Raw genomic sequence first — 56,778 nt, 5'->3', positions numbered from 1 at the left:
CATCATGTGAAAAGTCAAACTAGTCACTGAAATAATTACTCTGAATACAGAGTCCTTGGCTGGAGCTTGAACCCTAAAAACCTTCAGGCTTGAATATTTTTCATCGTCTTACCACAAGGCTAACGGGCCGGCAGTAGATGTGTCTAAACAGCAAGGGACGACTGGAGACCAGGCGCAGAACAAAATAGGATTTTATTAGCTCCTCATATTAGTTCTAAGTCTGTTTTAAAAAAACAAAAGTAATATCTAGAATAACATTTACACAACCAAAGTAAAATGTGTAGATAAAAAATAGTTTTGTCTCTTTTTCCAGTAAATATAATATTTTGACATTTCAGAAAAATAGAAGTAGTTCCGCCCCTTTTCTAAATAAACCCCCAGGGACCAATCACACCACTGGGGAGGGGCGGACCTACACACATCTGACTGCAACAATAGGCCACAGAAACCGACAATAGTCAACAATACCCCAAAGACATTGGTACTCATTCCAGCTGGAGAAATATGACAATTTTCACAAACATATATACATTAAGGTTTTCCCCTAAACATCCTTGAATAGAAAACCTAAACAATAACAGCTCTGTCTTGCACAATAATAGAAATCAGGAAAGTACACGTTCAAGAGTCATAGTGTTTCAGTAACGTTCAATAAGTGACAGTAAAATGATGTTGCTCAGAGAGTGCAGAGCCACAAATGTGTTCGAAAACACACACACACACACACACACACACACACACACACACACACACACACACACACACACACACACACACTCTCTCTCTCTCTCTCTCTCTCTCTCTCACACACACACACACACACACACACACACACACACACTCTCTCTCTCTCTCTCTCTCTCACACACACACACACACACACACACACACACACACACACACAAACACACACACACACAACAGCAACAATAGTTAGCATCCCAGCTACTAAAGAGTAAAAGGTTCTTGAATGTCTCCTTTACATGGATGTGTTCCAGAAAGAATGAACAACCACTTATCCAACTTTTCAAAAGTCGATTGTACTTTTGTGGTAATAAGAAGGTAAGAAAATTAGTATAACTGTCTACTAGACACTTCCGCCAATGTGTACGTTCCTTAATACTCAGAAAATACAAACAAAAACAGAGAGCTTAGCTGTCTAATCTTGATTTTTGAAACACCTCCAAGCACTGTTGTGGCAGAATGATCCAGGCGGCATGACGTCTCTCTGCCTGCCAGACAGTAGCGCTCAAGCACAGAGTTTAGTGTCCCTCCATGCAGAAAAGACAATTCAATGTTTTGCTGGTGAAAGAAGTTAGCATGGAGTTAGACGGCAACATTAAAGTCTAGCCACTGATAAAGATGCTGATTTTGCAGATCAGACACACCAGCGATGCACATTTCTCCATTTCCAAATCTTTAAGGCTTTGGCAATCTATGTTATAACACTATTTTGCATGGTTGTCTAAAAACAAATCTAGACCTCTAAACTATTTCTTGGTGAACAGTCTCAACAGGGTTCAGAATGGCTTTAAGCATTGACATCCGATTTGCATTTGATACATTCCAAAAAGAGCTGAATCTATTATCATTAGATACACCAGATGAGCTTAATCATTTCTCAAGGATGGCTTCATTCAGAATTGGGACATTTAGATTATTTATGCTGAGGTTGCAGCTAACATTCCTAATTGAGAACGTTAAATGCCATCAGTTTTCCAGGGGGCAAGAGTCAAACTCCACAGCCCTGTTTTGTCAGACACGGTTTAGCTTCTTCCTGAACTACAGTAATAACAACAATGGAAACTTGGCTTAATCCACAGGGAAACCCTACGGGTATATGTGGGCAAGAAGGAGAGAGGAGGCTGATTATGTGAAAGAAGCTTACATACAGTTATGTATGAAAGAGCTTAAACAGTATGAAAGCATTTAGAATGTACTTAAAGCACATCACATGGCTCATGTGCTTCTAGAAGTCTGGTTAGCAACAGTCAGATCGTCCTATCACATTTAGGATGATTTGCAGCTCTGTGATCCTGGCAAGAACATGTCATAAAAAGCAATACATCTGTATAGACATTAGAATTCTATATACACACATACAGTATTCTTAGGTATATTGTTCAGGCTTGTATTTCCAAAATTTCATTTCATTTTTTACTATAAAATGTGACTGGGTCAGCGGCAACGCTCACATCAGCTTAATGGCTGAACAAATGTAATCTTGTAGTCGGGGCCATGCCTCTGTGAGTGGGATTATCACCGTTTAGACACACTCGGACCACAGAGTTCAGGAACAAGCAGATACAGCCACTGAATTAAGAAATGTATGAATTAGCGGTTAAAATTAAGGAGAAGGAAAGCTCTTTGAGCAGTTTGTCAACATTCATTATGTTATGAAAGGTAACTGGTCAATGGTAAACAATTGTGTACCTCACAGTTGCAAGAGTAAACGTGTCACACGACTTCAGTCGAACAAACATGCTAGATTAGAGGCATACTTATCATCACAACTACTGCAGTAACAAAGCATGGACAAAATGCACTATAAAACTGGGATTTGTAGTCCAGTACAAAAGATGTGACTACAACCTAAACCATGGATTAATCAGCTAAAGCCTACTTTTAATGGTTGAAGTCTAAAGAGACTTTGATGCCGGATAATGAACATTTAAACTAGGAATCAAAAAGACAGAAGGCAGTTTTCTCTCTGAAAGGTTAGACATGGAGATTCAGGGATTAAGGTAAAGTGCTAAGCATGCGTTCCCACGCCAACAGTCTGTATATTTAGCCACCAAAAGGGGAGGGGATAGGAGGTAAAATTCACATCCCTTTTATGCCCAAACCTTTCCTCAGCAGAACCAAACATTCAAGTGGAGGGTTCGCCATTAAACTGCTGATTGGGAGATGATGACATCATTAGTATGGTTGCCTGGCAACCGTGCGGAGCCAATGATATCTTTGGATCTGTGAGCACCTGTGTGTGAGAAGCTATGGCTGGTGAGACAGCAGGCTCACAGATACACAAGTCATATACAACATGTGGATGCAGGCATGGACAGCAGGTTATTGAGTTCACGTTCTAGGGGACACTTTTGTCCCCGAAACACACAAACCTTCTGACCTCTGTTGTTCAATTGTGACTGCGTTTTTTTTTTTTTTTTTTTTTTACAAGGCAGCCATATTCAGAAGCATTTTGAGGGGGGGGGAATAAAAATCTTCATATTTTGAAGTTGACAGGGGAGAGAGAGGACTGTGTGAGGTGATTCAGCTCATCAATTACAATTATTCAGATATTGTACTGTCACAAATATCAAAGCATAGACAAAAAGCAGCATTTAACAGGTGCAAGCGACTGGACTGAACAGGACTTCAGGTTATCAGGCTGTTACAAAAGCATAGTAGGATCTCAATGAGGACTTTGATAGACCACTAGTGATGTTAAGACTAGCTGTGGTTAACAAGTCAAATCAACACTAAGAACGGGTGTTATTAGCATACGTTTGAACCCAATCAGAGATTTGCCTTCCAAGAGTAATCTGACTGACTACATACACCATCCACAAAACGACTATCAATTTGAATCCATCTCTGGGGACATGACGTCTGACTGGGTTGGGTAGCTTGGTAAGATGTTAAATGTTATAGCCCTTGGGTGAATGAAAGCAAAACCACCACTGAAATTCTTGTGTGATTCAATCTCCACAGCAGGTCTTTGGCCAAAAATCACCTGAAACAGGGACAACATTCTGCAGTAGAAAACAACAAAGGCAGAGGAGGAAAACCTGGAATGAGCAGAGTTTTTCAAATTACAGGATACATTTTGTTTCATGAAAATATGGAATGTTGATCCAAGTTTCCGTGAAAAAAGAAGAAGTTATAAACGGAAACATTAAAACATGTTCATGGGTTTTAACAGTTTCCGCTGTGTTAAAAAGTTAGTTTGACTTGTCCAAGGTCAAAGTTTAATTCCAGCCTAGAGATTTGTTTTTACATAGCTCTCAACGTGGTCAATTCCATGATTATAAAAGATAGAAAGTTCAGACTCGAAGCCTTTAAAGACTTTCCTATGGATGGAACAGTCAATGCAGGGAGGACATCCACTAACTGTAACATCTTAAGTGCCGGTCAGTTGTCCAACTTTTCTTTTGCCGTGACTGGCTGCTGCTTTATCGAATATATGAAAATAAGCAATCAGTTGCATCATATAAAACCCTTGGCCAGACAGTTTAGTATGACTGGTGAATGTTCTCATGACATATCCCATTTATACAGTCAAGTGCTTTTTTCATTGGGAGAATCAAAGATATATTCATATCAAGTTCAAATTCAGGCAAAATTAGCAATCTTCAAAGACAGAGAGATGCACCAAAATACCAAATCCATCAAGACAAAAATAAATAACACAAAAATTGTTTAAAAAAATTAAAATAAAAAAACCCGGCCCTCTCTGGTGCTCCTAAGCATCCCCAAGCTACCCATGACCTAGGCTCACGGGGGGAGGGGAGAACTGTGGTGTCATCCCAAACATGCCATTCCTTCCCACACTGTGAAGTGGACTAAGCCTCATCAGGGCTTAGTTGCTGCTCCTCTGTCTCAACCCCTGAAGGAAGGAAGGTCTGGAGGGAGGGTCTGGAGGGAGGGTCTGGAGGGGGGGTCTGGAGGGGGGGTCTGGAGGGAGGGTCTGGAGGGAGGGTCTGGAGGGAGGGTCTGGAGGGAGGGTCTGGAGGGAGGGTCTGGAGGGAGGGTCTGGAGGGGGGGGTCTGGAGGGAGGGTCTGGAGGGAGGGTCTGGAGGGGGGGTCTGGAGGGAGGGTCTGGAGGGAGGGTCTGGAGGGAGGGTCTGGAGGGAGGGTCTGGAGGGAGGGTCTGGAGGGAGGGTCTGGAGGGAGGGTCTGGAGGGAGGGTCTGGAGGGGGGGTCTGGAGGGAGGGTCTGGAGGGAGGGTCTGGAGGGGGGGTCTGGAGGGAGGGTCTGGAGGGAGGGTCTGGAGGGAGGGTCTGGAGGGAGGGTCTGGAGGGAGGGTCTGGAGGGAGGGTCTGGAGGGAGGGTCTGGAGGGCTTCCAGTTTGTAGGAGAGGACAGAGGAAAGACGAGCAGAGGAGACAAGTCTCCAGCAGGGCTCTCCCAGTCATAGTGGGACCAGAAGCAGGCTGGCCGAGAGACAGATCCAGTTGAGCCTCAGACCAGGCCTCCGACCAGGCCTCAGACCAGGCCTCCGACCAGGCCTCCGACCAGGCCTCCGACCAGGCCTCCGACCAGGCCTCAGACCAGGCCTCAGACCAGGCCCCAGACCAGGCCCCAGACCAGGCCCCAGACCAGGCCAGAAGCAGCTACAGCAGGGCCGGCTGGTCCTCAGGGCTTCTGGGGGCCAGGCGATAGGACCACAGGGGTGGACAAGCCGTCTACACTCAGAGCTGGGATGTGGATCTGGTTGCTGCCGTTGGTGGGAAACTGGAGAGGAAAGAGAAACACCAGAAATGTCACGTTTGGTCTTGTAATGTAAGACCTACAAAGACTTGAGCAAATTACCAAGGGCAAGAAGAAAGGTTTGATGTCCAACCTTAGCTATAGCACAGAATTACGATGAGAATCTGCATCCATCGATATACTCCGTTACTAGATTTCCCTGGCTTGCAGTGACATCAGTCAGTTTGTGTCAACTGTATTATAGTTGTTGACCAGTAGAGGGCGCTAAAGGTCTATTTCTTCCTCAGACCACAGGGGCAAAGCTCCATAACGGATCAACCAAACAATACCTTCCTTCGGTCAATCTAGGAGCTATAATCCACCTACTACCTTCTGCAGAGAAAATATACATAGGATTGACATACATATCGCAACTGAATTACAATAAGTTAATACAGCATGTGTGAATGTGTGTGCTTTACACAGTGTGTGTGTGTGTGTGCATGCAAGTGTGTGTGTTCAGCAGAGGGCACATTGAGAAGAGACAGATGGTGTGTGTCGCGGTGTGAGGCAGCCTGCGTGGGCAGTAGCAGGGAACAGGAAGGAGCAGGTGCTGCCGAGGTTAAAGGGGCGGAGGGGGCTCGGAGCCCCACACCCTCATGGTGCCGTACATCCAGCCAGCCCTCCACCTTACCTGCCCATGCAGCGAGCCATTCCAAATAAATGCGTTGATGCAGACTGATAAATAATACACCAAGTGATATATATGGTAAGAACGGATAGACAGACGGACAGAAGGCTACCTGGAAGGAGAGCTTGGCCGGGCTGCGAGGGGCGATGGGACTGAGCGTGCTCCAGAAGTGGATGGTGGAGGGGAGGGGGCTTGGGGTCAGCAACACTGGAGTCTGAGGAGACAAGAGAGACACACAGCTCAGGCTAGCTGCTACTCACCAGCTCCTTACGGACTAGAAGTAACAGAGATGGCTATCATGGATGGAGGGAGCGGAGGGAGCCAACCCACTGACCAGGGAGTGTGAGGTGATGACGGAGGGCGTGAGGGTGTTGGTGGCACTGCCCGGGGCCAGCAGGGAGTTGACGGCAGCGTTGACCTTGTCCAGGCTCAGCCCCGGGGGCAGCAGGGTGGGGCAGGAGGGCAGCTCCAGCACCTTGGGCTTCTTGGCCTTGGGGGGCAGGCTCTCCTGCGGGGTGGGCGAGGAGATGGCCACGGACGGGGTCTGGGAGTTCTCTGGAAGAGAGGGGAGAGAGTCAGAAGAGGTGATGATGGTGATCTGACACCTAGAGGCAATATAAGTCAAGGGAAATACTTCCTCCCCTACGTTAGCCAGGCTCTTATGTAACATGATTGGAAAGCTGTCACCAATCCAGTACTGAGCCAGGCTGGGTAAAAGGACGGCTGTTTCATGATATTGGGGATCAGATGGCTGAGCGGTTAGGGAATCAGGCTATCAATCAGAAGGTTGCCGGTTCGATTCCCAGCCATGAATTTAACGTTGTGTTCCTGGCCAAGGCACTTTACCCTACTTGCCTCGGGGGGGATGTCCCTGTACTTACTGTAAGTCGCTCTGGATAAGAGCGTCTGCTAAATGACAACAATTTAACTGTAAATGATATTAAAAACCCGACCCCCAGGATTGTCAGGGTACAGATCAGTGAGATACCTGGCAGCGTAGCCTGGTCCTTGCCCTCGCCTTCACCCTCACCCCCCGGCTGCCCTCCCGGCTCCACACAGGGAGGGGGCAAATCGATAGGCAAGGGTGTGTCCGGTACCCCTGGTCCACATGCAGGCTTGGGAACCTGGAACCGGAGAGGACAAGACAGAAAATCAGATCACTGTGTGGCAAAATTCTCGATCGAAAGAAGGGGTTTAAGTGGTCTCCTAGTTCCCTCTCCACCTTCTTCTCCTCTCTCCCTTTGTTCCTCGCACCCCAACTTACTTTAACCTCTCGCCGCCCCTCCCTCTTCCCTCTCTTACTGTGCCCATGCTTACATCTTCTCTGTGTTTTTCTTGTATGACCATCTCCAGAAGCTGCCCCTCTGGCACCATGCTCTCCTCCTTCAGGGACGGTTTTATCACCATGTAGACCGAGTGGGTAGGGGGGTTACCCACCACACATTCCCCTTGAGGCCCCGGGGCCCCCTCCGGCTCCCCGATCTGCCCCTGAGGGAGGAAGCGGGTGAGGGGGTCGGACGCGCTGCTCAGGTAGATCTGGGGTGGGTCACTCAGAGCCTGGAGCTTCTGGGGCTGGACCTTTTAGAAAGGGAGAAAGCTCTTAGCTCCACACTGTTACAGATGCGTTGGCTTTGTATATATCAACAAGGTTCCAATGAAACAGGATGGATCTCCATTGCGAAAGCTAATAAATAGATACAAAAAATTCAAAGAGGTTGCTGGTTCATTCCCAGACGGCTTTGTGCTGTCTGATTATGAGAACAGTTCACGGCTCACCGTGCTGTTGGGGGTGGAGCCCGAGGGTGTTTGTGGGCTGAGAGCAGGCGTGGCACACGGTGAGGGCTGGGTGACGATCACCTGCAGACTGGACTCATTACTGCCACACCCTGGCAGAGAGGACTGTGCTTCTGTCGCCACCACACACACCTGGGGAAGGCACCCAGCACACCGCTAAGACACAGGAGGGACGCTAGTGGCCACCGCCACCTCTCCTGTCTTATAAAGCCCTCACCTTCACTTCTCCTCCAGTCCACTTCCCTGACAGTTTTCCACCACCTCCACTCCTTAGTCTCCCCCCTCCTCCCCTCTCTGTTCTGTGTCCTCCCACCCCCTTCCCCCTCTGCCTTGTTCCCCAACCCCCCCATGCTCCTCCCACTCACCTCTCTCAGCATCATGCTGTCAGCGACAGCAGCTTTGGGGGTGTGGTCGTGCGTTAGCATCAGCTCAGTTTTGATTGGCCTTTGATTGGAGTTCTTGCAAGGCCCCTGCAGTGATTGGATGGTAAAGGTCGAGTAGAGGCCGGACTTCATGTAGTCGTTCCTGGAGCTCCGCTGCCCGCCCCCGGGGGAACAACGCTGGGCCTGCAGACCGGTTGATTGACAGGTAGAGGCCCCGCCCACTGGAAGCTGGGATTGGTTTGCCATGTCGCCATTCTCCCTCTGCAGCCCGTCCTCCCCGGCAGGTAGCCCCTCCCCTGCTGCCGAGGGGTCTGGGTAGGTGACAAACTTGTACACAAACTTCTGGCCGTTCACCTTCTTGATTATGTTCTGTGAAGAGGGACACGTTTAAGTGACCACCAGTCGCTAACAGTGTGACGTAAATGCAGAAGACTGAGTTCATACAGAACCTCAAAAAGACAACATCCATTAAAGTGCTTATTGATTACACAGGACTATTGGGAATAAACAAAATAATTTTATGTTTGCTCCAAGGGGTTTGTCCATGTCAGTAGCTACCTTGTCGTAATAGTATCGGAGAGCGCGGCTGAGCTTGTCGTAATTCATGTTGGTCTTGTTCTTGCGGAGCCCCCAGAGGCGAGCGACCTCCTCTGCATCCAGCAGCTTAAACTCCCCATCTGCAGACGTCCAGGAGATGAGATGGCGTTGGCTCTGGTCCTTCAGAAGGTGCAGCAGGAACTGCCACAGTGTGATGGACGGGTCCATGGCTGGAGGGAGGGTGGAGGGGTGGACATGAGGGAGATGAGGAAAAATAGTCAGAGGGACATCATAGTACTCACACAGTTGTGATCCACACACAACCTCACTGAACAGAGCAACACACACAGACAGATGGGGGAGGGGGGGGCGGGGGGGGGGGGTAAAAGAGAGGAAGTGCCTGCTTTGTTCAGGAAGGACATGTCAGGCATGCAAATTGGGCTTATTACCATTTGTTCTCAAATTACGTAACTCCTATCAAACACCTTGGAGACAATCACCATGGTAAAGACCTTTCATCAATAGTAACTAGGGGGAGACATACAACAGCGTGACAGCATCTGAGTGCTATCTACTGCTAGGTTAAAGGGTCAATTGGTGGGTTATTGATCGTATTACTTTAGCCCCATGGATAATGTACAGCTGGTTTTGCAAGCATAGAAACGATCAACCAACTAATCAGCATGGTATGCCTATATAGACTAAGTGGATTCTCCACAGGTCCGTATACGGTGGTTATTGGGGAGAAACACAAACTACACACTACTTACAAGGCCTGCCTGTCTACTTTGTTACCACCTCTTCAAAATGACTGTATTTCAGGGAAGAAAGATGAAATAGAGCCTTTCTGGGTCTAGACTGCACTCTTTCAGCTATGTGTTGTTGGCCCTTTTGCATGGGTCCAATACACCCCTGCCTGAACGAACAGATAGATCAGTCTCCCTGAAAGGAGAGTTGGGTATAAATCTACTGCCTCTGACAGGTGTTATTTCCTGGACCTCTGGGCTAGGCAATGAACAGAACCACTGCTCAAACAGCCAATTAATCTAAGTCTCTACAGAGTGATATGATGTACAACCTAGCTATTCACAGCCGGCTCCTAATGCATGCACTGTCTGTCTGCATTCATCTGCCGATGACTAACCAACCAGCACTGAATATAGAGTATATTTCATAAAGATAGATAATTAAATAAAGTAAAAGAGAGAGAGAGAGAGAGAGGACAGTTCATTTGCAAAAAGCAACAACAGGCAGGCTATGGTTGGCATGGAGTGACAGGCAAAAACATAGTAAAGTTCTAGAGGGACAGATAGGCCCGACAAGGCACCAAAATTGTTCACTGGTTCATTAAAAAGTGCAAGATTTTGTAACGTGCTATTTTATTTAGTTTTTGTCACCAACATTTTTAAGATATATTTTATATAACAGTAGTCTTATGTGCACGTTCCGACAAAAAACATCTTCATACCACCTGTTGAGACACTCAAACATCATGCAAATGAATGCAGTCAACCCCAAAGGCAACATCTAGTTACCATGGATCATGCACTGCAGCCCAAACCAGACTATAAATAGCACAAGATGAACTTAACCAAATATTTGACAGTCGACACTTGTACAGGGATGATGTCTCTAACGATGATGTCTCTTACCATTTATAAGGGGGTTCGAATCCATCTTCGTAAATATTTAAACTAGTTTCTGGATGAGTCAAATAATGTCCATAATGTCTTCTTTTTGAATGAAGATGTCAACAGTCTCCGCGCTTTACAGAGAGGATACAACGATACAGTCCCGATTTGTTATGTAACCGTACTCTGATGATAACATGCATCTCTCCCTCCATACTAGTACAGCGACAACGTTACCTGACTGTTGACAGCACAGCAGACAGCGTGCTAACTGGCAGCTAGCGTTAAACAGCAGTGTTGGTCACCACGAAAAAAGTGCATTTAATGTTTCCAATTAAGAACCAAAATGAACTGAATCTGGCCACATTACATTACGGTGGGAACCCAAAAAGTCACATGTATTAATATTCATTACAATCGAGACCAGAGATCATCTTGTTAACACCGCGCCAATGCCAGCTAGCTAACCTAGCTGACTAGCAGGCTAGTTGACTGAAACCCCCACCGTCCTCCACTCTTGAGCTTCGTGCGTCAACAAAACGCACGGAACAGCGTTGAATGCAGACATTTTCTAGTTGACTGGTGAGCTCCAAAAGTAATCTTTCAAATGTGAAAAGTTTCCATGAATTTCAGCACACAAGGTATGGCTCGGTGTTCTTCTACGGCACCACTTAATCCTTTGACACTTTCGCCTTTTCCTCGCTGCTTCCTGTTTCTACCAATGTACTTTCGTGTGCTCTCACCATCACTCTGCTGACCAGCTTAGTGCTGCAAGAGTGAGAACGTCATCTGATCCATGACGTTTCTTTATGTACCTCAAAGGAAGGTGAGCTTGTAAGCAATATTGATATGGTATATAGTGATATATGTATGGTCTTAAACATGGATATACATTTGTATATGAAATGTTAGTGTAAACACGTGGGGTAGCCTAATCAATGTTATCCACAACCACATAGCCTACATATCATCGCACACTCAATAAAACCCCAATATTTTGAAAACATAGGTAATAGGCTTCTTTAGTACTTTATTTCAGAAACTGTACTGCTTATAATACTGTTGAGTCAAAAACATCATCTAGGTGTGAAATAATTAACATAAATTTGACCAAGATATTCAAATGAATAAGAAATACAAATATAGGCAAACATCTCTTTTTATTTACATGGCAACCCTAAATGAATCCTGAAAAGTAAGTAAAATCAAATGTTGTAATAAGTTTCAAAATGTAGTTTGATCTGTCTCTTATCTCTACTCAAGCACATGTCCACTCTGGAAGTAGTGTGTACCGACAAGACATCTATTTCAGAATGCATTTACGTTGCAGCCGCAACTTAACATCCCAGTTTCCATGGAAACTGTTTCTGGTGTGTGCATGAGAGTGCATCAGTCACCAAGGGCTGAATAAGAACGAAAACTCGAGATATTCTGTTCCTGACATTAGGAAAAGGAAAAACTGTTCGTACAGTGTAAATGTAAAAGCCTTGACCTGACCAGTTGACAGACCTCCAGGCCAGAATAAACACTTAAAATACCACACTAAAATACTTCTTTCCTTTTGGCATCAGGCAAGTCTGGTAAGCCCTGGAGTTCCCGGAGACCCTGAAAGGTAGGCAAACACAGGGATGTTAAATTAACTTTCATTTATTTGGCAGATGCTTTTATCCAAACCAACAAACAAATAGTACATATAGTAAGTGCAGACAAATGAAGGATCCGTTTTTGTTTTTAAACAACTGTTTAAACTTTTGTAAAATCATTGATGAATAAAGAAAGATTCCTGTTAAAATGTTAGTATAGACAGTGAGCGACCACAACTTCTTCCCTTTTACGTTTGGCCCCGCCAGCCCACCCCCTTGTAAATGTACTTAACCCTTGAGTTATCTTCGGGTCATTCTGACCCATCAGTCATTGTGACCCACCGTCATATTGCGACAACTTTACCACATACAAAAACAATGTGAATAATTTTCTTTTAACCGTTGGGCTGTCTCAGACCCCCTACATTGCGAAGGTTAAAATAAAAATATTTTTATTTGTTTTTGTATTGTGTAAAATCGAGTAAACACAACGATGGTTCGTTATGAACCTTTGGGTCATGTGACCCGAAGGCAGCACAAGGGTTAAGTACTGTACTTACCTCCAACACCATGCGGATGTTGGCTTTGATTTTAGCTGAATCTTTGGTCAAAACCTCTGTTTGTCTGTAAAAGAAAATTGAGGGTATAAATTGACCTTAATACAATAGCGGCACATCTTGAACATAATGTTTTGTTTGTATGCGACAAAATACAACACATGGTTAAAATGAAGCCCAGACAAGATGTGTTTTGTTTTAATGATGCCCCCTGCTGGTCATTTGCCAACAACTGGTGACAAAATATACCTGGAATATTACTGTCAAATTAGACTGCATCTCCTTTTAAAAAGCATTTTTTTGTTATTTATTTTTTTATTTTACTTGTATCAATCTACATAATGCTATCATCCTTACTCATATGAAGAAGAAAAAAAGGTTAAACACATTTTGAAATTTCTGGTCTGTTATTTCTTTTTTTATATATATATATTTTTCTGACATTACCTCAAAAAGGGGAGAAAGGAAGCATTGTATTGTAGAGAATTTAAAGCAGTGCCTTTGAGTAGTATACATCAATTAAGGGGTTAATATCAGCAAACAAATTATTCAGTCTGTCCATTCACTTCTACTCACGCAGTGAGCTGATTTGTCTTCTTCTCAATAAACTTGAGAGCCTCTGCATGTGTTAGCTCGACAAAGAAACCGTAGCCAACAGCAACAAAGATCTTGGATGAGTCCTCCCTGTAATAAGAATCCCACTTAATTTGTGTATGACAAATTAAAATCAGAATAACGTTTTTGTTAATTGATTAACTTCCTTCAATCAAATTAGTTAAATAAGTTCTTCTAATAAGTAAAGGCAACTTTATTATACTTGTTATCACTTACACGTGAGCTTGGACATAGAAATTGCAGCCAAGATCAACTTCTGTTTTCAGTTCCTTGGTATCTGATTCCTAGAATAGGGACAATTTGCTTGTGAGGGTGTGGGCAAGTACACACAATCAACGTTGTAAGGAGATATTGTTTGTTACTGTGTGTGTATCTCTGCTTGTTTGCTCGAAAACTATCTTTATTTCTAAAGTTTTCTACCTGCAAGCTTTGAATGGTGTTTTTCAGCTGTAGATATTGGGACATTTTCTCGTACACTCCATCTCTCTGCTCCAGCAACTTCCTGGCAAAATGAAATAAACAGTGGTCAGTGGCTTGTTCTTGTTAACAGACAACTCAGGCTTAATGGACGTTAACAGAGACATAATGAAACATTGCTAGTTTTTATTCCAAATCCCGTCATTACACAACGCTGTATGGCCAGCTACCTACTCCAAATCTCGTTTCAACACGTCGCTGATAAAGGTTTCATACTGCAACACCTTTTCATTAATGCTAGGCTTCCCAGTCGTCATCGTGGGAGTCATTAATTTTAAGCAGTGATATCTTCTAATTAGATCCAGCGCATTACTTTTACCAGAGGTACTAAGCTAGCTACTGAGCTACTTGCCACACTATGAACAGATAGTTGTAGCTACAGTAAGAATTCACAGTAAAGATGGCACAGTTATCACATGTCTAATGTTATGACAGGAACCGGAAACGTCGTCCTGGTCCCTCCTCTTCTTCTGCGCTAAATAACCTTTACTTTTTCGGAATGGAGATGGTTGAATATCCGTAACTAGGTATATAGCTAGCTATCCCGATTTCTTGTAAGTAAATTACTATATTAGACAGCCTTCTGTTACAATATATATATTTTTGTTAAAATGACATGTTATTAAACGTTGCACCAGAGGTCAAGTCGCAATTTAATTCCGAGGTTAAAGGGTAGTGAGCAAGCCTATTCGAAAATAGCTCTGGCTCGAAACGTGTAGCATAGTCTAGCAAACCAGCCATTGCATGAGCATCTCATTTATCTGTTTGTAAACTGCCAAATACATTTCACAGTTGTAGAGTATAGAAAACTTGATATCACCTTAAGCATTAATGTTTAGCTGTTAGGAAGACAGACTTGTCCCAAAGTACAGTAAGTCTGTAGTCTTCATACAAACTACTCTACACACCACACGGCCCTGGTTCACGTCGTCGATAGCTAGCTATTTACATCACAGGAAGTATGAACCTGTCGCCTTGACTGGAGGGCCGTTTATTTAATTTGATTTTATCTAGAGATATGCGAAGCTGTCCGTTTGTCGACATAGTCAAGCAGTTAGCCGTTTATTGTTTTCAAGTGTGCTTCTCTCCACTTCCCAGAATTTCTCTGGTAGCAGATATTAAACCAGAGAGGGCAGAATGGCTGGCCCAGAGCTGTTACTGGACTCAAGTATCCGAATGTGGGTGGTCTTACCCATAGTGTTCATCACTTTCTTTGTTGGAATTATACGGCACTACGTCACCCAACTTCTGCACAGCGACAAGAAAGTAGATTTGGAGCAAGTTTCTGACAGGTGAGTTTGTCACGTGGGTGTTTCTGTTATTGCAAAACAGGATATGGTGATAGACTCGTTATTAAAATGTTTGCCTTTTCCTTGAGACAAATCACCCTCACCTCAACTTGTGTGGACTTGAAATTATTGACTAGTAGGCACTACAGCAGGGTTAATGATTACAGCTTCACTGTATTCTGTTGCCAAATGGGCTTTGCAGAAACCAACTTGAAATCTTAACAAAACACAATTTTATGGCTTAACATAAGTGCAGACATTGTAAAATAAACTTAAATTTTTATATATATATTTTTATATACAACCTTACCTACTTAGCCAGGTGCTTCTGCGCAGCCGAATCCTGAGAGAAAATGGAAAGTACATTCCAAAACAGGTAAGATTCTTCAGTGTATTATTACAAACTGTCAGGACGACTGTGTGTGTCATGTCAGAGGGTAACTGTCTCCTGTCCTCTATCTGCAGTCATTTGCCATGAGGAAGCATTACTTTAATGATGCAGAGACTGGCTTTTTCAAAAAGGTCAAGAGAAAGGTTGTTCCCAAGAACCCAATGACAGGTGAGCAGTGGGACCCCAGCACCTTCACCTTGTCCTGTATCTCACATGAGACAGGAGATGAGTATATCTCTCTCTCGTCTGCTCTCTAACCTTCACTGAGTTGTATGATCATGGTCTCTCTCAACCTGTTTTCCTCTGTCCTCTATGTCTTCTGTCTTGACAGACCCTCTCCCCTCCCCCTCTATTTGGTCCTGACTTATCCTCTCTTTTCATCCTCTCTTTCAGATACCAGCATGCTGACAGACATGATGAAGGGGAATCTAACCAACGTGCTTCCTATGATTGTGATTGGAGGATGGATCAACTGGGCATTCTCTGGCTTCGTCACCAGTAAGTTTCCTTGACCATAAGTGGTGGAAACTGTGATTTCTGGGAAGCATCACACAGAAGCAGGCTCAACATGTACCAGAGCTGCCATATGTGTGTGGGTGCACAAGATGATACTTTGTTTTCTTTCTTAAGCCAAGGTTCCTTTTCCCCTGACCCTGAGGTTCAAGCCCATGCTCCAGAGAGGGATAGAGCTGCTTTCTCTGGATGCCTCGTGGTACGCCAACACAATATGCAATCACATGCAACACACAAGTTACAGTAATCGTTCTTGTTCACACCAACACTGCAGATAGGGGGGACACAGTACAAAGCATGGATGTTACAGGATTTGAAAGTGAGAAGAAAGGTCAAATTAGGTGTTCTGTTAATGAGTAATGTAAACTAAGGATGTCACACAAGCCAGTACCTTTGGTGTAATTTGATGGCAAATAAAACATTTCAGAATGACACGTGTTAGTCAACAGCGGGAGTAAAGATGGGTCATAATAAGACCAATAACAAACAAAATACTTCATAGCAAAAATCTCAATAATAGATGGATCTAATTCAGCCATTTGGGGCTGTCATCCTGACTTGGATAAAAAGTTGAAGAATGAAAGTTAAAGAAAATGTAAATCAGTGTTAGTCAGTGTCAAACAAACAATTTCATGTGGTTATGGAAATATTATATTTTGCGTCCTCCTGTGTCTAATAACGATGTGTTTCCTTCTGCATATTGCATAGTTTAATGTCTGACTGTGCGCATGCAATTTGTGTGAGGTAACTCAGCGTCTCTGTAGGTGACTTGCTCCCTCAACTCTGCTCACTCTATTAGGGGAACGTCAGGGCAGAAATTTGGTAATGTGACATCCTTAATGCAAGCTGTGGTTGTTTTGATTGTTAACAGGGTAAGCTCAGCGTCCTGGTATTTCCTCAATGTGTTTGGCCTGAGGAGTATGTACAGCCTCATCCTGGGACAGGACAATGGTGAGTCACAGTAACACCCTCTCTTTTCTTTAGTCTCTCCTCCTCCTCTTCCTCCATGTTAATCTGTTTTTTTCCCCTCCAGCTGCTGACCAGTCCAGAATCATGCAGGATCAGATGACAGGCGCAGCCATGGCGATGCCCCCTGACCCCAACAAAGCGTTCAAGGTGAGAAGCATCACCTCACGTGATCTGATCATGAGTTCAGATGGTCATCGTGTTAGTTGTATCAGGGTAGGTTGCTTATGGGGTTAGTTGTATCAGGGTAGGGGTTTTGTGGTTAGTTGGTGAAGATGAAGTCTTTCCTTGATTACCTGTCTGTTTCCTTGTCCTCTAACTCTATGGTCTGCACACGTTATGATTGTCCCTCAGAGTGAGTGGGAGGCGCTGGAAATTGTGGAACACAAGTGGGCCTTAGAGAACGTGGAGGAAGAGCTGATATCACGAGATCTCAACTTTGGTGGATTCTTCAGCCAGGAGTTGAAATCCACCATGTTCTGATACTGAGTCTCTAACTGGTAATCTATGGGGAGTTCTAATGCCACTGAACTCTACTGCTGCCCTAGACCCCCTGTCTATTATACAGTGTATCCTCATGGTCACTACAGAGCTGGTTGTAAAAATGTCTTAATGGTCGTTGTGATACCAGGACCATCTTTTTTTGCCTAAGATGATTTAAAAGTATTATACCGTTCAACTGGTTTATTTGTTATTTGTATCTCAAATGTTTGACAATTTAAACACTACTGCCTACCTGTTTTTTGCCTTGTTTTCAAGATTTAAGCGCTTATGAGAGGAATGAAGAAGCATGTCTCTGCTTTTGTTACTGCTGTTTTGAGCCTTACTACGAATGCTGACTGAAATCATAGGTAGTGGCTTGAACTTTTTACATTAGAGTTCTCTCTTTATTTAGATTGTCTGTTTGGTTTGTTTGATTTCGGATATTAATGTGCTGTCCTCTTTGAACATCTTTGTTCTTAAGCAGCTTGTATAATTATCACAAGTATTGTACATGTAAGATGAATGAACACCATCTCTTCTTTGATACTGTCTGAATTAAAGGACAGCCTTGATTAGATTACATTTCGATTTCCTGCTACAATACTTAAGACTCTTCCTTCTTCTATCTGCTATTTGTTCTCCACTGTTCCTCCTCTGGACAGCTACTTACTACTTTTCCCACCTTTTATCACTGTCCTGCCCCAAATACTGACCAGCTTTGTAAACTGGAAGAGATACTGCCTTTCAAGTCCAGCTTTGTGCCAGGGGAGCATCTTGTAGGAAAGAGAACCCATGTTATCTACACCATCTTGTTTGCCGGTGGTAACTTTGAAATAAAGGATCTTATTTGTCCCTTCTTGAGGTTGTGTTGATTTCCGCAAAGTTGTTTTGATTATCAAACAAATGAGAGATGATTGAAAAGAAAGATGGTTCAACTTCTTTATTTCACGTGTTCAGTTGCAAAGCAGCAGTTTTCATCACAAAGTGTCAAAGCCACCTTGAACAAGAGAGGGAAGATGATGCATGTGTGAAACGTCTATCCAGTGTATCTCAAAGGCCATTATCCCTTTAATAGCTTGCCTTATTGTTCAGTAGATATCAATGTGTGTGGGCAGTGGACTAACTAGCAGCCCTGCTTTCTGGAACCCCCTTTCTGGTGACAGCAGCAGTGATTCACTATTTAAGATAAATACATTGACCTGTCAATCAATTCTCATACCCAATTAAAATACCAGCCATCAGTAGATAAGGTATCACAGAATATTTCAAACCGCTGGCATGGAACAATATAACTGGCCTCAATAGTAATTGACAGAAAATCTTTTCAGATTGGGCAATAGTTTTGGTCCACGGTGCTACAATGAACAATAGAACCCATGCTAGTGCACTGATAATACAAAGCGATCTCAAGAGTAATACAAAATTGTGCCTGTATATATATTTCCGTACCAGTGTAAGTAATATTAAGAGTACAAGATTGTCATTCCTCAGGTCATCAGTTTGAGTGAGGCTAGTACAAACCTAAGTAGATATGGTAGTGCAATAGTCAAATTTAATTGTCTATACTTTACTACTGTGTCTAGCATTCCGCACTCTTCTGTTCATGAGTAATTCAGCTTTTATGGCCTGATTCAACACTTTGTCAATGTCTCCTTCCTTCAACCCTTAATTTGGAAATCACAGCTTTGTTAAGACTGGATTGCAAACAGCTGTGTTGGGAAGCAGCAACTTTCACCTATAAAATCATGTTAAACCAGGAATTACTGTCAGCAGAGGAAGAAAGAGGCATTTTGGTCTGCCAAACATCCTCTGTATATCCTGATAGTTCACAATTACAAAGATTGAGATTATGCAGTCAGGAGGAATGTTGTGTAAAAGTGTAAAATCTATCTCATGCCTATAATCATCATAATCATTTATTAATATCAAAAGATGTGTACAATAAAATATTACATCTATTATTAACAAAGTAAAGTAAATGAAATCACCCGCCCCCCTGCAGCTTCTCCAGAGATAATACATTTATTACAATACAAAAATACTGTACAGATGGGCTTTTTAAAAATCATCTAAGAGCTCTGCCCAGAAAGCACTTATCTGTAGCTCTGGATTTAGAAATTGCACAGAGTAAAAGAAAGAAAAAAGAAAATAATTGTATCTTAATTGTAATGTGTATTTGATCCACTCCCCAGAACAAGAATACAATTTCCATTTGAATCTGAAAAATATGCATCTGTTAATATGCTGCAACAATCAATATTTCCTCAGTATAACTGCTATAACAGTGAAAAAGCAGTAACAATACATGGAAGACCTCCAGAATGAAGTGGTGTGTATGTGTGTGTGCGCGTCTAAGTGGTCAAACTCGTAAAGGCTCTGATAAATCAATTAAAAAATAAATAAACAGATCAATCAAGAGAAAAATAAATGATAAACAAAGCTATAATTGTATAAGCTTCAATCAAACTATCCTGTATCCTCTCCAATACTATTGTCCGGAGCTCTCCTTTACCTTCTGTTTAAAGCACATTGCAGCACTGAATGTTCAGGTTATACAGCGGTGTCTAGTAACCCCAACCTCTTTATTACAATCTACTAACACTTCCGGACCTGGTACGTGAAATCAGGGGTAAAATGTCATGTTGATTCTAGCATTCTAGACACACAGGGACCTGTAGAAGTCCTGATCCAGCCGAACTAGGGCCCCTTTGAAGGATCTAAAAATGCTGCCTTACTTCCTTATTTCCATCCTTTAGGTAAGTCTCTGATCAATAATGTCTGGGGGTGTGGAAACATGCGCTTCACAGATGTCACCAACCCAGTCATGTCAGATCAGTCATTTCTCTAAGTAATGGAAGAAGAAAGGTTGAAAGTGACAGGTACAGACATATCTAAATGTGGCCCCTGTCTGACTGGTCTTAGCACTAATAACCTTATACAGTATAGTATGTCTTCACATGACTGGAATTTACCATCTGCCTTGACTAACAGGTTGTTCTGAAATTGTTAGTCAAGCAACCGACACCAGGTTCTGTCACAACAGTTACGCAAATTCACTCAATCAGCATTTATGTGTTGAGAAACAGAAGCATGAACATCGTCCCTCTCTCGCTTCCTCCTCAGCCTGAGATACTCGCCCCTGCCTCTCTCTCTTCCCCATCTATCTACTAAGCCTCTCTCTCTCTCTTCCCTCTCTTTCGCTCTTTATCTCTTCCCCATCTATCTACTAAGCCTCTCTCTCTCTTGGTTCTCAGAAGCAGAGGCAGAGGGCTTCAAGTGTTTTTGGAATAAAAAAAAAGCGAAACAAAAACAAAAAATCCATATAAAAACCGAAAAGACCCAGCAACTTGAAGAACGGAAGGAAAAAAATCGGATAACCTCTGCCCCCCAAAATAATCAGCTTCAGTCAGTTTCCATAGTGACACAGGGCGTGGCTCCGTCCGTGCTGTCATGCTTAGAGGAAGTGACATCATTAGCAGCCTGGGTGGGGGAGGCGGCGCCATCGTCGGTAGGTGCGGGGAGGGTGGGCTGGCGGATCTTGTCCTGTCGCTGGTAGAACAGGAGGTAGGCAGCGTTGGTCTGGTACGGAGACAGAGCAGTGTTAGACAGCTTCGGATGATGTCATCGGATGATGTCATTCTTGCCTCCCTCTCAACAGCCATGCAGTCTCTACATCTGATCTTGTGTTGTACAGTATCAGCTTGCACCCAGACTGTGCGTGCATGCCGACTAGATACTTGCTGACTGCCAGTTGCTTTGTGCCAATGAGCCTGCTTGATGGCATGTATACAGTAATTATGACACTATGAATAAGAGACTTACCACTATCTGTTCCTCCCGGGCGTAGGTCACCTTGCTGTCGTCAAAGTAGTACCACTGTCCATTGTCCTTGTTCTTAGCATAGCTGGTGTCTGGAGAAAGGTGGAGGTCAGCCTTTACTATTCTCTTTACTGATAGTTTAACTTGAAGCGGTTGCTATGACCAATCTATTAATATCAATCTTACAATGTCCATCTCTGAGTCCCCCATAGTGATTGGACACAGCAATGAGGTCGTAGCAACTGGGAGGCTCCCCATGGCTCAGGCTCTTCCTCAGCAGACTGCCAGAGAAGTCCAGGTGTCTGTAGCACACAACAATTGCCACCAATTAATAATCAATATCATTACATGACAATGGGATGACTGATCAACTAACAAACCAAAATTCCACTAATTGTTATTATTTATTTTTGCATATGAACAGATGATGCCAGCGCAAAAAACAAGCCTCCCTGGATCTAGCACCAGTAGAAGCAGGGCCACACCTGAGGGGGAAGTCTACTATGATGTCCAGCTTCTCTCGGGAGTACTTGGTGTAGGAGAAGCGCTTGAGGTGGATGATGAGAACCTCCGGTAGCGACCACAGATCCAGCTTCTTAGTGGCCAGCTGGTGCTTCTTACACTGGGGGCAGTACCTGCAGTGCACACCCACACGGTTTGAACACACGAGCATTCTCATGCTAATTAAAGTAAATTCTCTTCGTTGATCCTGAAGGAAATGCAAGTTCAGGTAATGGAGAGTACAGTTACAATCACAATAAACAAAGTCGTAAAAAACGGAGTTAACAAAGATTAGATGGGGAACTAAGGTGCTCAAGGTGTGTGTGTGCGTGTGAGGCATCCACACCATGGGTTCTCCTCCTCCAGGGTCTCCACGGTGGTGAAGAGCGCGATGCACTCCTGCAGCTGCACCCTGGTCTGCTGCTGGGACACCTCCATACTGCTGTGCTTCACATATTTCTGGAGGAACAGGAGGAAGTCAGTCCAACACGTTACTTCACACTCCGACATGTGGAGTGCCATCCTTCATGTTTAACCCTCGTGCTGCCTTCGGGTCACATGACCCAAAGGTTCATAACGAACCATCGTTGTGTTTACCCAATTTTACCCAATACAAAAACAAATAAAAATAATTTTATTTTAACCATTCCAATGTGGGGGGTCTGAGACAGCCCGACAGTTAAAAGAAAATGCTTCACTTTGTTTTTGTATGAGGTAAATTTGTCGCAATACTACGGTGGGTCACAATGACTGATGGGTCAGAATGACCCGAAGATAACACAAGGGTTAAAGACATAGCGAGAGTGTAAGCTACAGACATTCACCTCTGCCTCATTCTCGTTGTAAAACTTCTTTTTCATGTCCGGGTCCCAGTCAATAGCCACATAGGGTTGGGCTGAGGACAAGAGACATACAGGCGTTTCAGTCCATATATAACACATCACTCTGCCTACAGTGTGTGTGTGTGTGTGTGTGTGTGTGTGTGTGTGTTCACTCTTACAGCTAAAAGAGAAGGCTGTGCCCCCCTCTCCCATCCCTCTCTCCGTGGTGCCATTGGAGTTCACCGCCTGGATGGAGAAGAGCGGCTTCCTGCGTTTGGATTGGCAGGTCTTCCTCTTTTGCCTCTGATTAGACCCGACAGGACACGCCTCCTTCTCTTCTGCCTCCTCAACATCTGAAGTCTCAGTGGGCTGCTGGGATGCCCCCTGGAGGCCGTCTACTAGTGCTGCAGCACCCGCGTTAGCAATACCACAAGCGCCCAAACTGCTATTATTCAAGGTTGTAGCGCTAGCATTAAAGTTGGCTTTAGTAGTGGTGCTGTTGTAGACACTACCATTACCATTGTCTGCAGAATAGACATTGGAATTTTCATTTGCAGTGGCATTGGCGTCATCACTGCCATTTCCACAGGCTTTAGCGACAGCATTGAAGCTAGCATTAGCGGTGATGTTAGCATTAGCATTGGTAGAGCCGCTGCAGGAGGCAGGGTGGTTGTCTTCTGCCCCGGCCCCGCTAGTGGCTGGCTCTGTATGGGCGTGGTCAAGCTGAGGAGGGATGGGGACAGGGCGGGGCTGGTTTGTTGTGGAGCTGTCTGCTGGGATGTCGCCCTGTCCACCATCACAGCATGGGTCTCTCTGGGAGGGGCCTGCTGCCTCAGACTCCTCCTCACCGTCTTCTGGGAACAGAGAGACGGAACTTATGTCAGACCTTACACTGTTAGGTGGAATGGTATTGAACAGGGTCAACACTACTCACACTCGAGACAATCACCATGTTTGTAAGGAAAAATACAGGCAGTAGGTCATATGGAACATTTCTAGAACCCTTCACTGACTGACAAGCAACAGGACTACAGATTTGACAATAAAAATAGATATTGGATCAAATACCGTCGCTCACGCCGTTGGTCTGGGTCTTGTATTCCTCCTCCTCCTCTTCATCATCTTCCTCCTCTCCACCCTCCTCATCCTCTTCCTCCACCTCCTCCGAGGGGTCGGGGGGGCGCACATAGCGTCTACAGAAACACCGGCAGGCATCAGGGTTACGTACAGGGTTACATGGGTTCACATAGTTTCGTATAGCACTGACTGCAGCAGTGACACAGTCTTGTGTTAGTGTAGTGAAGCTGACTCACGCCAGCCTCTGCAGGAAGAGGAGGTAGAGGGCGTCGCGGGTGCACTGGCTGCGCGGCACTGCCAAGAGGAGGGGGTGGCCGAACAGGCAGGTGCCGTAGCTGCTGCTGCCTGAGCCGTAGTCCCGGTAGTGGGATCTCTCTCGCAGGTAGAGGGCCAGGACCACCTCATCACCATCTTCTTCCACCGAGCCGCTGTTCAACTCATACCTGAAACAACACACACACACATGCTTGTTACACACACACACAAACGCTCGTTACAGACACCATCTCCTCTCCATCTGTCTCCTAGTAAACAGAAGGCTGCCGTACACAAAGATGTCGTCTCGGTCCAGGATGCAGCTGAGAGATTCGTCAGCGTGGTAGATCTTATAGAAGCGGTGGTTAAACACATCTGCTACCACCATCTAGAACACACACACAGAGATAGAGATAGGGGTGCTACGTGTTAGATACACTAGGACTGTATGCGGTTGGATTGTTAAATTCTTCAATGCTTGCCAGGGCCGGAACTCACGTGATTGGCCGGGACATTGGTCATCTGGGAGAGGGTGGAACACAGGTCTGACACCTTACCAGCCTTGGGCACCACGAGGCGATGCTGGGGAGACACACACACACACATTACAACCAGTCATTTGGATAACCAGCTGGGTCTCTAAGGCTCGTGATGATCAGTGTGTGGTGCTGGATCATGCTACCTGGACAGGCTTGGCCTCTGGGTCCAAAGAGACAAAGAAGACCTCCATGACCCTATCCTTGCTGACAGGCAGTGGCACACTCAGGTAGCAGAAGGGGTCGAAGGTCACAGACACCTTGTGGCATTCGGGGCACACCAGCGTGGACTTGAACAGGCCGTGGAACGTGTCCACGATCACAGAGTCGTTCCGTCGCCGGTGGTTCCGCCACGCCTCCTCTGCTACTTCCTGGAGCAGCAGGAATGGTCAGAGGTATATCTTTGGAAAAAAACCTGTTTCCCTGGTCTAAACTGCTTTGAGAAGATAAAAGCGTGAGCTTATTTACACAGCTATCTAGCGATTTCCCTTAAAAATAAATCAACTGGAAACAAAGGTGCCTCCCCTGCATTCTAGTCAGGCAGGCGGTCATACAGATGTGTGTTGACAAACAGGCCCACCTGGTCTGGCCTTCCGTCTGCATCCCTCAGCTCGATGTACTCCTTGTTTTTGACGCGGTTCAGGTCTTCGTGCAGGCCGTCCAACAGGAAGGAGAGCAGCTCCTGAGAGTCATGCTGCTGGTAGCCAAGGAACTGGGACGCAAAGTGGCCTACTTTGGTCTGCACACACACACAGGCACACACAGGCACACACAGGCACACACAGGCACACACAGGCACACACATGAATATTTGGCATTACACAGGACAAACCCAGCAGATATGAAACTGTCGCATCTGTCTCCCTCTGACCTTGAAGATGCGCGGCACCACAGAGTAGTGTCGGCCAGACCACATCTGCTTGATGACGTCAGCGTAGGCCTCCGCTATCTCCCCCTTCATTCCGAGAGGGTTGGTGAAGTTCAGCTCCTCCAGGTAGGAGCTCAGCAGGAAGTACTCCGTCAGAGGAGGAGTGTTGCTCAGGCACTGCACACACAAATGAACAAACATACACATGCATGCATGGAAAGGTGTTAATTATCATCTTCTCTAGGAGATGTAGCGTGTGTCAAGTGTTCATTTTGACACACTTGGATTTGGAATTACTATCAAGTTGACTAAATGTCTTGTCAATTTCAACAAACTTTTTAATTCATCATTCAGTATTTTCTCTTTAACAATTAACACAAACTTGTTGGCATTGCTGTATGGCACAGTACATGATGAACCATCCTTATGGTGGGCCTTATTTGTTTCTATGTTCAATTAGAAGTCAACGCAAATGCCTGTGTGTTATAGACAGAGTGTACAGTAATTATGTGGTTAGAAGTCCTAGGTGTAATAGCACAGACCGACCTGCAGGGCAGAGTTCATGAAGCAGGTGTTTCCAAGGTTGGTGAGACCACACACCCCTGGCTGGCCCCGGTAGGAATCCTGCTCCTCCACAGAGTTCCTCCTGAGAAGACGCACACAAGTACAAACAAGAATTGAACAAAAAGATGACGGAAGATAAAACAGGGTTAGTTCTTCACAACCATTCCACATTAGAATAATCCAAAGTCGTGTGCAGGATGTCCATAAAAGAGTTCAGACATCAAGCCTGGGGGAGAAAACCTTACAATTCATGGGTGGAGGAGTAACATTGTGAATGGTTTCTTTTGGTGATGACAGGTGCTGTGATGCTGCTAGAGTCAAGACATTCTCGTTCAAGACTGGGAGCTATTTTAACACTCCCTCCACGCTTTGAGCATGGACTGGATGTAAGGGAGAGAGCAGGTAGGAATAACTGGCCCTTACATGATCTGTGGTCTGGAACTAGGCCAGGTCCCATCCGCATTCCTCATCTCCATTATCACCGTCTGTGAAGCAAGCACAGCAGGTTTCAACAAGAAAAAAAAGAATCATGTTCAGACACATACAAAACCTTAAAGCACTTATCACTGCATCCCTAGAGTAGAGGAAGGGGGGGGGGGGGGGTAGTGTGAGTTTATCTGCTTCTGACAGCTGTGGTGTGACAGTGAAAGTGTGTGTGCGTGCGACAGGCCTACCATGTTAGAGCTGAGGCAGGAGTCCAGCACGCTCACATGCACATTCCTGAGCCTCTCACAGCTGGTGTCAGAACTCTTCATCCACAACCGGGTCTCCGCCCCCTCTGCTACCTCAAACTGATGTTGCATCTTCTTCTGGATGGTGTCTGCCGAGAAAACACATACGTCCAAATGCATCGTGGTAAGGACTTTATGAAAACTCTTTATCTAGGTCTAACGCTGCGTTCACACTGCAGCGGAGCGGGCGGCGGCTTCCAATTCATTTTCAATTAAACCAGGCGTTGACGCTCGCGTAGGGCATTGTGGGAAGGTGAGCGGAGCGGAGAGTTGGATTTTCTCAACTTTATGTAAATGAGGAGCGTGAAAACGCTAGCGTTGGCCAATCGGATTGGTTTCTTGTTTCTTGTAACGTAGCAACCGTTGGTCATGATAAACATTTCTAGATTTCACAATTTCAAGATGGAGGAGAAACTTTTCGTATGTGTCTGCACACCCAGTTCTGTTCAGAACAAAGTTACTAATGTGACGAGCCTGAATTTAAAGATTACATTAAACTAATAATGCATGGTGGCCGATGTCGTCATTGTTCCTAGTGTGTTTTTATAGCCTACTTTTAAATTCAGTCTCGTCACACTGTTCTGTGCCACTGCTAGCCCAGCCTACAAACGACTGGTTGAGTGACCGGTGGCGTAACATGTATTCTACTGTAATCTTGCACTAGTAAAATCTTGCACTTACATAAATGTTGTGTAAAAGTGGTATTTTGATCGATATTGTGAGTACATAACCCAAATCTGCACGCTTGGCCATAACTACAACAGTGACCTTAGAGAACTACAACTCTGTATTAACTTGTCTAACACGCCCCCGAGCGTGGTGTACGGTGGGAAGGCAAGCGATGCAGAGCGTTAAAAAACGCTGCAGTGTGAACGCAGCATAAAGCACTCACCATTTGACTCAACACCACAAACCATACTTTGAAATGACCTCCAAATACAAACTGAAACACACGTGCGGGTGAACCGAAGATACATACGTATGTGGTCTGCACGGCTGAACTGTGCCGAGATGACATTCTCCATGTTGCTATGGAGACACAGGAAGATCTCGACAGGGTACACCTCCACCTTCAGAGTGCTGGGAAGATCTACAACCTGGAACACATACATACGAATCTACAGGAAACACACTCTCGTACCCATCGGTTGTTCCAAACAGCCAAACAGTATTTACAACGAGGACAGAGAAGAAGACACAAGCAACTGACTTCCGGTTAGGGTCGAGGAGTTTTACCTTGCGTTCCAGAGGAGGCTGCTCGTCCACGAGGCCGTACCAGGTCAGCAGCTTGTGCCAGGCCTCAGCAGGGACCAATACAAAGTCCTCGTTCTCCACCAGACGTTCCTTCAGGTGGTACGAGTCCTGATCTGAGAGAACCAGCAGAACAAACACAATGTTACGTACCCATCTGCTGAGGTTGGTCACTTTGGTGAGGGTGTATGTCTAGATATCCACTTTGTTAAATGTACATCTTAGCATTTTTTTTTCTTTGGAATATCTAAATCTCAAAGTACAGACTGTGTGTTTGTGTTTGTGTGTGTGTGTGTGGTTGGGTAATACTCACCCTCAAATAGCTCTGTGTTATCAATCTGTCCAGGGAAGGAGGAGGAGTTCTGGTCTCCAGTCTCCACATACTCCTTCCACTGCTCATACCAGCGTGTCTCCACCAGGTACCTGAGTCAGACCATGGAATCCAGTCAGACACCACAATAAACTAACGTAGGGTGTATAATGCCACCCTGTCAACAGTCATAGCTGGCATTCCCTAAGGGTTTAGCTAGCTACACGATACATATCATAAAGTCTGAAAAGCAATGTTATCCTGGCCACATTAGATTAAGGCATTTTATTCTGATCAGTTGATAGTCTCTTCACACTTAAGAGCAAATGTGAGTGTTTCCTAAACCTTCGTTTGATGACTGTTTGAAAACGCATCCACAATAACGCCTGCCTGAATAACATATCAGTCACTGAGATGTATTTATGTGGTGATGATAAGCACAAGCTAATTATAAGAACCCGTTCCTGCCAACACAAAAACAAAACTGTGATGAGAAATCGAAAGATCATGTTTCAGATAGGTCATACTTAATTTGCTACTTAGCTAAGTTAGCAGTAGCTATGTTATGCTTTTCTAAAGCTAGGGGGTAGCTAGAAAACCTCACAAGAGACTCTTTGGCAAACTAATATCGTTTAATTAGAAATCAAAGGTATGTGCTGACAAAACACTGACAATTTTCTCATGACGTTAATTATAAGAACCCGTTCCTGCCAACACAAAAACGAAACTGATGAGAAATCGAAAGAACATGTTTCAGATAGGTCATACTTGTTTTGCTACTTAGCTAAGTTAGCAGTAGCTATGTTATGCTTTTCTAAAGCTAGGGGGTAGCTAGAAAACCTCACAAGAGACTCTTTGGCAAAATAATATCGTTAATTAGAAATCAAAGGTATGTGCTGCCAAAACACTGACACAATTTTCTCATGACGTTAGCAAGCAAGCTATTTAGCATAGCTAGCCTATGTGGTTAGCATACAGGCTAGATGCTAACGGCCCTTAGCCGTAGTAATGTACAGTCGTCTAACCAGCTACCAATCCACAGGTAATGAGTAAACACTCCTCAAATGACTGCCACCACAAGCTAAGGACATACTGGCTACATAATTATCGAGGTGGGTAAAGAAAGTAAGGCACCTTCCTGGGCACAACGTGGGTACTGTAGCTACTGTTAGTCCAGCCAGCTGGCTGGTTCAGTGACGATACAAGCTAAATTGAGATCGAAAGTTATACCGTAGCTAGCTAGCTAGCGCAAGGCTGCTAGCTACTTTGCTAACGTTAGGCTAGCTATCGAGCTAAAAACAACACAGTTAGTTAGCTGGCTTCTGCACGCCGTTTTCACTGAACATTGAACGGTGTATCAATAACTGTCATTAAATTGCATAAATACAAAGATGTTTAAGAAGTAAAAGTTAACAAAACACCTCATATCAATGAGCTGTCATTTTGATGTCTGTGCCGTGGGTCAGTGTGTGTGGGTGTCAGTTCAGGGCGGTAAGTCTCACCAACTGTCCCCGGAGCGCAGTTCATGTTCCTGAAGAAGAGACTCGATTTCTTTGCGTTGGGTTTCTAATCCAGGAGGTTCCGTGACCACGGCTGGTGTTGTGGTGGTCATGGTAACTCATAAATATCAAAATGATGCGATAGAAACACTGAAGACAACCGCAGCATAGATTCAGCGATAAAGAAACCGGACAGTGAGATGGTTCAGGAAGTAGGAAGTGTTTTGTTGGTGACAACATCCTTGCAAGGAAAAGGACGTGACGTGCATGTCGCTAATGAGGTTTCTTGAGAGAATGGAAGGAAAAGGCACTGAACACAACTGTAAGTAAGGTAACAGCAAAAAGTTACAATTTATATAGCCATGGTCATGACTCGTTACTTGTTGAAAGGTTCGTATCCTTGCTTGAAGACTGCTCTATGAGCATGTGGACAAAACTGTCATTACTCCTTAAGATATCCCATTGATTATATTTAATCAGATGACAGCAACAGACATTTACTTTTAAATAATTTATTTTAAACGGATAGTCTACCACAAATAACACATTCATTTTCTAAATGAGACCCTACCAACCACTAGATGGCATTAAACCCAAACCTGTAGACAGGCCTATAAAACAGTGAAACTCAACCTGCTCTGGCAAATCCCTCACGTTTTTGACTGATTGTTTAAGCAAGTTACTGTGTTGTGTGTTTCTTACCTACTTACCTCACCGATAAACTGCTTAACAGTTGGTTGATAAAGGCCATCTTGACATTTTATAAGGGATGTTAGCCTTGGTAGCCTATTACCTTAGTAAGTTGTGACCAGATCCCTGATTTCAGTCCTAAATCTCACTACCTGTAGAATGTTGGTGAGGATTGTGTCAGTTGACCTGTTGTAGTAATCTACTCAGCCCTTCGCTGAAATAAGATCCAGTCCATTCCCACCATGAAACCCTGGGCCAGTAGGCATTAGCCAATACCATGTCTTCCTAATGATTTACTGATTTCTCGTATGTAGCAGATGAATGGAATTTCAGTCTCTCGTGTCTGTCCGGCCTCATTTGTTTAATGTTCAAACATGCTTTGGTGTGACTCTGTGGATGGTCTGCTAGTCCAGCTAGGGTCCTTTGAAGTGTTCTGTGATGTAATCACAGGAGATGGTGGTAGTTCATTCACACCTCATGGCCACACGTTTCACTGCTCTGTCATGTATTAATAGTCCACACAGCTGTTCTCTGAGGGACTGCAAACATTCACAGCATGTGATGCTGTCTTAACATACATAGCCTACTGCTACAGGCAGATTTTAACATCTTATTTGTTGCACATAAGCAGATGCTGCAAGTTGGTGCCAAGGATAACATTATTGATCGGCTGCATATATATGGAAGCAAATCAGTGACAATGTTGGATAAAATGCACAGTATGTTCCTATACCTCAATCATTCTGAAAATTGTAGCACTATAAAAAAATGATCTAGGCATAGCATATATCTATGGAAGCAAATCAGTGACATCATGTTTTGAATTTTAAAGGCATTAGATCGTTTTTTTGTAGTGCTACATTATTCTGAAGGATGTAGGTAGGAACGTACTGTGCATTTTATCCAACTGATGGTGTGTTATGCATAATCAAAATGTAACAGAATCCACAACAGTATTAAAACATTTATTCCAACATGCATCAATGCATACATCAACCATCACAGCTACATCTATGTCCAGCTCTGTGTTTGTTCGGACTGGGTCAAGTCTTTACTTAGCATTTTTTCATACCGTGTGTGACATTAACAATGAGAGATTGTCCTGGATTCAAACATACCATCAAACACCTGAGATTTATGTAAGAGGATTAAACATTTCAACCACTATTCTTTGTCCTTTGTGGCCATTTGTACGAAGTAACCCAATTTCAAAACCTACGTTTAAGCATGGTAAATACAGCTGTATAAATTCCATGAAATTATATGTGAATAATATCCCTTTTATGAATCTGCTTCTGTTGAATATGTATATACACTCAGATTAATAAGACCATGAATGGTACTTTTTTTTTATACACCGCTCTGAAAAGACAAAGGATTTTTTCTGGTCTTCCTCATTAAAGCACTGGGCTTCCATGTACTCTTCATAGATAGTGAGGGAACCTTTAATGCGATAGAAAACATTTTCTCAGTTCATTCTGTCTTTGTAATACTTGTAAAGAATTATTACTCTTGGAAAGTTGGAAAGAAACGTAATGTTTTTTAATAGTGAGCAAACTGAGAATGAATTTAAACAGAAAGGTTATGACTGTAGAGAGAATGCAGAATACTCAATTAATCTCTTTGGCTGGGACCACTCTTGACCTTTGACCCTGAATCTCTTATTTGTATTGTGCTTCCCGTCCACATGCCTTCAGCACTCTGCATGCCAATGAATTTCTATTGAATTCATATTCAGCTAGTGTATTTTCTGGGAAAGAGGGTATGTGCTATTAAGATGATTTGCCTTCCCAATGACAATTACATTCTTGATACTGTATCACTGGCTGTAATTTAGTTATACATGTCTTGGATAAGAAATTTGGTTTTCAATGAAGATCATAGTAGACAAACACCTGTACTGTGTTAGTTTGGCCACCTGTATTGTATATAAAACCACGAGAAGTATAATCTAGGATAGCTGTTGATAAGACGTGAACATGTGCTGCCACCAGCCTCTCAACTTTGAAATGCAAACATGATCAAAATGACTCGAAATAAATTTGAGTTTTAGTTTTTGTGCCGTTGTCTGGGAGAATTCTAAACCAGCAAGCTAACAGACATTATATAGATACCTAGACACATGCTTTCTCCTGAATCACAAACATACATTTAATTCTTACTTATAAAAAAAAGTGCACAAGACCTATTTTTTACGTTCAAGTTCATATTTACATTTGTATGGAACAAAATCCACAATGTAATGTTTATAATCCTTTGAAAGTAATGTCTAATAATCTTAGAAAATGTCATTATGTTCCTCAGTGCACATGCAAAATACTCACAGAACCGTGTAAGGTTGAGCTGAACATGTTGTTCAGGTGTATCTGTCTATAAAATTACTGTAATGTTGAAATAGGTTTGCTAAGTGTGAAAAGACATTCAATGTTTAACTCCAACTTGTGCTGTAAACAGAATATAGATTGAGAATTTTTGTTTTTACAGTTGAATTGTATTTTCATACATAAGTTGTCCCATGAAGAAATCTATGATTCTTTGGGGAAAATGTTGTACATGTATGGAAAATTTCTGTACCGAAGATAAACAGATTATTAAAAAAGTATTCATGGAATGTGGGAATCATTGCTCAAATAACAACGTTTGATGATATCATAGACTATTATCACAGCTTCAACATTTATAACCTGGTCCTAGAACAGACAGATAAACAAGACCATCATTTTCAGTGGCCTGTTCATAATTTCTAATATACACAAAGAGCAGTGGCTGCAGTAACACACATAAGACCTCACATCAGTTTGATAAATCCAAAGGACAGCTCCACTGCGGTATGTAACAAATCCCCTGCATGAGGTGTATTTAATTAGCATTACAGTGTGTCTCTGATGAAGGGTGGAGACATCGATGAAGAATACCTTCACAGTATACCTGACAGGATACTGGTGGAAGAGGCTTCATGAATGCCACTACCATCACCATGTGTTAACTCACTCAACCTAGCTGTGACATAATGTACTGAAAATCAAAGACACCTGTATGAATTTTATCTTCTGAGCCAAAACAGTCCTTATGTTCGGTTTGTTAAAAAAATAAAAGTGACTATATCTGTGTCAGCACTTGATAATCGGAGTCAACAGTGTTTTCTAAAGGTCCTTCCTGCCTAAGATCATGAACACAAATATTCACGATGTAAACTCGTCATGCTGATACGTCAGTGAACCGAGCACTACAGTTATTTCATCCAAGCTGGAGTGACCACCACACAGAAAAGAACAACACAGTACTTATAAAAACAATGTAAACCATTTCTTAAGCGTCTAGGAGCTACATGGTAGAAGGGCTGGGTCCATGTTACTGCAGTCATCAGTCTTGATAACTACTGGTTCAGATCTTCATGTCCACTCATGTAGTCTGTAGATCATTGTGTGATGAGGCAGTAGGCCTACATCAAATTCAGTTGGGTAAAAAAGAAGTCACATTCACTAGTGCAGTCAAAGTTTTGATACTGTAAAGTGAATTAGAGTTGTAGTTCCAAAGGGACAGTATAATTTAATAAGTTGTTTCCTTCCATTGGTGCTCCATGGACCAATGAAATCCTTGTTTGTTACTGGACCAATCATATATTGTTTCCATGGTCTGGTCTCTGGAAAGTTAGTATAAACTATGCAATCTTCACTTGTGTTTATCATCATCATCTTCTTCTCTTCATTCGGAGATGCATTTTAGAAGTATGCTGAAGGGACAAGAGGAATGTGACATAAGATTTGACATTTCGTAACACGTTAAATAACTGCCTCAATCTGCTTTTCTTTTTTTTACATCTTGGCTCTTAGCGAACCTCTTTCCCAACTCCCGGGCACCGCTCATGAGAAGGGAGAGCTGTAAAGACACCATGGTATTTCTACAGCTGTGATGACAGCCGCGCTATTCCTGGTGTTGCAAACTAATGACGTGTTCCCCAAAAGGTCTGGACAGGCCTACTAATTTCCCATGGAGTATGCTGTGTGACGGAATGAGGCTAAAACCCAGTGTGCTGCTTTAACATCCTCCAGTGATGGAGCCGGGAGATAATCCAGAGTGTTTGGTCCCAATGCTTGGTGAGGGCTGATCTGCATGAGGATCTCGTTGGACTTCACTCCTTATTGCCGGGGATGCTAACAAGTAAAGATGGGGTGTGTGTGTGTGTGTGTGACTGTGTAGGACCCTCACATCCATTCTTCCTCTCCCGTGTGTGTGTGTGTGTGTGTACATGTGCGCGTGGGTGGAGAGAACAGAGCATAGTAACTGTTTATTAATGAATAAGAAGAGAATACATGTTGGTAATCCCTGTGAGGACCCCTCTGAGCTTAGCTGGAGAGAGTCGCTGCTCTGGAACAGTCATCCCATTTAGCTGGAACAGACATTTAATTAAACTAAAGCTTGTTACACAGGCATGAAGGACGTCCAGAATTATCATTGAGAAAGAGAGTTTTTACACATTCTGTCCAGTATCGGACTTATTGACGCTAAAGTTTATGGAGAAGGACTTTGAAATAAAACATTCCTTGGACCTGCTAGATGATGATCATGTGAGATGCCGATTTTGAGATTATGAAAGGTCAAAGGTGAAAAGAAAGGATAAAGAGGGAGAGTAAAGTGAAAGAGTGACGCAATGAAAGGAGAATTTGCCATACATGAGCAGCACCATCGACTAGACCAGTTATTATGGATGGTGTGTACCGCATACCGCACTTTGTATCGCATTCATATTTCATTGGCTGATTGATTTATTGTAAAGAAATAGAAGAAATGTGAACATTATAACTGAGGTCCACAGTAACACATCCTCATCAGCAGCAGCAGTTTATTTAGGAAAGGCAACTGAGATTCCCCCATATCTCAAACCATGAGTTCAAATCACCCAGAAGTCATCCAGTATATCACAATTTCCGGTTCAAATCAGGCAAAGACACTCTGATGGAACCTTAATTTCCTCCTTTAAAGACACATCATCGACTGAATATAGTAGCTGACAGATTACTTCATTATAGACGCATAAAGAACTGATGCTGATAATAACACATTTTTTACATTTACATTTTACATTTAGCAGACGCTCTTATCCAGAGCGACTTACAGTAATTACAGGGACATTCCCCTGAGGCAAGTAGGGTGAAGTGCCTTGCCCAAGGACACACCGTCATTTGGCACGGCCGGGAATCGAACCAGCGACCTTCTGATTACTAGCCCGATTCTTTAACCGCTCAGCCACCTGACTCCCCCAACACAAAATATCACAATACTATTGATCTTTTCATTGGAATAATCTAGGCAATATTTCTTGATCTGTATCTGAATACCAGAGCAGTGTTTGTCACTGTCACTAGCCATTTGCTGGGAGGAGAGCAGAAAAATAGGGGGGAGTGGAGTCAGGAATGAAAAGAAGAGCAAAAAGGAAAATAAATGTGGAAAGTTGGAATGCACCGAGAGGAGCACAGTGAATTATTAAAGAAGGTGCATTCTCTCTCACACAGATACTTTACTGTGAAGCCAAACTGGTTAAACGCACCGAGAAAATAAAATCTTTTTTTATTAATAAAGAATTTCTAATTGGAAGATAGTGGAATGGTTAACTTGCTGAATCTGTGCTTCTTACAATTCACCTCGAGGTAAAACATTTTTACTTTTATAATTTTTTTTTTTTCGTGACATATATTGGTTCAGCTTTAAGATGTCCACTGATGTGAGTAATATCCACATTAAGATATATAATTTTGGTAATTTCATGCTAACGTGGCGATATTCGGTTCCAGTGAGTCAGTATCAGAACTGCAGAGAGCTGAGTGGTCTGGAAGATAGTTCTCCACTCAAGGGAGAGAGGGAAAGAGGACCAAAAGTAAGAGGATAGAGAGAGAGAGGGAGAAGAGTGTTCTGGTGAGATATGGAAGAGTAGAAATAAATCCAAAATGGTTTTACAGAGATTTAGGAAGGAGTAAGAGATGCAGAAGGAGAGAGAGAGTGGGGGTGGGAGGTATGTAAAGATAGCGGGTAAGAGACATTCAAGGATGGAAAAGCTCAGTGTGGGGTCATGGGGCATTCCAGAAAGCTACTAAAATGGATTCTAGCCACCTTAGAAATGGTGACTCTACATCCATAAATACCATCTCAGGAGGTGAATCAGGTCAATTAGGTCTCTTTAGAGGACTTAGCTACGAGGCCACAGATCTTCCAGCAAAACTGCTTGAGGCTTAGTTAGACAGCCAGACAGTCAGTGGGCTGTCTCATTGGAGTGATGGGTAGGTTTAAATCCCATTAAACTGAATGAGAGGTATGTCTAACAAAAATCTAACCACAATATATACAAACCACTACTGCCTTGGCACCCCAATATATACAAAATATCATCACTTTCCATGGTGAAATGGCTCAATGGTTTATTTCAATCCACGCAGGACAACACCTACCTGGTCTACTGGGTTCTGTCTGGCTCTATCTTGGTCTCTCCGTTGTGCTTGTCGTTGGACTTGGTGGAGAGGTGGGTAGACATGGTGGCTGCCTGGACCACAGCCTTGAAGCTCCTCTTCCTCTTCTGGACGTTCTGTTCGGGGTGGAAGAGGATGACGTAGGCCTTGGGCATGTAGAGCATCCCCAGAGACACAGAGGCACTCAGACTCATGGAGACGGTCAGTGTGGTGGTCTGGATGAACATCTAGGAAGGAGGGAGGGCGGGTCAGTCCAACACGGACCTAGTTTCTCTTCCAAACTCATTTGATTGACAGCTCTACACGCCAATATCACATGCAGGATGGGCACCGTATAAGTATGTACTGAATTTATGTTCACTCTACGGTTCTGTATGTATTGGGAGACCACCAAGCCAGCAGCAATACAATACTTCAGTACTGCACTAATTCCCTGAATGCATAGCATCACACAGGCTTATTAAGATGGAGGAACATTGTCCTCCCACACACACTCTTAATCTTGCTTCTACCACAATACACCCCAGCATTCACCCTCCTCCCCCTCCCTCCACCAACCCCCCCAACCCATCAGAGTGGGGGGTGCCGTCTTTGTCACCATGTCAAGGTGTGTCATACAAAGATAAGGAAGAAGAAAAAACAGCTTCTCTGTATTTCCTCTTCCTCTCCTCTCTTCCTACACTTTCCTCCTCTCATTCCCATATCAAAGGATGCCTCAAACGGACACAACTGTCTGCTTGGCAACTTGAGAATGTTATCACGAGACAGCCAGCTTGTTCCTCTTCTCTAATATTCTCATTTAGCCTATTGTTCATTTTAAAGGCTGAACATCTACAGTAGTGCACAGAGGAGGAAGTGTAGAAGTCAAAGCCGGTAAGCTGCCGCCCCACACACATACTACATTCACTTCACAACAGACCAATCTGCAGCCCAGAAAACATGGTTTGCATGTAGTGTGTCCCACTAACATGCAAAACAATCCATCCTTCTTCAGCTGTCAAATGTATTTGGGACCAAGTACAAAAGAAGAGAAATGAAGAAAGGAGAGAAGAGAGATAAGAAGAAAAGAAAGGAGAAGTAAAAGGAAGAGAAGAAAAGAGAAGAGTGAAGAGGGAAAAAGTAAACACCAAAACGCTCGATACATTTCCACCTCTCCTCCTCCATGCAAACTCCATCCCTACTTACCTTCTCTGTGGACTGGGCTGTGCCAAAGAAGATGGGCACGAAGGCCAGCCAGATGATGCAAGTGGTGTACATGGTGAATCCTATTGGCTTGGCCTCGTTGAAGGTCTCAGGCACGCCCCGGCTCTTCACAGCGTAGACGGTGCAGGTAACCATGAGAACAATGCTGTAGCTCAGACAGCAGATGAGCGAGAGGTCCGACATGTCACACTTCAGGACCCCGCGGGCTAGCTCAGGGTTGGGGGGGCGCTGTTCCTCGTAGTCGATGGTGGTGTGGGGGGGCACCACCGCGAACCAAACAAACACCCCTAAGACCTTAGAAGGCACAACAGAAGCTAGGTTCACAGAGATGTACCTCGTATACAGTGTGCAGTATGTATAAATAACCGTGAACCCATGACCAGAACACACACAGAGAGAACGACATTTGAATCTAGGCTGCTTAGTTACGTTTGATATCCGCTCTGCAGTGAGCAGATACAGTATGGGCTGTCAGAAGAAGTCTGGATCCTGCGTCAGTCATCTCTGAGCCTGCACTGCGTGCGACAGGGACCACACCCAACTTGTGTGAACTCTATCTCACCATATTCTGCCACACACGTACACACTGAAACTCACTCTCTCACATACTCTCTCTTTCTCTGTCTCTCTTTTTTTCCTCTGTTCCATATCTTTGTAGCATTGATCAAACTGTAGTAAGCATAATATAATAGATGGCTTTCAGAAAAAGAGGATCTAGATCTCCACAGGGAGCACAGAAAATACAAGGCGTCACATTGCACGGATATACTACACTACTGCCAACTACCAATCAATCAATACTACATACAGCAAATACCTGTGAGACACAAGGAACAGGGACAGAGACAAAGTGAGAGAGGCGAAAGAAGGACGGGGGCTTAGAGGGGGAGCGAGGGAGGTGTACATTTCTGATACCATGTTTGGCATGTCTAACTGCCTTCCAGGGAGGAGAAAGAGAGAGAATAAAGAGGGACAAACTAAAGAATTCCGAAAATATTATTGGTGAGGTGAGCAAGCTTGCCTACGAGCCCAATTTACCCCTGTCCAATTTACCACAGTCTGCGAGGGCAAGAGAGAAAGAGAGAAAGACGTACCTGTACAGATATAAGGACAAAGGTGATGACGAGCTGAGAGGTGGGGCTGATGAACCTGGGCGGAGACACGGACTTCTTGCCCTGCTCGAAGATGCGGTAGATCCGGTTGGTCTTGGTCAGCATGGCCGAGTAGGTGATGGACATGCCCAGGCCCAGCAGCAGTCTCCGGAAGGCACACACCACGGCACCGGGCTCGGCGATCATCAGGAAAGTGATCAGATAGATGAGGAAGATGCCTGTCAGCAGCACGTAGCTCAGCTCGCGGCCCGAGGCGCGCACGATGGGCGTGTCGTTGAAGCGGATGAAGGTGATGACCACGGAGGACGTGGCGAGGATCCCCAGGATGGCGAGGAAGACGGGGATGATGGCCCAGGGCGAGTGCCACTCCAGCTTGATGATGGGCGTGGAGCGGCAGGAGGTGCGGTTGGGGGTGGGCCTCATGTCGAAGGGGCAGGTCTCGCAGGTGAGCTCGTCCAGCTGGTACTGGTAGCCGTCGCAGAGCTCGCAGTGCCAGCAGCAGGGCACGCCCTTCACCATCTTCTTCCTCTCTCCGGGGGCACAGGGGAAGCTGCAGACGGAGTCTGGGATCTGCCGGTCGCCCCCTGACCACTGCATGTCCTCCACCTGGGGGCGTGGGGGGGGGGGGGGGGAGTGCGGTGGGGGCGTGGGGGGGGGGGGGGGGGAGTGCGGTGGGGGCGTGGGGGGGGGGGGGGGGGGTTTGGGGGACAGAAGGTACCCAAGGTGATTCAACTGGCCAGGGATCTTTACTCACATCCTACATATCAATGTAGCTTTGTCTCTTTTTGTCTACATGAGAGTTAAGCGATGAGTGACGGCACAGTCACTGTGAGTTACATTGAGTCGGAGGTTGTTGGTCCACTGTCCGATGACTCTGTAGCCAGGGTTGGTGGTGTTGGACAGCTGGAACTGGAAAATGTCGTAGCGCCCTGGGGCGTCTCCGTTCTCGTTGAACAGAACCCCAGTTCCTGCACTGCCTACAGAACCACACAGCAACAGGACGGTTAGCAACACATGAACACAACACATCTCGAGAACAGATGTTGTTTGGGCACTGCCAACCTATGATGGAGAGCTGCATCAGAATAAATGTGAATAAATAAAAATGTATGAATAATGTGGATATAACCATACCTCATGCCAATCAGTAAATTATTCAATGAGCTTAATTACAAAATCACTCACAGAGTAATTGCACAAACACAAGTTCAAGTTACTAGAGTGTAGTCAAAACCCCTCATTATTCATCCATACAGTAATTGCACATTGTTCATACAGTTGCTAGAGTACAGTCTGCCCTTGGCTTTGAAAGGCAACAGTACAGAATGATCCTGTGTACAGGCATCCACATATCCGTCTCTGTATAGAGATGTAGTACGGGAGGGAGCATCACCAAGTCATCTCACTCTTCATTACACAACACAAGAGAACAGAAAGTTACATTAATTTACAAGACAGAGAGATTTAGAAAAAGCAGATACTCTACTGATTTGGAACTCTGGCTATCTGTATTTCACCATCCATTTGCAAAATGTGTATTTATGTGTACTCTTGCTACATAATTCTATTCAGCATATTGTGTTCGCCTCTGTGTGTCAATGACTATCTCTGGAGGAGGGGATCCCTCACTGAATTGCTCTTCCCAAGGTTTCTTACATTTTTCTCTTTTCCCGTTGTGTTCTTCGAGGGTTCAGGTTGGTTTAGGTGCAGTTCTATAGGCATGTGTGAACCCTGTGTAACGTTACTTGTGAAAAGGTCTACACAAATAAAATGAGATCTGACTAGATTCAATTTACCGAGATCATTACAAAAACTGAAAGAAAAACAGAGAAGAGTAAGAGAGGGAAAAGCGAGAGAGGGAGGTAGATATAAAATGTCAAACTAACTCGCTATGTACTCCCCCTCTCTTGCTTATTCCTCAGAGCGTTCCACAGCCCTCTACCTCAACCCAAACAGCTGGCTCAGCTGAATAATTCATCCCCAGCCCCTCTTCCCCAAAAGATCACACCACAAAGACACGTCTCCCTTCATTTCCACATGGTTGTCACAAAAACACAAAACAAAACACACACGAAAGACAAATGCATAAATGCAGAATGGCCCTAACTACTGAATGTGACCAATCAAGATTTGAATCAAAGCACAGATGAGAAAGGTGTTCATAAACAACTGAATCACACCACAAGCCCAGCAGAGGTTATTGTTATCGAGCTGCAATGGGTAAGCAGGTGTTTAATTGTAGTTTTTTTTTACAACCGAACGCTAATGAGTGCTCTTCTCTGACCGCCAGTGAAGCCAGTGTGTTTGTAGACTCTATGTACTGTCACATTCAAACCCTCCAGGTACTGCTGGCCTGCTGAATAAGACAGGGCTTGAATGGAATATTCAGTCTGGATTTTCTTGTTCTTGTATTTATGGGAGTCAGGACGTGAAGGCTGCCTGGAGTGAGCTATGCACTGTGAGCAGCTAACTCACTTTCCATTGAAGTGGACCGACCGTGAGCAGAGCCAGAGTTGTGTACTGTCCTGTATAATTAGATATAACTAAGGGACGAAGCCAGGACATTTGGCCAACCTGTACGGCATTAGGAAAGAGCAAGGCTGAGGCTGGGGCTGGGGCCAGGCAGATTCTCTGTGGCAGTAATGCATATTACTTGTTCAGGCTCCCCCCAGGCTCTCCTCCTCCTCCTCCCTCCTCCCTCCCCCCAGGCCCTCATCCCCCTTCGCCAGAGTGTTCACAGATCACAGAGACACGACATGGACTCACGGTGGGAGCGTAGAGCTAAAAGAAGCTGGTTTTCATAGAAAGCCCCCCACTCAGCTTCTCTCGCCATGCCACCAGAGCATGGGGAGAGGGGAGAGGCATGGTGGACGACCGGGGAGAGATGGGGGAGAGGGGGGAGATAGCGCAGAAAGCCTATTTCCTCATTGGTGTCATTAGAGCAAAGGGAAAGATAGGGTTAGACAGTTAAACCAGAGGGACATCAAGGGACATGGGGGAAGATAAGAGAGAGGACAGAGAGAAAATGACGGAAGAGGGGAGGCAAAAAGAGAACGGGCGACGGAGAGGAGAAAGAGAAGGAAGAGAAGAATAAGAGGATGAGCGTGTCGTGGTGTGCCTGAAGTGAGACTTTAGGGACAGGAGGCTGACATCTCTCCTCCCTTACCAGAGGCCTGGCCTGCACGCAATCACTGGGGCGAGGGAGAGAGACTACACACACGCACACACACGGGCAGATGGGCACAAACACACACCCAAGCTCATGTGGAAATGCACACAAAAGTGTACCAGCACACACATACACAAACACCAAGAACACACTAAAACACTCAAACTATTTAAAGAAGATCATCTCAGCTAAATGCGGTTTGGCACCATGCCGGTGTGACATCCCTTCCTCTACATATGAAAAGTCCTCGGAAACGAGTTTTCTGACCTAGAAACCGAGCCATCTGTCTCCGCTCAGACACAGGCCCTCCTCACCGTTGAAGCTGACGGCACGTATGTAGCTGAGCAGCATGCGTCCCTCCACGGGGTCCATCTTGTCGCAGACCCCTACGGAGCCGGGACACAGGTCCTGGTGCATGTTGTGCAGGGCGTGAGCCATGGCGTACACAGCGTCTATCACAAACTGCACCTTCCCCTCCTGCTCGTAGGGGGTGTCCCGACCGATGCGCTCCTCACCTGGGGAGGGGGGGGAGGGGGGAGAGAAGAAGGGAAGGGGGTAGGGGAGAAAATAATGTATAGGGAAGGTGGGAGGCCAAGGAACAGAAGGAGAGAAAAGCCATGTCACACGTCTGCCAGTGGAACCAGCTTGTGGCCCTCATATGTGTTTGTGTGTCTGTAGGGCACCTGTGCATTTCTTCTTTTCACTGTCGATCTTGATCCCGGGCCGGGTGAGTTTGCAGCGGAAGTCATCTTCCCAGAACTCGGCGAACCAGATGTTCCTGCGGTTGTTCTCCAGGGAACGAGAGGTGAAGTACTGGTCAAACCCTGGATGGCCACACCAAGGAACACACACACACACAGACTCAGGGAAGCTCATCGGTGTGTGTGTGTGTGTATGGGCCCTATCTTGCACCCAGCGCAATTGACTTTCAACCTGCAAGGTTAGCCCTTTCAACGACGCAATCATCATTCCTTTGCACTCGACGCAAAGCTAACTTTTCCCTCCACAGACGCACGTCGGTAAATTAGGGAATGACTTTGCGCTCCCGGGGGCGGTTCAGCGAAAAAAGGAGGCGTGTTCCAGGCAAAAGTTCCCTGGTGCTATTTTGCGGTTTCAGAAAAACAATTCCGCCACTGACCATGAAAAACGTATTATAAAGTCAATGGCGCGTTATTCAGATGCTATTTTAAGGGCGCAAGCTTGGTCCGTGCGCACTGCTGGCGAGGCCAGGGTCTTCTTCCTGCGAAACTACGTTACATTGTTTTGATTTATGGCGTGTTACATTTCTTCAATGATTGTAAAAAGATTTTCATGAGAAATCTATGTATGTGAACTTGATTTGTAACAATTGTGGCAATTTCCTCCCACGCCTGTTTAACCGAAGCTAATTTGGGTGGGTTTCTTCTCCCATCTCCATCAGAATCAGAATTCGGTTTATTCGCCATGTAGCCTATGTTACACAAACACGGAATTTACTGTGGCAGGAAGGTGCAAAAAATAAACATATACGGGTCTTAAATTAAGTTAAAAAAGTACAATTGTTAAACTAATTCTAAGAACTAAACAAGTTAAAAATAAAATATAGGTCTATATAAAAAGAAGAATAAGAATTTGAATGAGCAGCATGAGCGGGCAATTTAGTGCAATGAGAAAACTGCTTTGCCTTTCCCATACAATGTCACTTCTCTATCTGTTACGGCCCTGACTAGAACGTCTGTCTGCTCGGCTGTGAACCGCTCCTGGCTCCTGGCGTGCGCCTGGCGAATCCGCCGTTATAATAGCAATCCGCCATGGAAGAAGCGCTTGCTCTTAAAGGGAATGTGAGATTACGCACTGATTGGTTTATTGCACGTTACGCCCAAACCACACCCATTAGTAATGTAGCTACTTCGGGCCAACCCATTTTAAAGTCATTTATCCCGCTGGCAAAATAGCAACCGCGCCGGAGTCCCACCCACAAAGTTTCTTGCGCTTTGCATTTTGATACTTGCGTTTCAGATCGTTAAAATAGGGCCCTATGTCCTATTGAGGCATGTCTGAGGTTGGCATACCAGTTGTTTACACATCTTTGAAGGTGTCTGGGGACAGTGTGTATGAATTACATTTTACATTTAGTCATTTAGCAGACACTCTTATCCAGAGCAACTTACAGTAAGTACAGGGACATTCTTCCTGAGGCAAGTAGGGAGAAGTGCCTTGCCCAAGGACACAACGTCATTTGGCACAGCCGGGAATTGAACCGGAAACCTTCTGATTAATAGCCCAGTCAGGTGTGTAGTCGGGTGTGACAGTGTGTATGAATGACAATGTGTGTGTGCGTGTTACCCTCGATGGAGGCTCTCTTGGGCAGGATTGTGACGGCCCCCTCAGCCACGTCCTCCTGCTCCACGATGGGGGAGCTCTTCGCCCCCCAGCTGTCCGACCCCACAAACAGGAAATGACCTGTAAGGTTAGCCCTTTTTGCCGCCTCCAGGACACGTCTGCAGGCGGAAGCAGAGGGAATTAAAAGTAAAGGTGTAAAAAACAGTGTAAGCTACACAGAGAACTACAACTACAACAGGTGAGTCTTGGTTCCTTGATGAAATCCAAAAGTTAAAAAATTGATTGGAGTGGGGAACACAAACACACACAGACTCCCCAGAATGTGTTTCTAAGAAACGGCATTTTTTATGATGTGACACCTGCCATGATGCTCTGGAGAGCAAGGAGCTGCATCGCTGAGGAAGATTAAACACTCCCGTTCCCTTAATGCTAGCTGGCAGCCTCTGGCTTCATAGGCTGTGTTGGTTTATGTATAAAGCTATGTATTAGTATACCATGTATTATACATACAGTATGCATTTACACCAGCTTGACTGACGCCCATTGTGGCCACCAGCCTGTCTCACTCACAGTGTCATCCACACACAGCTGGGATGAAAGTCTATCACTGTCTGAGCAAATCCAATAACCTACAGTATGCAAATACTGACTCGTAAGTCATAAGATTCTGTCTCGTTCTTTTGGCTTCCTGTCTTCCTTCTTTCCTTCCTTCCTTCCTTCCTTCTTTTTTTCTCCTCCTTATCTTCCATCCTCTGTTCCTTTCTTCACACGGCCCTGTTTCCACAGTCTGTAAACGCCTGTCCTGTCAGCAGAGACACCGTAGAGCAACGCTAGACAGTCTGATGCTGCTGTCCTGCGTCTCCAGATGTCTGAATGAGAGGCAGCCTTTGGCGGGCTGCTGCTGAAAGAAGCCAGACGGGCTAGAGGGAGAGAGAGGCAGCCTCCTCATCAGTCTCACAACAGAACCGTCAGCGAGCTGTCTTTGTGGCGCACACTGTGATGCAGAGGAAGCGCATCGCTGGCTCTCCTCGTGTGGGTGTGGATGACTCAACAGCTTCCCTGTGGCTGTTCGGTACATTTCCTTGTTTTCAAATTGGAAAATACAAATGCTAAGACACAAGCTTGTGTCTGTGTGAGTGGGTGTGTTTGTGTCTGTGTGAGTGGGTGTGGGTGTGTTTGTGTGTGTGTGCGTGGATCATTCCACCAACAGTGGATGTATGACTCTATTAAGCATTCCAGGGTGTTCCAACACCCATAGTTCATCCTCCTCTCCACTCAAGCTTGAACCAACAATGAGGACAAAAAGAGCCTCTCTCACCAAAACACCGTCTACACAATCTATCCTTTTCACCTCTGCCGCAGTTTCACTTGATGCAGTGGCCAAACATGCAGGGTGATGTAACCTCCCGAATGCTTGAACAGCCTCAGTGAGGGAAAGGGCCATACATGTCCCCCACCTGCTCGAACAGCGTTCTAACAGCACAAGACTGGCAACAGTTCTGTTCAGCACAGTCCTATTCAAATTCAAAATCAGTTGTCCCTTTGTTTCTTAATTAAAAAAGGGACTCTAGACACTGCTATCTGTTATCTCATACTGTAGGCTAGCACACTCGTATCTGTCTCTCCTGGGTCTCCATCTTTTCCTCTCTCTGTCTATCACTGTCTATGTCTCTCTATATTAAAATGATCTTCTTCTTCCTCTCTCCCTCTGCTGTGTATGTACTGCTGAATTTGTGTGTATTCTGATGCCTCACTTGATGTCATCCTCATTGGCAAAGATGATGACCCCACGAGCATTAGACGTCTCCATCAACCTCTTGATGATCTTATCAAACTCTCCGGGCTTCGGTTCCCGTGGGATCTTCAGGGACTGGGCGATACACACACCTCCTTCAAGATGAAACACACACACGCATACACACACAGGAACATTGATGTGTAGACTGAACCAGGGAAAATGACACATATGAATGAGAATAAAACATCGATGCCATCGATAATCTATAATTACGTGCAGAAGCTACGATGTTCACAAGGGTATCCATGTAGTGTCCACATTAGGAGGTACCACTTCAAAACGGCCTTGTACAGTGGTATTCAGGAGAAGAGAGGAAATGAGATAAGTGGAGGAGATGAGATGACTGGAGAAGAGGAGAGGAAGAGAGGAAAATATAGGAATAAAATAGGAAAAGGAAAGCGTGTCAACTGTACCTGCCTCACGAGAGATCTGCATAAAGGCATCCACTCCGCTCTCTCCATAGTTCCCCTCAGAGGCCAGGGTGGAGACGTAGTTCCAGCCCATGGCTTTGACGATGTCAACCATGGCCTGGGCCTGGTAGGAGTCTGGAGGCACCACCCTGGAGAAGAAGTCATAGCGGTTGTTGTCACTCAGCTCTGGGGCTGTAGACGCGTAGCTGATCTGAGGGATCTGGAGGAGAGAAAGAGAGAGAGAGAGAGAGAGAGAGAGAGAGAGAGAGAGAGCGAGAGAGACGTGAGTTAGGGATGCATTAGAAGAGGGTAGATGCAGTTGTCAGTCTACTCTGGGCCTGAGAGGAGGAAGCGGTAGAAGACAGTCGTGAGTTTTGACGGAGGATATGAGAGTCAATCACTGATCTGTTATATTATAGGACATGAATCTGTGTCAGTACACACACACACAGTGACATAGTTCCGAGCTTGTGTAATAGGTTTATAGTCCTGGTGACCATCCGACTGTCTGAGTGTCTGACGCTGCCATGTTTATTTGCTCTCAGACTAACTGATCATTATTAGGAGCCCAGAAGGTAGACAGAGAAAGAGAGAGAGAAAGAGTGAGAGAGAGTGAGATAGAATGGAATGTGCTGGGGAGAAGGAGAGAGAGAAGAGGGGAGAGAGGGAACCATTTGAGAGATTATTGGGTGGGATTACTGAGATTTTAGTCAAATGAAGAGCAGCTCAGAGGGAGTTGAAGGGGAGAGACATAGATCAGGGGGCTTGTGTCTGGTGTTCCCCACACAATAGATTTATCTCTGACCACCGGATGGAGTTCACCTCCTTAGACACGTAGCCACAAACCCATTCATAAACACATGTACTGTACACAAACAAACGTGTGAACACATACACGCACAGAATGAGAACACACATGTTGTACTGGGTTGCATGTACACACACATTCCTGTGCATACACATGCATGCCCACACACACTTTTGTGCTTTTGCACGAAAGGCTCCCTTTGGACCATATGACATCTGACTTATTCAAGGAAAGGTTAAGCCTACAAAAGGAACACATTTTTTGTTGGAAAAGTTTCCTTTCCTTTTTAGTTACTGTGTCACTGTTTATAAGAGGATTCTTCTTTGGTTACAAGAGCGGATCTGGTTTAAAAATGTGTTTGTTTCTTTTTTTTCAGTGTGAAACAGACCAGAGGACCAAACAGATTCTGTATCACAACACTCCACTCTCATCTTACCGAGAACCTGCTCAAATCACAAATCCACTGTTTTAATCACTATAATGGTGCTCTCTTTTTGCTCTCCACAGTACAGCCCTGTCAAACCCTGTGTGTGTGTGTGTGTGTGTGTGTGTGTGTGTGTGTGTGTGTGTGCATGCCTGCCTATCTGTATGTTTCATATGTGATGTTGTTATGATCAGTGACCTATGCACTTTGTAAAGCTCTCTCTTGGAAGTCGCTTTGGATAAAAGCGTCTGCTAAATGAATAAATGTAAATGTGATGTATGATTGCTATTGGTCAAATGCTACAAATGAAGCATGTTGTTGTTTATCAAAGGTAACGTAGAGTTCAAGCGCAGTTTTCCTCGTGGCTCCTTAAGCCTTGCCTGCTCTGTGGAAATGACGCATTATTACAGACAGGACGGATGCTCCTTGAGGACATGCTAATCTCTCTGAAATACTCCTTAATTAAAACTCAAAGTTCTCATATATGCTCACCAGGGACCACATTGCATTATGAAACACTTTCTGTTTCCACTGAGTTGGATGAAATATGTAAAGACTGACAAATCCTCAAATCCTGTTTCAGTGTTATTAACAGGAAATTACCTATGTGTAATAGTGTTCCACTGATATAGAGAGGAATCTGTGGTATGGGTATGAACTGTATTAATATGCATGTGTCATGTACATATTGCAGACTTGTATAGCATGTATGCATAATATATACTGTACGTTATGTATGAATGCTTCCCCTGTCTGTCATAAGTGGCCTAGTTTAATTGATAGGTGCTGTAGGCTCCACCCTTGTCTGTATTGACTCCACTCTCTCAGGAGAGAGAACGCTAAATTATGCATGACCCCCATCCTGACTAGTGCTAACACTTACTCTAAAGCTAGCTCGAGCGCTAAAGCTGCCACTGTGCTTTAAACAGTGCGCCCTCCCATTTAGAAGGTTTGAGCAGCTGTTGAACAACCAGACTCCCCTTAGACTGACGGCACAGAAACCCACAGAGGCATTTAATATCCAGAGAGCAATCTAATTCCAGCTGCTGGCAGTCAGGTGATGCTGGAGTGGACCAGAGCTGTGTGTGGGGGAGAACAGAGAGAGAGAGAGAGAGAGGTGAGTAAGGGATGCATTAGAAGAGGGTAGATGCGTGTGGGGGATAAGGCAGGAGGTGGACGGTGGCCGTCTGATAAAACAGGTCAAGGCTCTATTCTCATATGAATAGATGTGACAATGTGCAGGTGATTTATTTGGGCTTTTGATTAGCTAACATATGTCACAACGTCTTATGGCTTAGTGAGTGTAAAGCAGGTCTGAACTTCAACAGATATCTACCAGCCACCTTATTGGACATTCTATCAGGAAGTATCTGAGCCTTCTGCGCTGGCACTGTCCCAGCTCCACCATGAATATAGTTTCTGCTGCTGGTGCTAATTTGGTTAATTTCCTAAATGTATTGAGTCTGATGCTTAGAGAGACAGAAAGGAAGAATATAGATAAGAGATAAAGGAGGAAGAGAGGACGGGTTGAGAGAGACAATGGAAAAACAGAGCACCATGGAGACAGAGGGCATTAAAGTGAACCAAAAGCAATCATAAAGGAAAAAGCAACACAAATCAAGGAGAATTGTTATCCGATGGCCAGTGAATGTTAGTTTTTTTTTTGTCTTCCCCTCCTCCAGTTCAGCCATGTTAAGCCTGGGAGAGGGACTGTCCTCTGGGCCTCAGTGTGTTGGGGAAGCCCTGATCCTCTGCAGCTCTGGTCAGACACTGCCTGATGTGTTATCTGGTCCTTAGACCCCCATAACTGGCTTAGTGAAAAGGATGTGTCGCTAAGCTGTGGAAGCCATAGAGGAGAGGGAACACAAATCATCGTCTTACTCTGAAGGATTCCTTTCATAAAAGATCCCATTGCGAAATTTAGACGGCGGGATTCACTAAGACTTGTACAGCTCCAGATGGCTTATACTACGCATATTGTACATTGCTCCGCATGTTCCAGTACTGCAGGGGCTACAGTATTGCGAACCCTGTAAGAGGCAGTGTTTACCTCAGAGAGATACACTGGATCCATTTGTGAGCCTGAGAGGAGCCACCCTCCAAATGGAATATTAGTATGGATGTGCCACGGTGGACACTGACGTTAAAAAATGTAGTGGCTAAAGCTGTTCCCTGGACTAAAATGCAATGTCTCGTCATGAAAGATAGATGGAGAGCGAGTATTCACAGGCACATCTCCACCCGACTCCATCATCCCAGAAAAATCTTTAATTATGCAACTAGCTCTGGGAATGAGAGAGAGACAGAGAGAGACAGAGAGAGAGAGAGACAGAGAGAGACAGAGAGAGACAGAGAGAGAGAGAGAGAGAGAGAGAGAGAGAGACAGAGAGAGACAGAGAGAGACAGAGAGAGACAGAGAGAGACAGAGAGAGAGAGAGAGAGAGAGAGAGAGAGAGAGAGAGAGAGAGAGAGAGAGAGAGAGAGAGACAGACAGAGACAGAGACAGAGACAGAGACAGAGACAGAGACAGAGACAGAGAGAGAGACAGAGAGAGACAGAGAGAGAGAGAGAGAGAGAGAGAGAGAGAGAGAGAGAGAGAGAGAGAGAGAGAGAGAGAGAGATGGAGTGAGGGAGACAGAGGCAGAGTGACAGAGAGAGAGAAAAGAGAGTTTATGGAAAAAAAGGAGTCAGAAAGAGTAAACAAGATCAAAAGTAGAGGGAAAAAACACAGAAAGATAGCTGGAGACAGAGGGAGAGAGAGTGAAAGGAGATGGAAGGATAGTGAATGAGAGAGTCTATCTGGGCTGGTTCAGCACTCGAGCCTGCAATAACCTGTTTGTAATCAGCAAAAGTGCAGGTTGGAGGATGTCAGGGATGGGAGAACAACATAGATGACAGGATGACAGGGTGTGCATGCGTGTAGCTGTCCTTTTTCCCAGCATGCCTCGAGCCTGCAGCTCTCTGCTAGATTAGAGACGAGGGGTCTGTAGCTCACCCGCTGGAACTTGGATTGGTCTGAGGTCATCGTGTGTAGTGGAGGTGGTTTGATAACATGAGGGTCAATGGGAGACATTTCATCTAAGACTTGGGAGGATGTTCTTTTGGTCTGGTGGTTTATTATTGCATTGGTGTGACAAACACAATACTCAATTGGCAATTACATATGGTAGAGGGCTGAATGGAGCAAAAATGATTTAATATCCATCAAACATGGCTAGTTGAAGGCTAAGCGACAGTACAAACAAATGGGGAAACCTGCCAATGAGTGTCAGGCTCAGACATCACGAGTGGCATCCTGACAGCTTCTACCAACATGGTCACTCAACGCAATTTCACAGACATTGCAGTGGAAAGGAAAGTGACAGTTGTGGCGTGTCGGATTGTTGGCTAAGGAGATGTTCTGCAGCCCAACACAGCTGTCGGGCACATTAGGAATATGGCAGACAGAAGCAAACGCTCAATGATCTCATAGGGTAAAGAGAGCTGACAGTTTTGACGCAACTTTACAGCACTTTACACGGCTCGCCACTTCACACAATAAAACTGACTCATTATTCTATCTTCAGGTTCCTCCAATTGCATTTTTATGTCTTCCTTTAATTCTGAATAATGACTGCAAACTGTGACCGTTTTTCAAAGCTTTTAACATCTTTATTATTTAGCCTCCAACTCTGATGAGGTTTAAAGTATAATAACTGACAATTAGAAGTCCTTGTTTTCTGTGTCTTTCTGCTTCAGTGCTCTTCATCTCTCTACAGTAAAGTATGTATTTAATGAAGGGTGCAGGGCCAGTGTTCCGCTCCACTCTCTACTCCATTGTCCAGCTTGCTTCTGAATTAGCTGCTTTAATTAGCCCATTGTCTTCCCTCCCCTGCCCCTGACTGGAGCACATGGCTCAGGCTTGCTTCGCCTCTATTTTCATGCTCTTCTATTTGAAAGGACGACGGCTGCCAACTTCACTGAATAACAAATACCATTTCAACACATTGATGGGCGGATAAATCAGATGTTACGTTTCTGTTCTCGGCTAGAGAGATGGATTAGGGTTAACTGGGGTCAGCTCCTTGTTAGAGCAGTGGGAGTTTATATTAGTAATTGTTGTTCTACAGTATTGTTGCTATACTTTGACTTGTTTACTACACAGACAAGATTATATAATGTTGTTAAATATACACTTGAGGTGTGCCTAAAAGTGTGCCTTGAGATGGGCCTGATTTACCTACAAGAAACCAGTGGAAAAGTGTTAAAAGTGAAAATAATTATAAATGACTATCTATCAGGATAAGCCACTTCAGATGAATGATCTAATTTTCGAGGAGGTCCTATACCATGACATGTTTAATTTCTGTGTTTGGTCTGAAAGTTTGTATGTGAAAGAGTCTGAAAGTCTGTGCATGCTATTGACAGAAGCCAAACAAAACATTTATATACAGTATAATGGAAATAATTCTGGTTACCAACTAAGTGCAGCATTTCTTTGCCTTTTTTGTGTGATAATGGGCTTTTTTGACACACTTTACTTGTTGATGTGGTCCATTACTCTCCACAGATACATTACCTTGTGCAGTCAGACAGATGCCATCTCTTACAATCAATTTCCCTGTCCTCTTGATCTGTACACTTACAAAAAGCAAAGGGACTATCTTCATTACAGTTACATTTCACACAACAATTCCCTCCCCTTACATAAGAGCCATGTAGGAGGGGATTTGCGTGTTAGAGGAAAGGAAGAGAAGTGATGAGGAGAAGTGGAATGGAGAGGAAGAGAGGGGTATTCTGTTTGAGGTTCCAGTGAGGAGCAAATCTCAACATTAGTCACAGGGATTCACCATTCTCATGTATTTGGCAGTGGATCCTTCTCTTTCTTATTCCTTCCTTCTCTTTCTCTCTTTCTCCTTATCTCGCTCCCTCTCTTTTGCTGCTCCCTCTCTCTTTCTTTAGCTCACTTTGTCTCTCTCCCTATCTCTCTCTTTCTAGCTATCTCTTTACCTCCCTCCCTCCCTCCCTCCCTCTCCAGATCTGCTCTCCCTGAAGACCAACCAGAGTCATGGAGGAGACAGCAGTGTGAGGTAATTTAACAGATTTAAACTGGTTACAGCTTAGTCCTCAGTTGAAGTACTGCCCCCCCAGTGCCATTGAGATAACTAGCTTCCTGATGGTGTGTTAGGAGGTGGGGTATGTGTAAATTAGAAGGCCAGAAGGTGAATCTTCTCTTGAGGGAAGATGGACCGGAACTGTAAAAACTCTGGAAGGATTAACAAGCAGCTAAATGGTGCTAACACTTGTGCCGGTGTCATCAACAGGCTCTTTTGGGGATGTCTTGAGAAGCTATAATATGTTGCTAGTAACCCAAAGAGGGAGGGAGACAGATGTATAAAATAAGGAAGTCAATGGATCATGCTCGAATAAAACCTTGCAGCCTATTTTCACATTTCATTTGTCAAAAGCTTGTAAGAGCTGCAAAGTGACACCTGTCACACAGAGACAGAGCCAGACTGATGACTGTAACTGTCACCCTAGAGCAACGCTTATTAAAAGAGAGACTGACAGGCTGGGGCTTGTAAACAACACACCTATTTGGTTCTCTCTGTTAACAAGGATATCTGATAAAATAAACGGATTAGGTTTTCAAATGAAGATGGGTTCAGTTGACACCCACTGCTGCCTTGGCAACGCATAGTGTTTGCCGTTTCCCCGCCTACCGTGTCCGGTATGATTTGTATCAATTCCTCGTTTCAGTAATACTTGATCCAGATGACTACATTCAAAGCCCAACAAAGGACACATTTCCCGGACAATAGCTTTCATCATACATTCATGGATTCAGTTTATCATACATATTCATAAATGTTGGCTATTTGTTCAAATCTACATACGTTCTTGTTTTGTCACCTTATCAACAGCAGGCCTTTGATTCTATCCATTTCATCACACATTTATGACCCTGTATGTCCCCAGTGGGGATTAAAACCTGGTCTCCTCTAAACCCTGTCATTAGACCAGGAGGACTTTGGATAGGTTTGTCCTAGTAAATATACTGTTCATTCCAAACATGGTCGGGACCCCTCAAGCCTCAAAAGACTCTCTGGGTTTTCTCCAACACCATCCAAAATCCCTTCGGTCTAATTCCATGGAGGAAACTGCAGGAAAAACTGAATCCCTTGACGAATGCCAGAGAGAATGTCTTTTGTCCTTTGATTCCATTCAAACATTCAATTACAAACACTTGGAATATTGGCACCAATATACTGTATATATGTCTTCTTTTAGATTTTTTCTGACTCTGGAAAGAGATGCTGCAAAGATATGAGCATTGTTTCACTGGAAAGTTGGTTGCTAATCATCTGTCTCAAAGCCAAACACTCTGTCCAGATCACACAACACTAGGCCAGATCCTTTGGGGCTGCGCAGAGCTGCAAACATGATTGGCTACACTTTCCAAATCCTCACTGTCAATTATCTATAGCTCTTGCTTGGGGCAAGGCCTTTCCCAGATCCGGACCATGTGACCAGACTCCCACTCAAAGGGGATTGTGGGTAAAGAAAGATCCTCCATGGTTTAGGATGAGAGACACACACTGGCGCCTGACCTCAAATAGTTTGACATGAGTAGCCTAACTCGTAACAATGATCATGTACAAGATGTACAAACGGTGTCAAAGACTTGAAGCATATGAACTTAAAGGTGTAGGACACCCAAGAGCTTAGAATGAGGAGACACCTGTTGACCCTCTGATAGTCAAGAAGCTACAGTAGGTGGTAAGAGACTAATGAACACCTGTTGCTATGCTACAAAACATGCTGGTTTCCCGGTGTCACTGTGCCTTCAACTTAAACTTCAGCAGATGAAATACTGAAATTCAACTTGGTTTCAGAAGCAGCACCTAGCAGCAACATAGACCCAACTCACATTTCAGCAGTGTGTGTGTGTGTGTGTACAGCATTGATATTTATAGGTGGTCTATGACAGCAAAACCGGTAATTCCCATTGTAAAATGAATGAATTAAGTTGTATTAAGTGTATCAAATGTATTTCCCAAGATCCTCTGCTCCTGACTCACCTCAAAAAGCCGAAGCACGTTGGCCACCATGATGGACACAGAGCTGGCCGACGCCCCGATCACCCCCACCACCCTCTCCGGCTTCCTGATGATGGGCGGCTCACCGTTGGAGCAGCGGATGTCAGACGTGTCCTTCTGGATCAGCGCCTGGACGAAGGTGAGTGACTGCTCCAGGGCGTAGGTGTCCCTGGAGCAGGTGTCCAGGATGCGGGCCCCCAGGGTGATGTTGGGCAGAAGCTCTGGGTCGGAGTTGATCTGGTCCAGGGCGTAGAGCATGGCCTCCATGCGGTGGATGCCCTTCTCCTTCTTGATCTCCCCGCAGGGAAGGCCGTGAGGCCCGCGCGAGTGCACGGGGAACAGCCCCCCCAGAGTGATGTCACCGGCGATCTTGATGGAGTGGGGGTGGAAGTGCTGGTGGGAGCAGGAGCCAGGCCACACCCCCAGACCTAGCCACACCCACAGCAGCCAAAGGAGGCGGGGCCAGTGAGTTGATTGACAGGTTCTGCCCCAGGATACTCTGTATGGCTGGTGGTGATGACAGAGCCATGGGGGGGCGGAGGATGATGATGTCATAGTGCTGGGACGTTACAGGTTGGAGTTTTCACCCTCAACTTGAGGCAGCTGAGAAAATATAAATTAAGCAATCGATCAATAAATCAATCCAATGTATTTTCATTAAGTGTCACAGAGTGCTTTGCAGGCCCCAAACCCACCTCCTCCTGAGTGCATGAGAAGCAGAGGGGTCAGGAGGGAAACATGTCTACAGGGAAGACGTCTGACAGGACACAGTCATCATAGTAGTTCCAATGCCTGATAATCCACTCTGGTTATTGGTTCATGGCTTCAGAGCATAAATAATTATAGTTAATTTTCTGTGTGAGGAAAACATAAATATAATTAGGCAAGAGACTGCAGAGGTCTCAAGGATGCAGGGAAGACACATTGACAAGGTCATAAAAAAGTTCACTGTATAATACAGATCTATGGATTGTGACGAGAGACCAAAGCTTGGTTGTGAATATAAAGCATTTGTATTTTCTTCACTAGGGCAGGGTTTCTCATGTTTCTCATTCAGATAGCAGCTCAGGTCACACCCTGTGTGTTAGGACTAGCTTACTCCAACAACTACAGCAGTCAGAAGATTCATCAATAGTAAGCCATAATTAACCAGAGAAGTCCTACATTTCTGAAGAGAGCTCTGGCCAAGAACAGCATGAAGTGTAAAGCAACTGGTGTTGACAAATCGGATTTGTATATAGTATTGTATAAATATGATTTTGTGATGCAGGCCCAATGGAACCCCTCAGGTTCATCCCAGAAGCTACCAGAACATGGGCCACCACTAGGGCTTGTTTCTGCACTGGGCGCGATGCCGGGTCTACCAGCTGCAGAAAGAGGTAGCACCAGCTGCATGAGCAGCAAAACATACTATCAGGACAATGTAATAAACTGCTGCTGTGGCTTTCAGATATGAGTCCACGCATATCATCAGAGGAGTGGTATGGATATGGAGCCAGGAATGAGAGACAATGGAAGCAGAACAAATCCAATATGTGGGGAGAGTCCTACGTTACAATTATATGCAAATTGGTTGATAAAGAATTGGCGAAAATACATGAAAAGGCACAGTCCCAGTACTATGTGTGCAAATCCACAAATTCTACATTTGGGCCAGGAGAAAATAAAGACTGTGACATTTCCACTTCTTAAACAAAGTGAATTCTCTCAGATTGGAAACTGGCTGACACATTCACTCTATCTCTGTGTGGTGCT

The 56,778-nt window shown here is 44.6% G+C and overlaps 5 protein-coding genes across 9 annotated transcripts; 1 reads left to right on the top strand and 4 right to left on the bottom strand.

The window, feature by feature from the left end:
* Positions 1–5,050: 5,050 nt before the first annotated feature.
* Positions 5,051–11,078, bottom strand: elk1 (ETS transcription factor ELK1). Its single transcript, XM_067240342.1, has 9 exons — positions 10,463–11,078; positions 8,832–9,040; positions 8,256–8,642; positions 7,873–8,022; positions 7,414–7,674; positions 7,085–7,220; positions 6,431–6,651; positions 6,209–6,310; positions 5,051–5,450 (listed from the first exon to the last, which is right to left on the bottom strand). Exons 1-9 carry the CDS (start codon positions 10,485–10,487, stop codon positions 5,352–5,354), a joined length of 1,590 nt encoding a protein of 529 aa, XP_067096443.1. The 5' UTR covers positions 10,488–11,078; the 3' UTR covers positions 5,051–5,351.
* A 362-nt stretch (positions 11,079–11,440) lies between these two features.
* uxt (ubiquitously-expressed, prefoldin-like chaperone) lies at positions 11,441–14,095 on the bottom strand. The gene is made up of 6 exons (XM_067239032.1): positions 13,848–14,095; positions 13,617–13,698; positions 13,413–13,480; positions 13,158–13,265; positions 12,585–12,648; positions 11,441–12,046 (listed from the first exon to the last, which is right to left on the bottom strand). The coding sequence occupies exons 1-6, from the start codon at positions 13,940–13,942 to the stop codon at positions 11,984–11,986; spliced, it is 480 nt and encodes a 159-aa protein (XP_067095133.1). The 5' UTR covers positions 13,943–14,095; the 3' UTR covers positions 11,441–11,983.
* A 74-nt stretch (positions 14,096–14,169) lies between these two features.
* Positions 14,170–18,172, top strand: zgc:86609 (ER membrane protein complex subunit 3-like). 3 transcript variants are annotated; one of them, XM_067239030.1, is made up of 9 exons: positions 14,170–14,227; positions 14,772–14,965; positions 15,281–15,338; positions 15,428–15,521; positions 15,747–15,851; positions 15,984–16,065; positions 16,738–16,817; positions 16,900–16,982; positions 17,187–18,172. In XM_067239030.1, the coding sequence occupies exons 2-9, from the start codon at positions 14,811–14,813 to the stop codon at positions 17,313–17,315; spliced, it is 786 nt and encodes a 261-aa protein (XP_067095131.1). In that variant the 5' UTR covers positions 14,170–14,227; positions 14,772–14,810; the 3' UTR covers positions 17,316–18,172. The 3 variants fall into 3 exon arrangements, with proteins under 3 accessions (XP_067095131.1, XP_067095132.1, XP_067095130.1); XM_067239031.1 differs by lacking the exon at positions 14,170–14,227 and adding an exon at positions 14,383–14,544; XM_067239029.1 differs by lacking the exon at positions 14,170–14,227 and adding an exon at positions 14,383–14,632.
* Positions 18,173–19,217: 1,045 nt separating this feature from the next.
* On the bottom strand, positions 19,218–29,720 carry usp11 (ubiquitin specific peptidase 11). Of its 3 annotated transcripts, none has more exons than XM_067239025.1 (21): positions 29,551–29,720; positions 28,052–28,161; positions 27,724–27,854; positions 27,467–27,605; positions 26,431–26,576; positions 26,180–26,241; positions 25,739–25,838; positions 25,196–25,369; positions 24,905–25,063; positions 24,471–24,695; positions 24,287–24,370; positions 24,082–24,176; positions 23,770–23,976; positions 23,525–23,649; positions 22,636–23,310; positions 22,460–22,530; positions 21,982–22,094; positions 21,620–21,769; positions 21,321–21,436; positions 21,138–21,226; positions 19,218–20,894 (listed from the first exon to the last, which is right to left on the bottom strand). In XM_067239025.1, exons 1-21 carry the CDS (start codon positions 29,658–29,660, stop codon positions 20,718–20,720), a joined length of 3,258 nt encoding a protein of 1,085 aa, XP_067095126.1. In that variant the 5' UTR covers positions 29,661–29,720; the 3' UTR covers positions 19,218–20,717. The 3 variants fall into 3 exon arrangements, with proteins under 3 accessions (XP_067095126.1, XP_067095128.1, XP_067095129.1); XM_067239027.1 differs by having other exon boundaries at positions 22,636–23,307; XM_067239028.1 differs by having other exon boundaries at positions 27,467–27,584.
* Positions 29,721–36,685: 6,965 nt separating this feature from the next.
* Positions 36,686–55,578, bottom strand: grm6a (glutamate receptor, metabotropic 6a). The gene is made up of 10 exons (XM_067239405.1): positions 55,006–55,578; positions 46,716–46,932; positions 46,259–46,394; positions 44,508–44,662; positions 42,866–43,006; positions 42,497–42,697; positions 39,851–39,990; positions 38,996–39,619; positions 37,884–38,195; positions 36,686–36,925 (listed from the first exon to the last, which is right to left on the bottom strand). Exons 1-10 carry the CDS (start codon positions 55,576–55,578, stop codon positions 36,686–36,688), a joined length of 2,739 nt encoding a protein of 912 aa, XP_067095506.1.
* Positions 55,579–56,778: the final 1,200 nt, after the last annotated feature.

Source organism: Osmerus mordax, chromosome 7 (assembly GCF_038355195.1).
Source record: "Osmerus mordax isolate fOsmMor3 chromosome 7, fOsmMor3.pri, whole genome shotgun sequence".
Classification (NCBI taxonomy): Eukaryota; Metazoa; Chordata; class Actinopteri; order Osmeriformes; family Osmeridae; genus Osmerus; species Osmerus mordax.
The sequence above is the reverse complement of the archived record's forward strand: the minus strand, read 5'-3'. Positions and strand labels throughout refer to the sequence as shown.

What these genes read in the sequence shown, in the direction of transcription:
- uxt (XM_067239032.1), bottom strand. Translation starts at nt 13,942, where the DNA reads ATGACTCCCACGATGACGACTGGGAAGCCTAGCATTAATGAAAAGGTG. An exon ending in GTGTTGAAACGAGATTTGGA is followed by an intron (nt 13,699 to 13,847) that starts GTAGGTAGCTGG and finishes TCATTTTGCCAG; the next exon opens with GAAGTTGCTGGAGCAGAGAG. An exon ending in ACACCATTCAAAGCTTGCAG is followed by an intron (nt 13,481 to 13,616) that starts GTAGAAAACTTT and finishes TCCCTATTCTAG; the next exon opens with GAATCAGATACCAAGGAACT.
- usp11 (XM_067239025.1), bottom strand. Translation starts at nt 29,660, where the DNA reads ATGACCACCACAACACCAGCCGTGGTCACGGAACCTCCTGGATTAGAA. An exon ending in CAGCCGTGCAGACCACATAC is followed by an intron (nt 26,577 to 27,466) that starts GTATGTATCTTC and finishes TTTTCTCGGCAG; the next exon opens with ACACCATCCAGAAGAAGATG. An exon ending in CAGAGGCCAAGCCTGTCCAG is followed by an intron (nt 24,371 to 24,470) that starts GTAGCATGATCC and finishes GTGTCTCCCCAG; the next exon opens with CATCGCCTCGTGGTGCCCAA.
- zgc:86609 (XM_067239030.1), top strand. Translation starts at nt 14,811, where the DNA reads ATGGCTGGCCCAGAGCTGTTACTGGACTCAAGTATCCGAATGTGGGTG. An exon ending in TTGGAGCAAGTTTCTGACAG is followed by an intron (nt 14,966 to 15,280) that starts GTGAGTTTGTCA and finishes TTACCTACTTAG; the next exon opens with CCAGGTGCTTCTGCGCAGCC. An exon ending in ATTCTCTGGCTTCGTCACCA is followed by an intron (nt 15,852 to 15,983) that starts GTAAGTTTCCTT and finishes TTCTTTCTTAAG; the next exon opens with CCAAGGTTCCTTTTCCCCTG.
- grm6a (XM_067239405.1), bottom strand. Translation starts at nt 55,578, where the DNA reads ATGACATCATCATCCTCCGCCCCCCCATGGCTCTGTCATCACCACCAG. An exon ending in GCAGATCTCTCGTGAGGCAG is followed by an intron (nt 46,395 to 46,715) that starts GTACAGTTGACA and finishes TTCATCTTGAAG; the next exon opens with GAGGTGTGTGTATCGCCCAG. An exon ending in TTGTCCTTATATCTGTACAG is followed by an intron (nt 38,196 to 38,995) that starts GTACGTCTTTCT and finishes GTGCCTTCTAAG; the next exon opens with GTCTTAGGGGTGTTTGTTTG.
- elk1 (XM_067240342.1), bottom strand. Translation starts at nt 10,487, where the DNA reads ATGGATTCGAACCCCCTTATAAATG. An exon ending in AAGAAAAACACAGAGAAGAT is followed by an intron (nt 7,221 to 7,413) that starts GTAAGCATGGGC and finishes CTCCGGTTCCAG; the next exon opens with GTTCCCAAGCCTGCATGTGG. An exon ending in GGACCAGGCTACGCTGCCAG is followed by an intron (nt 6,652 to 7,084) that starts GTATCTCACTGA and finishes CCTCTCTTCCAG; the next exon opens with AGAACTCCCAGACCCCGTCC.